At 36.0% G+C, this 72,089-nt stretch overlaps 5 pseudogenes; all 5 read right to left on the bottom strand.

The window, feature by feature from the left end:
- Window positions 1-9,599: 9,599 nt before the first annotated feature.
- Window positions 9,600-10,592, bottom strand: LOC102282671 (olfactory receptor 5M5-like; annotated as a pseudogene).
- A 10,470-nt stretch (window positions 10,593-21,062) lies between these two features.
- LOC102282956 (olfactory receptor 5W2-like) lies at window positions 21,063-21,986 on the bottom strand (annotated as a pseudogene).
- An 11,792-nt stretch (window positions 21,987-33,778) lies between these two features.
- Window positions 33,779-40,356, bottom strand: LOC102283239 (olfactory receptor 5W2-like; annotated as a pseudogene).
- A 5,348-nt stretch (window positions 40,357-45,704) lies between these two features.
- LOC102283522 (olfactory receptor 5W2-like) lies at window positions 45,705-52,821 on the bottom strand (annotated as a pseudogene).
- A 10,583-nt stretch (window positions 52,822-63,404) lies between these two features.
- On the bottom strand, window positions 63,405-64,388 carry LOC102283806 (olfactory receptor 5W2-like; annotated as a pseudogene).
- Window positions 64,389-72,089: the final 7,701 nt, after the last annotated feature.

The following is a 72,089-nucleotide window of genomic DNA, read 5'->3' as shown; positions in this document are numbered from 1 at the left end:
GGAGTTTCAAACAAATGAGCAATTTTCTATTTAATAATAAAAAATGAGTTAATTTTGCTGAGTGAGTGAAAATTTTGTAACAAACACTGTTCTACATATTTTAGGTATTAATCCATTTCCTCTACACAGCTTCTCTATGAGAAAGCACTGTATATTAATCTCGCAGACGAGAAAACTGGGGCATGGAGCATTTGAGTAACCTGCTCGGTGAATCTGACTCCAGAATTCATGCTCTTAACCCGTAATTTAGTTGACAAATAATGGAGTCAGGATCTGATTATAAATCTTACTTTATTAAACATGTTGAATTTGTTAAAGATAATAAAATATAATGTCTTCTCATAGTAGATTATATGATTCAGTGTAGAGCAACTGTTAAATACCTGATCAATAGCATTATTGGAAGACTGAAAATGATCAGATCAGATAAGTCGCTCAGTAGTGTCCGACTTTTTTCAACCCCGTGAATCGCAGCATGCCAGGCCTCCCTGTCCATCACCAACTCCCGGAGTTCACCCAGACTCACATCCATCGAGTCAGTGATGCCATCCAGCCATCTCATCCTCTTTCATCCCCTTCTCCTCCTGCCCCAATCCCTCCCAGTATCAGAATCTTTTCCAATGAGTCAACTCTTCGCATAAGGTGGCCAAAGTACTGGAGTTTCAGCTTTAGCATCATTCCTTCCAAAGAAATCCCAGGGCTCTTCTCCTTCAGAATGGACTGGTTGGATCTCCTTGCAGACCAAGGGACTCTCAAGAGTCTTCTCCAACACCACAGTTCAAAAGCACCAATTCTTCAGCGCTCAGCCTTCTTCACAGTCCAACTCTCACATCAATATATGACCACAGGTAAAACCATAGCCTTGACTAGACGAACCTTTGTTGGCAAAGTAATGTCTCTGCTTTTGAATATGCTATCTCGGTTGGTCATAACTTTCCTTCCAAGGAGTAAGCATCTTTTAATTTCATGGCTGCAGTCACCATCTGCAGTGATTTTGGCGCCCAGAAAAATAAAGTCTGACACTGTTTCCCCATCTATTTCCCATGAAGTGGTGGGACCAGATGCCACGATCTTCGTTTTCTGAATATTGAGCTTTAAGCCAAATTTTTCACTCTCCACTTTCACTTTCATCAAGAGGCTTTTGAGTTCCTCTTCACTTTCTGCCATACGTGGTGTCATCTGCATATCTGAGCTTATTGGTATTTCTCCCGGCAATCTTGATTCCAGCTTGTGTTTCTTCCAATCCAGTGTCTCTCATGATGTATTCTGCATAGAAGTTAAATAAACAGGGTGACAATATACAGCCTTGACGAACTCCTTTTCCTATTTGGAACCAGTCTGTCATTCCATGTCCAGTTCTAACTGTTTCTTCCTGACCTGCATACAAATTTCTCAAGAGGCAGATCAGGGGGTCTGGTATTCCCATCTCTTTCAGAATTTTCCACAGTTGATTGTGATCCACACAGTCAAAGGCTTTAGCATAGTCAATAAAGCAGAAATAGATGTTTTTCTGGAACTCTCTTGCTTTTTCTATGATCCAGCGGATGTTGGCAATTTGATCTCTGGTTCCTCTGCCTTTTCTAAAACCAGCTTGAACATCAGGAATTTCACGGTTCACATATTGCTGAAGCCTGGCTTGGAGAATTTTGAGCATTACTAGCGTGTGAGATGAGTGCAATTGTGTGGTAGTTTGAGCATTCTTTGGCATTGCCTTCCTTTGGGATTGGAATGAAAACAGACCTTTTCCAGTTCTGTGGCCACTGCTGAGTTTTCCAAATTTGCTGGCATATTGAGTGCAGCACTTTCACAGCATCATCTTTCAGGATTTGAAATAGTCCAACTGGAATTCCATCACCTCCACTAGCTTTGTTCATAGTGATGCTTTCTAAGGCCCACTTGACTTCACATTCCAGGATGTCTGGCTTTAGGTCACTGATCATGCCATTGTGAATATCTGGGTCGTGAAGGTCTTTTTTGTACAGTTCTTCTGTGTATTCTTGCCATCTCTTCTTAATATCTTCTGCTTCTGTTAGGTCCATACCATTTCTGTCCTTTATCGAGCTCATCTTTGCATGAATGTTCCTTTGGTATCTCTGATTTCCTTGAAGAGATCCCTAGTCTTTCCCATTCTGTTGTTTTCCTCTATTTCTTGGATTGATCGCTGATGAAGGCTTTCTTATCTCTTCTTGCTATTCTTTGGAACTCTGCATTCAGATGCTTATATCTTTCCTTTTCTCCTTTGCTTTTCACTTCTCTTCTTTTCACAGCTATTTGTAAGGCCTCCCCAGACAGCCATTTTGCTTTTTTGCATTTCTTTTCTATGGGAATGGTCTTGATCCCTGTCTCCTGTACAATGTCATGAACCTCAGTCCATAGTTCATCAGGCACTCTGCCTATCAGATCTAGGCCCTTAAATCTATTTCTCACTTCCACTGTATAATCATAAGGGATTTGATTTAGGTCATACCTGAATGGTCTAGTGGTTTTCCCTACTTTCTTCAATTTAAGTCTGAATTTGGCAATAAGGAGTTCATGGTCTGAGCCACAGTCAGCTCCTGGTCTTGTTTTTGCTGAATGTATAGAGTTTCTCCATCTTTGGCTGCAGGTCCATGAATCAAGGCAAATTGGAAGTGGTCAAACAAGAGATGGCAAGAGTGAATGTCGACATTCTAGGAATCAGCGAACTGAAATGGATTGGAATGGGTGAATTTAACTCAGATGACCATTATATCTACTACTGCAGGCAGGAATCCTTCAGAAGAAATGGACTGGCCATCATGGTCAACAAAAGATTCTGAAATGCAGTACTTGGATGCAATCTCAAAAACGACAGAATGATCTCTGTTCGTTTACAAGGCAAACCATTCAATATCAGAGTAATTCAAGTCTATGTCCCAACCAGTAACGCTGAAGAAGCTGAAGTTGAACGTTTCTATGAAGACCTACAAGACCTTTTAGAATTAACAAAAAAGATGTCCTTTTCATTATAGGGGACTGGAATGCAAAAGTAGGAAGTCAAGAAACACCTGGAGTAACAGGCAAATTTGGCCTTGGAATATGGAATGAAGCAGGGCAAAGACTAATAGAGGTTTGCCAAGAAAATGCACTGGTCATAACAAACACCTCTTCCAACAACGCAAGAGAAGACTCTATACATGGACATCACCAGATGGTCAACACTGAAATAAGATTGATTATATTCTTATAGCCAAAGATGAAGAAGCTCTATACAGTCAGCAAAAACAAGACCAGGAGCTGACTGTAGCTCAGACCATGAACTCCTTATTGCCAAATTCAGACTTAAACTGAAGAGAATAGGGAAAACCATTAGACCATTCAGGTATGACCTAAATCAAATCCCTTATGATTATACAATGGAAGTGAGAAATAGATTTAAGGGCCTAGATCTGATAGATAGAGTGCCTGATGAACTATGGAATGAGGTTCATGATCAATAGCATTATTGGAAGACTGAAAATCATAGCTTTATTCATTGCGTGGTTTTTGTCTTCAACAAACTATAGTGAGAAAGGGATGGATTAGTACATAAAAACAAAAACAAAAAAACAATAAACTTGGAAGTCAAACATATTTGAAATAGTCTTCTAAGTTATGTGATTTTTTTTGGTGGTTTATTATTATTATTATTTTTATTTTTTAACTTTACAATATTGTATTAGTTTGCCACATATCAGAATGAATCCACCACAGGTAAACATGTGTTCCCCATCCGGAACCCTCTGCCCTCCTCCCTCCCCATACCATCCCTCCGGGTCGTCGACAGCGAAAAGACACTGATGTATATAACAGTCTTTTGGACTCTGTGGGAGAGGGAGAGAGTGGGAAGATTTGGGAGAATGGCATCAAAACATGTATAATATCATATATGAAAAGACTCACCAGTCTAAGTTATGTGATTTTATGTGAGTAATCTGTGGTCTCTATATGCTCATTTCTGAAATAGGAGCTATAATACTGAAATAATAGTATTAGCGAAGACATTAAGTGAAACAACAGATATTAAGTTGGCCAGAAAGATTCATTCAGGTTTTCTTCAACATCTGATGGAAGAACTCGAATGAACATTTTGGCCAAGCCAGTATTAAAACAGTGCCTGATCTTTGAATAGTATTATTATTTATTTCTCTCTTCTCCATGTATACATGTGTGAGTGGGAAAGTCTAAATATTCTTCAAATATCCACTGCTGCTACTGCTGCTGCTAAGTCACTTCAGTCATGTCCGACTCTGTGCGACCCCATAGACAGCAGCCCACCAGGCTCCCCCATACCGGGGATTCTCCAGACAAGAACACTGAAGTGGGTTGCCATTTCATTCTCCAATGCATGAAAGTGAAAAGTTAAAGTGAAGTCGCTCAGTTGTGTCTGACCGTCAGTGACCCCATGGACTGCAGCCTTCCAGGCTCCTCCATCCATGGGATTTTCCAGGCAAGAGTACTGGAGTGGGATGCCATTGCCTTCTCCATCAAATACCACTACTCCAAAGAAAATATGCGTGAATAAAAATATTAGACTTATAGCATTAGTTTTCCCTGGAATATGCAACTATTTGTTTAAATACACCAGGACTGGTTTTCATTAAAGAAAACTATTAGTTAGAGCCAATGATCTTTCTGATAGGTGGGAAGGAAAATGCAGCTATGTTACCATAGTTACTTATTCTTCTGAAGTGCATCAGATATGGAGATAATACCAGAAACGGCAGAAAGTGCAAGAGTCTCTTGATGAGGGTGAAAGAGAAGAGTGAAAAAGCTGGCTTGATTTGAGAGAATAACACTGAAACATGTATATTATCATGTATGAAATAGATCGCCAGTCCAGGTTAGATGCATGAGGCAGGGTGCTCAAGGCTGATGCATTGGGATGACCCTGAGGGATGGGATGGGAAGGGAGGTGGGAGTGGGGCTCAGGACAGGGAACACATGTACACCCATGGCTGATTCATGTCAATGTATGGCAAAACCTACCACAAAATTGTAAATTAATTAGCCTCCAATTAAAAAAAAAAAAAAAGCTGGCTTGAAATTCAACATTCAAAGAATTAAGATCATGACATCCAGTATCATCACATTACAGCAAATAGAATTTGAAAATAAGTGACAGACTTTATATTTTGGGGGGGCTCCAAAATCACTGTGGATGGTGACTGCATCCATGAAATTAAAAGACACTTGCTCCTTGGAAGGAAAGCTATGACCAATCTAGACAGCATATTAAAAAGTAAAGACATCACTTTGCTGATGGACGTCCATATAGTCAAAGCTATGGCTTTTCCAATAGTCATGTATGGATGTGAGAGTTGGATCATAGAGAAGGCTGCATGTTGAAGAATTGATAATTTTGAATTGTGGTACTGGAGGAGATTCTTGAGAGTTCCTTGGACATCACTGAAATCAAATCAGTCCATCCTAAAGGAAATCAGTCCTGAATATTCATTGGAAGGACTGATGCTGAAGCTAAAGCTCCAAAAATTTGTCCACTTGATGCAAAGAGCAGAGTCTTTGGAAAAGACCCTGATCCTGGGAAAGACTGAAGGCAGCAGCAGAAGGGGCTGACACAGGATAAGATAGTTGGATGGCATGAGTTTGAGCAAGCTCTGAGAGATGGTAAAGGACAGGGAAGCCTGGAGTGCTGCAGTCCATGGGGTAGCAGGAGAAGAAGAGGGTGGCAGAGGATGAGATAATTAGATAGTGTAACAACAATTCATGAAAGTAGTGGGTGAAATCTTCTTATTACTCAAACTTGGGTGCATGAGCGCATAACTATGAGCACCATATTGCTAGTGTCAGTTATAAATATCAGTGACAACGTGGGTCACCTGAATTTCTGAACATACTGTTGGCTTAAAAATAATGCTTCTTCAGAGTCACTTGGTCCTTTCAAAAACTTTCTTATATATGTAAAAATGGAGACACTTTATTCACTTTCAAAATGGGCATTTTTTAATGCTACAATCATTACTGAATCTTTATTTAGTGTCAAATCTTGCTATATTGTAAAGATAGAGACATAGACCCTTCAATCACAACATTTGAAATAATAAAAGTCCTAGTTGTACACAACTGAATATGTTTGTATGCTTAAAAACAATAGATCTCTAGATATTTAAGTAGAATTCAACAAGCTATAAACTGAATGTTAAAAGTTAAAAGAATAGTTATTTATTTGTATGTATGTTTTAACATAATTTATAGGAAATCTAACTTTCAAATTAAAGTTATTTCAATAACAATATCTGGTAATGAAAAGATTGAAATAATTGTATGGGATAGCATAGCAATTAATAACTATAAAAACATTACTCTGGAAGAAATACTGAGCAAAAATAGGTCTAAGGTGAAAAGGATGCTTTGAAATACAAATGAGAAAAAAAGGTGTCAGTTGAGGGTAATAATAGTCATGCTATCCTTTTCCTTTGAAAGTAACATCCAACAGTGATTTTGTTCACACCCTGCCTGGTCTGACATAATATTGAACTGGGACTTATAGGTATATTTTGACAAGTGCACATAAAGTGAACAAGTTCCTGTTTTGTGCAATTAAAAGGCTCACTTCAATTTACTCAGAATAAATGTATTATTTCCTCTATAACATCAGCTCTTTCATATTCTTTATTATAGCACCTAACAACAACAACAAAAATGTTTGACTTGTATCTTTACAGTTTCATAAAACTGTGCAACACTAGTGTTCCTTGCAATTTCACTGGTATGTGAAGCAGTTCGTGGCTCATTGTAGATACCCACTAAGCATTCATCAACTTTGACTTCAAATCAGCTAGTATTAATATTTGCATCTTTAATACTAAAATACTTACAGGTTCAGTTCAGTCGCTCAGTCGTGTCTGACTCTTTGTGACCCCATGAATCGCATCACGCCAGGCCTCCCTGTCCATCACCAACTCCCGGACTTCACTCAGACTCACGTCCATCGAGTCAGTGATGCCATCCAGCCATCTCATCCTCTGTTGTCCCCTTCTGCTCCTGCCCCCAGTCCCTCCCAGCATCAGAGTCTTTTCCAATGAGTCAACTCTTCGCATGAGGTGGCCAAAGTACTGGAGTTTCAGCTTTAGCATCATTCCTTCCAAAGAAATCCCAGGGCTTATCTCCTTCAGAATGGACTTGTTGGATCTCCTTGCAGTCCAAGGGACTCTCAAGAGTCTTCTCCAAATATCGAAATGAATCCGCCATAGGTATACCCGCTTTCCCCATCCTGAAAAAAATAAATAAATAAAACTAAAAAAAAAAAAAAAAGAGTCTTCTCCAACATAACATTTCAAAAGCATCAATTCTTCGGTGCTCAGCCTTCTTCACAGTCCAACTCTCACATCCATACATGACCACAGGAAAAACCTTGACTAGACGGACCTTTGTTGGCAAAGTAATGTCTCCGATTTTGAATATGCTATCTAGGTTGGTCATAACTTTCCTTCCAAGGAGTAAGCATCTTTTAATTTCATGGCTTCAATCACCATCTGCAGTGATTTTGGAGCCCCCAAAAATAAAGTCTGACGCTGTTTCCACTGTTTCCCCATCTATTTCCCATGAAGTGGTGGGACCGGATGCCATGATCTTCATTTTCTGAATGTTGAGCTTTAAGCCAACTTTTTCACTCTCCACTTTCACTTTCATCAAGAGGCTTTTTAGTTCCTCTTCACCCTCTGCCATAAGGGAGGTGTCATCTCCATATCTGAGGTTACTGATATTTCTCCTGGCATCTTTAATATTAAAATACTTACAGGTAAGTCACCATAATTAATTATCAAATTGGGTATATAAGAATTAATTGTGACAAAGGAAAATTGTGGGTAAAATTTGAACTATGGTATTGACAGAAAATATCTGCCACATCCTGAAAAAATAGATTACTAGAGAGGAGAGAAAGTGTGAAAACCCTAGGCAGCTGGAATGATGTTGATAAACTCTAGAGATGATACAATTCCTCCAGAGGAAAACCCTAAATCTTTGTATGAACCATTCTTTGCTTCAGGAGTTAATATATACAAATAAATTGTCTGGAAGTTTTTACTTCCCATTATGGCCTAAGGAGGAAAATGGCTTTTTGAAAATGACTGCCACAAGTGGAGAAAAAAAATGGATGTCAGTCATGGACATGAGGGTGCCATCATACATTGCCTCCCTGAGTTAACAGCAAGTCTTAGCAGCAGTTGTGATCACATTCTTCTAAGCCATGTGTTCAAAGCACTTGCATGGTAAGTACCACAAAATTATAAACTACTAAAACTTAGCTCACCATAGTTAACATGTGTTATTAACAGTTTTGTACATGGCCATGCCATACATTGATTTGTAGATATAGACAAGTATTCTGGAAATATAAAGAATTGTTAATAATGGTAAATTTGAGAATTGAGAATGGAAGATCAGAGTGAGGCAAAGAGAAGGAAATCTTTTACTTTATATTCTTTGGGATATTAAACGTTTTACTGAGAATGTGTAACTTTTTAATATAAAATTAATGTATATATACAGATATAAATGTAAAAGTGAAATACCTACAAATATAATTCCCAACCTTTGACACTATTCCCTGGTGGCTCAGACTGTAAAGAGTCTGCCTGCAATGTGGGAGACCCAGTTTCAGTCTGTGGGTCAGGAAGATCCCCTGGAGAAGGAAATGGCAACCCCCTCCAGTATTCTTGCCTGAAAAATCCCATTGATGGAGGAACCTGGTGGGCTAGAGTCCATAGGGTCACAAAGAGTCAGACATGAATGAGCAACTTACTCACTTTATACACGATGCACTCATGTGTCACATGTGAAATTATAAACTGAGTCTTTTTTTTTTTTCAGTTTCCTTCATCACTGTTTTATATTTTTCAGAGAGTAAGTCTTTCACCTCCTTGGTTAAGTTTATTCCTAGGTATTATTCTTTTTGCTGTGATTTTGATATCTATCTATCTATCTCTATACATGTATTTTTGCTTTCTCTTTCTGGTAGTTCATTATTGGTGTATAGGAACGCAACAGATCTCTGTGTATCAGTCTTGTAGCCTGAAACTTTCCTGAACACATTTATTAGTTCTAATAATTTGGAGGTGGAAGCTTTAGAAAAAATATATTTTCCATATATAGTATCATGTCATTTGCAAATAGTAACAGTTTTGCTTCTTCCTTTCCAATTTGGATGCCTTTTCTTTCTTTTTCTTGTATGATCATTGGATCACAGTCTTTTTTTTTTTTTTAATTTTTCAGCACTTTATTTATTTTTTTTATTTGATAAATTTAACGCCTTTTATTGCCATACCTCATTTTACTGTGCTTTGCTTTAGTGAACTTTATAGATACATTTTTTTTTCCTTGTTAATTTTCTGTTTAGTTGATCTATCCATAAGTGTGAGTGGGGTATTAAAGTCTCCCACTATTATTGTGTTATTGTTAATTTCTCCTTTCATACTTGTTAGGATTTGTCTTACATACTGCGGTGCTCCCATGTTGGGTGGATAAACTGAGTCTTTAACTATTCTGTCATAGCTTATAGTTTTTAATCATGGATTTAAAATTGACTTCTCAAGAATGCACTTAAACTTGGATTCAATTCCCGTAAATACAACTTTTATTTAATATGTAAAGAAAAAGACACTGAAATTTGAATTCAAAAGTACATTTCTCCTGATCATTCTGAAAAGCTTGTTTCACATCCTTGTTCTTCAAACTATAAATGATGGGGTTCAACATAGGGCTTACAAAAGTGTGGAAAACAGCAATGATTTTTGACTGCTCCACTGACTGGTCTTTGGGAGGTCTAACAGACTTACAAAACAGGGTCCCATAAAACACAGTCACAAGTGGAAAAATTTTTGCATCTGCCTTCAGCAGAGTACATCCTCAGGATGGCAGTGAGAATGAAGATGTTGGAGATGAGGATTATGAGAAGAAATTTGGAGAGGTTAAATCCTCCCACCACGATAGATGGATAGATAGATAGACACCATAGATGTCTCCTTAATGTAAGTGTCAGAGCAGGAGAGTCGAATGAAGGGTGGGTCAGCTCAATAGAAGTGATTAATGACACTGGAGCCACAGAAGATAAAGTGGTATGTCCACGTGGTTTCCATCAGGCCGCTAAGGAACCTGTAGATCTATGGACCAGCAATCAGGTGAATGCAGACCCCTTTGGACATCTTGCTGCTATGAATCAAAGGATTACAGATGGCCATGTACCTGTCATAAGCCATCACAGCTAGCATGTAATATTCAGTAATCACCATGGCAATGAAAAAATAGCACTGAATTAAGTAAGCAGTATAGGAAATGTTTGTTTGTTTGTTTTCTCTCTGATAAGTTCACCAACATCTTGGGAGTCACGTTAGTGGAATATCACAAACCCAAGCAGGACAAATGGCAAAAAAGAAGTACATAGGGGTGTGGAGGTGCAAATCTATCCTGATCAATAGCAACATCCCAAGGTTCCCTCACACAGTGATCAGATAGATCCCCAGGAACAGCACAAAGAGGATGGACTGAAGATCTGGATGATCTGTTAATCCCAAGAGAACAAATTCAGTCACCAAGGTGGAATTTCTTCTGTCCATTTTCTTAGGTGCCAGCATTGTTCACTTAGATAAATTAAAATAAGATATGAATGAGAAGTCCATCTTACATTTCGTCTCTCTTTCTTGTATTCATTTTCTCTTTTTTTCTTCTACCCTCAGTTTCCTTCACACATTGCTATTATCAGACATAGTCTAAGACTGTAGGAGGTAAGACTTTTAATAAGGTCGTAACCCCTAGTAGCTGGGTACACAGATGACTCCCAAACAGAATGGCTCCTCTGTCTCCATTTTGTTTTGGAATGAGGGAATTATGACCCAAAGTTTATTTTAGACTGGCTTCAACCACCAACTGTTACTTACAGATTGCTATAAAATTGTGGATTCATCATTGGTCTCACGGATGGTTCGGGACAAAATGGTGAACATATTTGGAAAGACTTTTGCAGTCTTTAAAAGTATGTGAATATTTATTTGTTTATTAGTCATGCCACATGCAGGATCTTAGTTACCTGGCCAGGGATCAGGGACCTGACCTGTGCCCCCTGCAGTGGAAGCACAGAGTCTTAACTACTGGACCACCTTGGAAGCTTCCCAGTATGTGCATATTTAGAAATTCAAAGTTTGAGAATTGTATTTCCTATTTACTGTATCGTTGTTGTTGTTTAGTTGCTAAGTCATGCTCAACAATTTTGTGACCCTATAGGCTATAGCCTGCCAGGCTTCTCTGGCCATAGGATTTCCCAGGCAAGAATACTGGAGTGGGTTGCCATTACCTTCTTAAGGGGATTTTTCTGTCCCAGGAATTGAAACTGTGACTCCTGCATTGGCAAGTGGATTCTTTACCACTGAATATTAGGGAGTCCCACATTATAGGAATTTGAAGGAAAATTACTGAGGCCTATTTTACTGATTGCTCATTTCTGACTCTTTGCTAACCCATGAATTACAGTCTTCCAGCCTCCTCTGTTCATGGAATTCTCCAGGCAAGCATACTAACATGAGTAGTCATTTTCCTCTCCAGGGGATTTTCTGAACCCAGGAATTGAACCTGAGTCTTCCACATTGCAGCCGGAGTCTTTACAGTCTCAGCCACCGGGGACATCCCACTTTACTACTATGTCCCCCCAATACAGGAGGATGTGGTATTCCTATGTGAATAGACCAAAGACAAAGACTCCAGATTTAGAAATAGCAAAGTCCTTTATGAATTAGAGGAAGAGTTTTTCATTTAGAAGAGTTTATGTGAATAAAGCAAGAGAGACTTGGATAGGGGAAAAAAGAAGTGGCAAAAACTTAGATCATTGTTTTGTTTGCTTATCCATTTATTTATTCATTTTTCATTTATCCAAGATAGCACTTAAGGAGTTTGTAGCATATAAAAAAAATTCCATAACTTTGTGCTGCTAGTGGAACAGAATTTGACTCTAACCTTCCTAACAGCATATAGTTCAATTAATTCAATTTAGGTCATTTTATATAATAAATAGTTCAATTATCTTCTTTATAGACTTACAATGTCCAGAAATTATAAAACAAAACAAAACAAAAAAACTAATCAATAGAGATAGAATCATTCTTAATGCAGAGTTTACATGATACTAATTATAGTGAAAGGATTATACTTGCAGGAAAAGATTATCAGTTCAGACAATATAGATGATAATGAAAGAATAAAGTGAGGAATTCTTGTTTCAGACTTTTCACTACAGATTCAATCTATTTTCATTGTGATTCTCAATGTTGTCATGTGCTATTTTATAAACTGTATACTACATATGATAAGAAACAAAAACTCAAACGCCTGTGGGAGCCATTTAGATAATAAGGGTGAGTATGTGCCTGTGTGCCCAGTCGCTTTAGTCATATCTGACTCTTTGTGAGTCAGACCCCATGGATTACAGCCCAGTAGGCTCCTCTGTCATGGAAGATTCCAGTCAAGAATACTGGAGTGTGTTGCCATGCCCTCCTCCAGGGGATCTTCCTGATCAAAGGGTGGAACCTGTGTCTGCTAAATTTCCTGCTGGCAGGTGGGTTATTTATCACTAAGGCCATCTGGGAAGACAGTCAGAGTGAGTATAAGAATAAACTAAAGTTGACTAGGTGGTGGTTCCCAAAATAAATGGTCAGCAGACACTCAGCCTGGTTTAATTTTAACTGTACATTCCAAGCTGTGTGTTCTAAGATCTTATGTGTGTGTGTGTGTGTGTGTGTGTGTGTGTGTGTGTGTGTGTGTGTGTGTGTGTGTATGCTAATTGCTCAGTTGTGTCACTCTTTGCAACCCCAAGGATGGTAACCCACCACCTTCCTCTGTCCATGGGATTCTCCAGGCAAAAATACTGGAGTGGGTTGCCATTCCCTTCTCCAGGGGATATTCCTGATTCAGAGATTGAACCCTAATCCCCCACGTTGCAGACAGATTTTTATCATCTGAGCCCTCTAAGATCTTCCAATTTTAAAGTGATATCAGAATTTATTATGTTTATGTAAAACTTGCCAAATACAGTATTGGCAAATAATCTGAATTTTATAGCTATCCTTAACCAGAACATAACAAAATAAATCTGTGGGCTTGATATATTGAAATGCAGATAGCAATGAATAAATTATATTTACAGTATCTAAGCTGTTCCTAGATGTTGAATGAAGTACTTTCAGAAGTTAGCTACTTTAATTTTGATACTTCCAAGATGGCATATGAGTTAGTCATTATACTAAGGTAATCTTTGTATACAAACAGCAGTCAACCCTACATGTATGTGAGCCACTTTGCCAGGGGAATAAAGTAAATGATAACAGTGCTTGCCTCAAAATATCTGTTTGGTGTCTTTATGGTAAAGGAGATAAATGCAGAGAAAATTAATGTTAGAAGTGATTAGTTTGATAATAAAGATTTGAATGGAGAATTAGTATATGGATCAAAGAATAATAACATTTAACAAGAACTTGAAGGAAAACTAAGTGTTTTCTACAAGCACAAGGGTAAAGAGTACTTTCAGATAGAGTGAACATGCAGAGACAAAAGTCTTTCAAGAGAAATCAAATAAACCCAAAGGTATATTTTCAAGGATAAATTTTTTTATAGTACAAAAGAAAACAATTTAAATAAAATGTTTTTATTTTATTGGCAAACAGTCAAATAAACAGAAAGTCTCCATAACAGGCTAAGAAGTGTAAATGCCATTGAAAGCTACAAGGTAGCAAATCTCTGAATTTTTCTGGAATGTATTTATTACACCCAAATTATGGAGATGGATTAAATCCAGCATTTTCTTTTAATTTGTCAAAGAAATAATTTGCAGGGCTTAAATCTATACTCTCGGTCTTTGGGAGGAAAGTACAATAATTAGAGAATCAGAATTTATGTAAATAAAAGGAGTACTTTTTCCAGAGCCCTTGGGTTTCTCTGGCTATTCATACAGAATCTGCTTGGAATATAGGTAGATCCGGGTTCAGTTCCTGGGTGGGGAAGATCTCCTGGAGTATGAAATGGTGACCCACTCCAGTATTCTTGCCTGGAAATCCCATGGACGACACAATCAATGGGGCACAAAGAGTCAGGCATGACTGAGTGGCTAATTCTTTCACTCACCAGAATGACAAGTCCATTTGGAAAATATTCATTTAGAATATACAAAGCTTCCATTTCAATGGCATAAAGATTCTTATCTAATCTTTAAATCTCTACACTTATGCCCTAAATACCAGCACCTGTTTGGTCACTGTATTACATTTAACAACTAATAAAGACAAAAATGCAACAAAGTTTCTGGTAGACAAAGCTATGGTTTTTCCAGTAATCATGCATGGATGTGAGAGTTGGACCATAAAGAAGGCTGAGTGCTGAAGAACTTACACTTTGGAACTGCTGTGCTGGAAACTTTAGAGTCCCTTGGACAGCAAAGAGATCAAATCAGTCCATCCTAAAGGAAATCAGTCCTGAATATTCATTGGAAGGACTGATGCTGAAGTTGAAGCTCCAGTACTTTGGCCACCTGATGCAAAGAGCTGACTCAATGAAAAAGACCCATATACTGGGAAAATTTGAAGGCAAGAAAAGAAGGGGGAAACAGAAGATGAGATGGTTGAATGGCATCAATGACTCAATGGACATGAGTTTGAGCAAACTCGGAGCTAGTGATGGACTGAGAAGACTGGCATGCTACACTTCATGGGGTCATGACCTAGCAACTGAACAACAAAAGACAAAAATGGGTATAATCCAAAAATAAAAGAGATAATTTAATATGACTACTTCCTATTCTTTCCTTTAAATAGGTTTAATAACCACACTCCACAATTTAGGGGAAAAAATATATGTATATATATAGAGAGAGATAGTAGTACTTCCTCCCATGCACATGGTTGCTTCAATTTTACAAAGCAATTATGCTTTTCTATTTTATTTTACATTTAGAAAAATCCAGCAACTGATATAAAGAAGATGTATTAATAATGAGGATAATGGGGCAGAGATAAACATTGTTTGCTATAACCTGAGGGTTTTTTTTTTATTATTATTACTATTTTCAAAACTATTCAGCAGGACTTCCTTGGTGGCTCAGTGGTAAACAATCTGCCTGTCAGCACAACAGAGATGGATTTGATCCCTGGTAGGACGATCCCACATGCTGCGGGACAGCTAAGCCTGTGCACTGCAACTACTGTGAAAGCGAATATTTTAAGTACTTTCAAATAGTTATAATTTTCACTAATTTTAAATTGTCTGTGTTGAAATTAGTAATATTAAGCTGTTTTGAATATCATATCTGCCTGAGTTTTTCCTCCTCTCTCTTTTTTCACCTCTATTTTGCCATCCAGGACACTATTATCCAGAGTGCTTTATTTATGTTTTTTTCTCTAACTCATACTTTAACGGCCTGTGGTAAATGGAAAACATAATTCTCAACATCTCAGTTAAAAATTATTTGAAAACTTAACTGTGCATCTTACAAATATAAATGGCATCAAAGATTTTTGATAAATTCAGTCATTTCTTTAGAGCTAAAGCCTTTTTTTTTCCACTTAAAATTTCTGAACTTTTAATAGAAATTTAATTGAAGATTATCTCTGTTTCCAGAAGCAAATGCTTATAGAGCTTGAGATATGTCAAAGACTCATGCCCAATGGCTATGAGAATAACTTTTGATAGCTTTCCATTTAATTTTTACTGCACCCATTATTTCCTGTGGTTAGAAATATTGTTTATTTGATACTTATCAAAGTGGTAAGTAAATTTATCCTCCACAACTCTTTCATTTTTAACTCCTTTTCTGATATAGAATACTAAGTAATTTGTATTAAATTATTGTATCAGCTATACCTGAGCATTAAATACAAAGTTTAAAGTTTGGGAAAAAATTATTGGAGACATTGCTGAACTAGTTTTATTTTATTTTTTTGTATTTTTTAATTTAATTTATTTTTTAACTTTACAATATTGTATTGGTTTTGCCATATATCAACATGAATCTGCCACAGGTATACACATGCTGCCCATCCTGAACCCTCCTCCCTCCTCCCTCCTCCCTCCCCATACCATCCCTTGGGTCGTCCCAGTGCACCAGCCCCAAGCAAAATAACCATGAATATTTTGCTCTCTGTTGGAGAAATATCACACACAAACATTAAGTAAACTTCAGTAAGACAAGGAACTAGACATCCTTCTAAAAACAGTTTTCTTATGGGACATTGATATCCTTTTTTTTTTTTTTTTTAATGTCCAGTTTGAAATTCTGGGCCATTAGTAGTCAAGGCAGGTAGTAGTAACCATTTTTTTTTTTTAATATGGTCAGATTTTTTTTTTCTTTCGTTTTTAATTTTATTTATTTTTTCTTAATATTCATTTATTTATTTTAATTCGAGGTTAATTATTTTACAGTATTGTATTGGTTTTGCCATAGATCAACATGAAACTGCCACAGGTGTACATGTGTTCCCCATCCTGAGCCCCCCTCCACCCTCCCTCCCCATACCATCCTTCTGGGTCATCCCAGTGCACCAGCCCCAAGCATCCTGTACCATGCATTGAACCTGGACTGGCAATTCATTTCACATATGATATTATACATGTTTCATTGCCGTTCTCCCAAATCACCCCACCCTCACCCTCTCCCACAGAGACCAAAAGACTGTTCTATACATCTGTGTCTCTTTTGCTGTCTTCCATATATATGTGTTAGTATACTTTATTGGTGTTTTTCTTTCTGGCTTACTTCACTCTGTATAATCAGCTCCAGTTTCATCCACCTCATTACAACTGATTCAAATGTATTCTTTTTAATGGCTGAGTAATACTCCATTGTGTATATGTACCATAGCTTTCTTATCCATTCGTCTGCTGATGGGCATCTAGGTTGTAACCATTTTTTGAAAGTTTAGGTTACTTTTCTTTTCTCAAGAAATATAACTGAAATAAAACTCCACATTATATTTCACTGGCTCAATAATGTCAAACTGCTTTCCTTTGGATTGGAACACACCAGAATAAGCTAGATAACAGAGAAAATATAGATTTGTTAAACTAATGCATCACTGACTCAATGGACCTGGGTTTGGGTGGATTCTGGGAGTTGGTGATGGACAGGGAGGCCTGGCGTGCTGAGGTCCATGGGGTCACAAAGAGTCGGACACGACAGAGTGACTGAACTGATTTGTTCTTCACTCTTGGGCATAATTCTAGGAAAGGTATTTTGGGGTTCTAGAACATTTATGTCCAGCTATGGTAATAGGAAACTTTGCTGTGCTGTTTACTAAGTACAGAGACAATTCTCAATCTATTATAAATGTGTGAAAGCCATGGCTGATTCACACCCTCACCAAATACTGCACTTGCTTACACTTTGCCATTTGGTCAGTCAGTTCAGTCGCTCAGTCGTGTCCGACCCTTTGTCACCCCATGGACTGCAGCACACCAGGCTTCCCTGTCCATCACCAACTCCCAGAGCTTGTTCAAACTCATTTCCATTAAACTGAGGATGCCATCAATCATCTCATCCTCTGTCGTCCCCTTTTCCTCCTGCCGTCAACCTTTCCCAGCATCAGGGTCTTTTTCAATGAGTCAGTTCTTCACATCAGGTGGTTCAAAGTATTGGAGTTTCAGCTTCAGCTTTAGTTCTTCCAATGAATATTCAGGACTGATTTCTATTAAGATTGACTGGTTTGCTCTCCTTGCATAATACAATTTCTAACATTTTATTTACTTCAGTGCTAAATAGGTGGATATCCACTTTGTGATGAGTCTATGAGTTTCTGAATCTGAATAACAAGACACACAATAAGGTCACATTTGAAAATGTTTGCCCTTCTGAAATTTATACTACTTAGATGGCTTCATGTCACCACCACTTTAGGTTAAACAGATTACATGTATCAAACAATTTCTTGTTTGAATATGAGGTGATTCTTTTTTTTTTTCTTTGTTTACAACTTTCAAGTCCTTTCCAGTACCTGGGGTGAATTTACACAGAAGTAGAATCATATTTTATAGAGACAGATTGTACCATCTGTAAAGGACCTTAGAGGTAATCTGGCTGAAGTCTCTACTTAACTTTAGGGAACCTGATGGATAGGAAGGAAGAGTGATGTGTTATATTTAGAGGGGACTTGCTGTCTGGACCATAGCATGTTTCTAACTAAAGAGAAAGGTGTTCAGGGAGGTTAAATGTTGCTGCCTCTGGCTATAACACAGAACCTACTATGTACTGAACATTATTACTGCATGATTTATAATGAATATATTCATGCATCCCATAATTAGTATGCCTCTATCTGTCCTCTATGTTGGAAATTTACCCAAATCTAACATTGTTTTGGCCATATATGTACTTCATTATTTCAGTGGCAAGGATGAAGGAAGATGTCAAGATATATGACTATAATATTAACACATTACACACTCATTGATAAATTACATTTGGACAATGATATTTACCATCATACATTGCACTGGTTGTGTGAGAAGAATGTGGTGTGGAAAGATTAAATGGGAAACGAATGAAGACTATTAAGATATAAATATTATTAATATGTTATATTAGTATACTAAAATTTAATGGCAATCCATTGACACCATGGGCTTCCCTTGTGGCTCAGCTGGTAAAGAATCTGCCTGCAATGCAGGAGACCTGGGTTTGATCCCTGGGTTGGGAAGATCCCCTGGAGAAGGAAATGACTCCCCACTCCAGAACTGACCTGGAGAATTCCATGGACTATATAGTCCATGGGGTCGCAAAGAGTCGGACATGACTGAAGACATTTCACTCACTCATTGATACCGTATTTTGACTTTAATATATTCCAGCCAATGTTTTCTGCCATGTTGTTCCTCGTAAGCAACAGTTCAAAAGAAGGTTGGGTAAATTGATAAAATATACCAGGAATAGAAACCTGTAAACCTTTTATATTATTGATTACGATGTTTTCACAATGAGAACTCTTCTTAACATGCCATAGAGTTTTACAAATTCCACTATGAATAACAAAGGAATTTCATAGGCTTTATTATTCCATTCTGAAACATTTTTATATAAGGACATTTTACAATGGCAGCTGGAAAATTTAAGACCATCCGAAGCTTTTAACTTTACAATTTTAATGTGTAAATAGGAGTGTTCTTCAGTAGTTTATGGTATTACAAATATATCATTGGATTGTAGCCTTACTTTCTCAGCAAACTGATGAGTGTTTTAGCCTTAAGGAAGCCATATTAAAAGCAGATGTGATAGTCAAATATCAAGAATGTATAGCTTCTTCCTTGTAGTGTAATTAATGAATATATATGTCTCTATAGGCATATTAGTGTCCATAAAATTTTATGCATCTTGCAAAAAACTTTTGTGTATATATATACAATATATATACACTATTGTGAGATATGTGTGTGTGTGTGTGTGTGTGTGTATTAAGGTACTTACCAAATCTTCGTTTAATTCTGTGCTACTGAGATATAAGTAATACTCAAAAAAAATATTGCCTACTGTTTTTAGGTAAATTCATGTCTATTTATTTTATATTTCAGGCAAAATTCAGTGCTTGGTTAACAAGGATGGAATGCTCAATTCTTTAGCAAAGAATGCTCACAAACAGGGTAATATAAGCCAATGACTTAGAGGTGATTGTTTGTAAACCACAGAGAGATGGGCATTTAACCAGGGTTGGCAATGAGGAGGAAGAGAAGAAAATTATCTTGGAGGAAGTGCAGAAGAATTTATAGTTAATAATGACAGCACAATATTGTACTGCAACAAGTGCACAGCTCTTCTATATGCCTTTAAAATCTAATCTTTAGATATCTTATTTTTATCTAACTTTATTCAAATGTAATTGACTAATACCATGTGTAGTGATAAGTACACAATGTGTTATATGCATACATTGTGAAATTATTACCACAATAAGGTTGATTAACACATGCTTCACCTCACAGAGTTACCATTTTGAGTGTGTGTATACTGAGGGCAGTTAAGATTTATTTTTTTATCCAATTTCTCAAGTTTTCATTATTGTTAAATAGAATCATCATATACAGTAGATGCCCCTAAAATATCCATCAAATAAAGTTTGTACACTTTTTGCAACACCACCAATTTCACCTTTAAGGCCCTAGAAACATTCAACCACCCTGTTTCTATGAATTTGATTTTTTTTTTTTTTTTTACTGTAACACTCATCTTGCCTGGATCTTAGTTCCTTGATCAAGGGTCAGACTGACCCAGTTAGTGAAACATGGAATTCTAATCACTGGCCTGTCAGGCAATTTCTGAATTAACCTTTAGATTCTACATATATGTGACATCATATAGTACTTGTTTTCCTCTGTATTAATATTTCATGTAGCACATGACCCTCATATTTCCTCCATGTTATAGTAAACATAAAGACAGGATGCATACAGTTCAAGACCGGAATAACTTTCAGGTACCCTGCCTACAACTTTTCCATTTCCCAAATTGAATCTTTTTAAAATTTGACTGAATATCTCTATCCAAAGTCGCTTTTCTTTTATACTAGTTTTAGATATTTTTGTTTGGAAATTATAGCCCTTTATGTTTTATATACTGATGAATTTGAGGCTAATTATGAATTCCTTGACTGTTTGGTTAATTTATTTTTAGTACTAACTTCAGTAGTGCATAAACTATAAGATCTACAATAGTATATAAAAAGGCTACAGGCTCAAATATCACTGAGTAAATGCACAATAAATCTTAGTGTAATTGAAAATAATGCTTGAATTAAAAAATGAAAAAGTTACTACAATGGAAAAGACAGAAAACTTTTTCACATATGCAAAGTGCTATATGTATGTATATATATATATATATATATATATATATATACGTATATATATGGAAACATAATGAAGCATGACATGTGTGGGAGAAACAAAATTTGGATTTTATACACATATCACTTTAAGAATTTGAGAAATTATTCTTCTCATTTATCCTAGTTTTAATTTTAATAAATCAACAATTAATATATGTACATGAATGCATATATGTGCACAAATAATACAAATAATTAAAGTCATTTATTTTTCAATTTTTCCAGGACCTGTTTCACATCTTCATTCCTTAGGCTGTAAATCAGAGGGTTTAACATGGGAATCACAAGGGTGTAAAACAATGAGGTCATTTTGTCTTCATCTAGAGAGTATGAAGAACTCAGCATGAAATACATAAAGAGCAGAGTTCCCTGGAAAATTGCCACAGCAGTTAGGTGGGATATACAGGTGGAGAAAGCTTTGAACCTCTCTTCAGCAGAGTAGATCTTCAAGACTGATAAGATGATATAAAAATAAGAGACAAGGACTCCTGAAAATGAAGTTTAATTCAATAAAGCCAAAAACCATGAATATCACTAACTCAATGACCTGTGTGTCTGAGCAAGATATCAACAGGAGAGGAGGAACATTGCAAAAAATGTGGTTAATCTCATTTGACCCACAGAAGCATAAATGGAATGCTAATGTTGTGTTTATCAAAGCATCTATCATTCCTGCCAGGTAAACCCCAGCCATGAGCAGAGAATACACCCTGCTGGACATGCTGACTGCATAGAGCAAGGGGTTGCTGACAGCCTTGTACCGGTCATAGGCCATCAGTGCCAGCAGGAGACATTCAGAATCTACAAAGGTATAGAGAACCAAGAAATTCAGAGTACAGCCATAGGAAGGGATTGATATGATCTTGGCAAATAGGTCCACCAGCATCTTAGGCTGATGGCTGTGGAATAGAAGAGGTCACAGAAGCAGAGGTGGCTGAGGATAAAGTACATGGGTGTGTGCAGCTGGAGATCCATCCTAATCAAGATTATCATTCTAGGGTTTGCTGGAAGATTAATGAGACAAACAGGTAAAAATATTATAAATAGGATCACTTTGTTCTCAGTGTTATCAGCAATTCCCAAGAAAATGAATTTAGTCAAGGAGGAGCAATTCTCTCTTTCCATTCTTCTTAGATCTTGTGTGAACTTTTGAGAATGCTGTCAAGAAAATCACACATGCATGTTTAATGCTTCTGCACATCTAAAAAAAAAATAATAAGGCAGATCATTTTTTTTCCTTTATTGTCTTTTTATACTTAGAAAATAATCCAGTCTTGTACCTACTCTTTAAAGAGGCATAGCTGTCTATTATGCAATAATAAAAGGCATATGAGGAAGAACTTTGACAATGTTTCAAGACAATCTAGATGCCATTCACAAGGTTTGCTACTTTCTACAAACTCTTCTCTGAGCCTTACTTTTCTGATATCAGAGAATAGAGCTGGATGATTTTACCTTTCTTCAATCTTTATTTTTTTATTTTTGTAATTGTATTTTATTTTTAAAATTTACAATATTGTATTGGTTTTGCCAAATATCGAAATGAATCCACCACAGGTATACATGTGTTCCCCATCCTGAACCCTCCTCCCTTCTCCCTCACCATACCATCCCTCTGGATCATCCCAGTGCACCAGCCTCAAGCATCCAGTATTGTGCATCGAACCTAGACTGGCGGCTCATATCATACATGATATTATACAAGTTTCAATGCCATTCTCCCAAATCTTCCCATCCTCTCCCTCTCCAACAGAGTCCATAAGACTGTTCTATACATCAGTGTCTCTTTTGCTGTCTTGTATACAGGGTTATTGTTATCATCTTTCTAAATTCCATATATATGTGTTAGTATACTGTATTGGTGTTTTTTTTCTGGCTTACTTGACTCTGTATAATAGGCTCCAGTTTCATCCACCTCATTAGAACTGATTCAAATGTATTCTTTTTTAATGGCTGAGTAATACTCCACTGTGTATATGTACCATAGCTTTCTTATCCATTCATCTGATGATGGACATCTAGGTTGCTTCCACATCCTGGCTATTAGAAACAGTGCTTCAATGAACATTGGGGTACACGTGTCTCTTTCCCTTCTGGTTTCCTCAGTGTGTATGCCTAGCAGTGGGATTGCAGGATCATAAGGCAGTTCTATTTCCAGTTTTTTAAGGAATCTCCACACTGTTCTCCATAGTGGCTGTACTAGTTTGCATTTCCACCAACAGTGTAAGAGGGTTCCCTTTTCTCCACACCCTCTCCAGCATTTATTGCTTGTAGACTTTTGGATCGCAGCCATTCTGACTTGTGTGAAATGATACCTCATAGTGGTTTTGATTTGCATTTCTCTGATAATGAGTGATGTTGAGCATCTTTTCATGTGTTTGTTAGCCATCTGTATGTCTTCTTTGGAGAAATGTCTATTTAGTTCTTTGGCAAATTTTTTGATTGGATCATTCAATTTTCTGGAATTGAGTTGTAGGAGTTGCTTGTATATTTTTGAGATTAGTTCTTTGTCAGTTGCTTCATTTGCTATTATTTTCTCCCATTCTGAAAGCTGCCTTTTCACCTTGCTAATAGTTTCCTTTGTTGTGCAGAAGCTTTTAAGGTTAATTAGGTCCCATTTGTTTATTTTTGCTTTTATTTCCAATATTCTGGGAGATGGGTCATAGAGGATCCTGCTGTGATGTATGTCGGAGAGTGTTTTGCCTATGTTCTCCTCTAGGAGTTTTATATTTTCTGGTCTTACATTGAGATCTTTAATCCATTTTGAGTTATTTTTGTGTATGGTGTTAGAAAGTGTTCTAGTTTCATTCTTTTACAAGTGGTTGACCAGTTTTCCCAGTACCACTTGTTAAAGAGATTGTCTTTAATCCATTGTATATTCTTGCCTCTTTTGTCAAAGGTAAGGTGTCCATATGTGCATGGATTTATCTCTGGGCTTTCTATTTTGTTCCATTGATCTATATTTCTGTCTTTGTGCCAGTACCATACTGTCTTGATGACAGTGGCTTTGTAGTACAGCCTGAAGTCAGGTAGGTTGATTCCTCCAGTTCCGTTCTTCTTTCTCAAGATTGCTTTGGCTATTCGAGGTTTTTTGTATTTCCATACAAATTGTGAAATTATTTGTTCTAGCTCTGTGAAGAATACCGTTGGTAGCTTGATAGGGATTGCACTGAATCTATAAATTGCTTTGGGTAGTATACTCATTTTTACTATATTCATTCTTCCAATCCATGAACATGGTATATTTCTCCATTTATTAATGTCCTCTTTGATTTTTTTCACCAGTGTTTTATAGTTTTCAATATATATAGGTCTTTAGTTTCTTTAGGTAGATATATTCCTAAGTATTTTATTCTTTCCATTGCAATGGTGAATGGAATTGTTTCCTTAATTTCTCTTTCTGTTTTCTCATTATTGGTGTATAGGAATGCAAGGGATTTCTTTGTGTTGATTTTATATCCTGCAACTTTACTATAATCACTGATTAGTTCTAGTAATTTTCTGGTGGAGTCTTTAGGGTTTTCTATGTAGAGGAACATGTCATCTGCAAATAGTGAGAGTTTTATTTCTTCTTTTCCAATTTGGATTCCTTTTATTTCTTTTTCTGCTCTGATTACTGTGGCCAAAACTTCCAAAACTATGTTGAATAGTAATGGTGAATGTGGGCACCCTTGTTTTGTTCCTGACTTTAGAGGAAATGCTTTCAATTTTTCACCATTGAGGATAATGTTTGCTGTGAGTTTGTCATATATAGCTTTTATTATGTTGAGGTATGTTTCTTCTATTCCTGCTTTCTGGAGAGTTTTTATCATAAATGGATGTTGAATTTTGTCAAAGGCTTTCTCTGCATCTATTGAGATAATTATATGGTTTTTATTTTTCAATTTGTTAATGTGGTGTATTACATTGATTGATTTGTGGATATTGAAGAATCCTTGCATCCTTGGGATAAAGCCCACTTGGTCATGGTGTATGATCTTTTTAATGTGTTGTTGGATTCTGATTGCTAGAATTTTGTTAAGGATTTTTGCATCTATGTTCATCAGTGATATTGGCCTGTAGTTTTCTTTTTTTCTGGGATTTTTGTCAGGTTTTGGTATTAGGGTGATGGTGGCCTCATAGAATGAGTTTGGAAGTTAACCTTCCTCTGCAATTTTCTGGAAGAGTTTGAGTAGGATAGGTGTTAGCTCTTCTCTAAGTTTTTGGTAGAATTCAGCTGTGAAGCCGTCTGGACCTGGGCTTTTGTTTGCTGGTAGAGTTTTGATTACAGTTTCAATTTCCGTGCTTGTGATGTGTCTGTTAAGATTTTCTATTTCTTCCTGGTCCAGTTATGGAAAGTTGTACTTTTCTAAGAATTTGTCCATTTTTTCCACGTTGTCTATTTTATTGAAATATAATTGTTGATAGTAGTCTCTTATGATCCTTTGTATTTCTGTGTTGTCTGTTGAGATCTCTCCATTTTCATTTCTAATTTTATTGATTTGATTTTTCTCCCTTTGTTTCTTGATGAGTCTGGCTAATGGTTTGTCAATTTTATTTAGCCTTTCAAAGAACCAGCTTTTGGCTTTGTTGATTTTTGCTATGGTCTCTTTTGTTTCTTTTGCATTTCTTTCTGCCCTAATTTTAAAGATTTCTTTCCTTCTACTAACACTGATGTTCTTCATTTCTTCATTTTCTAGTTGCTTTAGATGTAGCGTTAGGTTATTTATTTGACTTTTTTCTTGTTTCTTGAGGTGTGCCTGTATTGCTATGAACTTTCCCCTTAGGACTGCTTTTACAGTGTCCCACAGGTTTTGGGTTGTTTTGTTTTCATTTTCATTCGTTTCTATGCAAATTTTGGTTTCTTTTTTGATTTCTTGTGTGATTTTTTGGTTATTCAGCAGCATGTTGTTCAGCCTCCATATGTTGGGATTTTTAATAGTTTTTCTCCTGTAATTGAGATCTAATCTTACTGCATTGTGGTCAGAAAAGATGCTTGGAATGATTTCTATTTTTTTGAATTTACCAAGGCTAGCTTTATGGCCCAGGATGTGATCTATCCTGGAGAAGGTTCCATGTGTGCTTGAGAAAAAGGTGAAATTCATTGTTTTGGAATGAAATGTCCTATAGATATCAATTAGGTCTAACTGGTCTATTGTATCATTTAAAGTTTGTGTTTCCTTGTTAATTTTCTGTTTAGTTGATCTATCCATAGGTGTGAGTGGGGTATTAAAGTCTCCCACTATTATTGTGTTATTGTTAATTTCTCCTTTCATACTTGTTAGCATTTGTCTTACATATTGCTGTGCTCCTGTGTTGGGTGCCTATATATTTGTAATTGTTATATCTTCTTCTTGGATTGATCCTTTGATCATTAGGTAGTGACCATCTTTGTCTCTTTTCACAGCCTTTGTTTTAAAGTCTATTTTATCTGATATGAGTATTGCTACTCCTGCTTTCTTTTGGTCCCTATTTGCATGGAAAATCTTTTTCCAGCCTTTCACTTTCAGTCTGTATGTGTCCCCTGTTTTGAGGTGGGTCTCTTGTAGACAACATATGTAGGGGTCTTGTTTTTGTATCCATTCAGCCAGTTTTTGTCTTTTGGTTGGGGCATTCAACCCATTTACGTTTAAGGTAATTACTGATAAGTATGATCCTGTTGCCATTTACTTTATTGTTTTGGGTTCGAATTTATACACCGTTCTTGTGTTTCCTGTCTAGAGAATATCCTTTAGTATTTGTTGGAGAGCTGGTTTGGTGGTGCTGAATTCTCTCAGCTTTTGCTTTTCTATAAAGCTTTTGACTTCTCCTTCATATTTGAATGAGATCCTTGCTGGGTACAATAATCTGGGCTGTAGGTTATTTTCTTTCATCACTTTAAGTATGTCTTGCCATTCCCTCCTGGCTTTAAGACTTCTATTGAAAGATCAGCTGTTATCCTTATGGGAATTCCCTTGTGTGTTGTTTGTTGTTTTTCCCTTAACTCCGTGAACATCTCTGAGCGGTCCAGTTGTGGAGTGCATATAAGGAAGAGATTACTGGATAGCCCACTTTCTCCTCTATTGATTCTACCTAATCTCATTCAGGTCACCGCTAACTCCCTCCTCCCTCTTATTTTCTCCTGTAATGCTGTGAACCTCTCTGGGTGACCCTCACAGTGGAGAAACTTTTCATCTTTAATGTAGATGTTTTAACAATGGTGCTGCATAGAAGGAGAAGTTTTGAAACTACTGTAAAAGTAAGACTGATAACTGGAAGCAAGAGGCTTAAGTCCAAACCCTGACTCCAGGGAACTCCTGATTCCAGGGAACATTAATTGACAGGAGCTCATCAAACACCTCCATACCTACACTGAAACCAAGCACCACACAAGGGCCAGCAAGTTCCAGGGCAAGACATACCAATCAAATTCTCCAGCAACAAAGGAACACAGCCCTGAGCTCCAAGATACAGGCTGCCCAAAGTCACCTCAAAACCATAGACATCTCATAACTCATTACTGGACACTTCATTGCACTCCAGAGAGAAGAAATACAGCTCCACCCACCAGAACACCGACACAAGCTTCCCTAACCAAGAAACCTTGACAAGCCACCTGTACAAACCCACACAGAGCGAGGAAATGCCACAATAAAGAGAACTCCACAAACTGCCAGAATACAGAAAGGACACCCCAAACTCAGCAATTTAAACAAGATGAAGAGACAGAGGAATACCCAGCAGATAAAGGAACGGGATAAATGCCCAGCGAACCAAACAAAAGAGGAAGAGATAGGCAATCTACCTGATAAAGAATTCCAAATAATGATAGTGAAATTGATCCAAAATCTTGAAATCAAAATGGAATCACAGATAAATAGCCTGGAGACAAGGATTGAGAAGATGCAAGAAAGGTTTAACAAGGACCTAGAAGAAATAAAAAAGAGTCAAAATACAATGAATAATGCAATAAATGAAATTAAAAACACTCTGGAGGCAACAAATAGTAGAATAATAGAGGCAGAAGATAGGATTAGTGAAATAGAAGATAGAATGTTAGAAATAAATGAATCAGAGAGGAAAAAAGAAAAACGAATTAAAAAAATGAGGACAATCTCAGAGACCTCCAGGACAATATTAAATGCTACAACATTCGAATCATAGGGATCCCAGAAGAAGAAGACAAAAAGAAAAACCATGAGAAAATACTTGAGGATATAATAGTTGAAAACTTCCCTAAAATGGGGAAGGAAATAATCACTCAAGTCCAAGAAACCCAGAGAGTCCCAAACAGGATAAACCCAAGACAAAACACCCAAGACACATATTAATCAAATTAGCAAAGATCTTCAATCTTTAAAACCACATGGAAGAGACACCAGATTCTAGCGAGACCAGATTCTAACTTAGGACTGAGCTTTCCCTTTGTTTAAAAATATTCACTTGAATACAAAAAAAAAAAAAAAAATACTATTTTTTGTCTCTCTAAAAAAACATAGTTGGTTTAAGAATGTTTTTCTTAGTTCCAGAAACAGTGAGTACATCACTGACTAGCAATGATAAAAATATTTATGTTACTGGTTTTAGCTGAACTTTTGTTTAGCATTTGGTAAAAAGCCTCTTAATGAAAGTGAAAGTGGAGAGTGAAAAAGTTGGCCTAAAGCTCAACATTCAGAAAATGAAGATCATGGCATCTGGTTCCATCACTTCATGGGAAATAGATGGCAAAACAGTGGAAACAGTGTCAGACTTTATTTTTTAGGTCTCCAAAATCACTGCAGATGGTGACTGCAGCCATAAAATTAAAAGACGCTTACTCCTTGGAAGGAAAGTTATGATCAACTTAGATAGCATATTCAAAAGCAGAGACTTTTTTTTGCCAACAAAGGTCCGTCTAGTCAAGGCTATGGTTTTTCCTGTAGTCATGCATGGATATGAGAGTTGGACTGTGAAGAAGGCCGAGTGTCGAAGAATTGATGCTTTTGAACTGTGGTGTTGGAGAAGACTCTTGAGAGTCCCTTGGACTGCAAGGAGATCCAACCAGTCCATTCTAAAGGAGATCAGCCCTGGGATTTCTTTGAAAGGAATCATGCTAAAGCTAAAACTCCAGTACTTTGGCCACCTCATGTGAAGAGTTGACTCACTGGAAAAGACTCTGATGTTGGGAGGGATTGGGGGCAGGAGGAGAAGGGGACGACAGAGGATGAGATGGCTGGATGGCATCACTGACTCGATGGACGTGAGTCTGAGTGAACTCCGGGATTTGGTGATGGACAGGGAGGCCTGGCGTGCTGCGATTCATGGAGTTGCAAAGAATCGGACATGACTGAGCGACTGAACTGAACTGAACTGAACTGAGGCATGAAATAAGTTATTACTGACCTGCTTTCTACAAATTTGCTATCGCTTTCCCGTAATGCTCATCACCTCTTTGTGGAGAGGTTATTGTCTAGGATGACTCTCTTGACCAGTGGAACAAAAGAGCTAAAAGGAAGTGAAAACAGAAGACTGTACCACATATATTGGCATCACTTTAGATTTTAAATGACTTTCAATTTAATTGAATGTAAATTATATGAGGGACAATAAATGTTTCTAAAATGCAAAGACCTTGCTCTTTCTGTTGTATTTATGTGTATGCCTGTGTATATATATTAATGTAAATGAAAGCAATGGACTTTTTCTTTAGACCTAAGTAAATACAGTACATGGTTTACATGGAGGTGAATTTGTACCTGTTTTTCCTTTTATTTTAGTATCTATGCTATAAAACAAAACACACCTTAAATTTTTTTGTTTCTATAAAACAATTTTTGTTTCTATAAAACACAACACACCTTAAATTCATGTACAGTGGCTTAGCGAAAAAAAGGAGCAAAGACTTTTATGTGAGCCAACAGAAAAATAAAATTACATTATGAATGTTAACAAGTTCAGAGAGATTCTTCCAATTTTGTGAAGAAAATATTATTTCTGCCATTAAATGCATATTTTAGTGAGTAAGTAGGCATAAAGTCCTTCATTCACAAACTTATTTTTTCCCAAATTTAAATATTTTCTCTTATTTTTCTTAAGTTAGGATCTGGAAACATACGTGGAAAGAGCAGGTCTTGGGTAGCTGAACAGTAATGAGCATTTGGTCTTTTATTTCACTGGGTATACTGGGACTTAAATTCCGGTGCTATGACCCTTAGGCTTTAGTGTTATTCAAACACTTCATTAATTATATTTATTCTTCTGTATATTCCCCTGGAAGAAGAAGACATGGCCAGATAGCATCACTGACTCAATGAACATTACTTTGAGCTAACTCTGGGAGATAGTGGAGGACAGAGGAGCCTGGTGTGCTGCCATTCCTGAGATTTCAAAGAGTCATAAAGACTTTGAAACAGGACAACCACCACAACATTCCCCTGTGGACTCAGAAACAATTTAGCAGAAGCTGAATTTGTGTGCTTCATTATTGTGTTTGTATGGTGTGTGTCAGTTACCGTGAAACTATTTCTTCCTTCTCTAGTCAAAGAGGAAATTTAGTGAAATTCTAAGAGATCTCTCTTCATCAAACTCTTTTTGATTGTTCATTGTGTTGTTTAAATATTCTCCTTCACTACCTCATGTCAGAATATTACACTTTGGTCATATTTTCTTTTATCTTGAAATATAATCCTATGTCATAAAAATCATCCTTCTTATCTATACAATTCTTTGATTTTTAGTGTACTTTCAAGTATGTTCAGTCATTACTGCTATCTACTTCCAGAATATCTTCATCAGCCCAAGAAGAAATCTACACCTACTACCTCTCACTCTCCTTTCCTCCCTCTCAAGCCCTAGCAACTGCTAATCTACTTTCTGATTCTATGTGGTTTCCTATTATTGGCCTTGCATATAAAAAGAAACATGCAGTGTGTGTGTGTGTGGGGGGGTGTATTTCCTGTCAGGTTTCTTTTCCTTGGTAAAATATTTTTCAAGTTTAATCCATGCTGTTACATGTGCTAAAATTTTGTTTCATTACATGGCTGAATAGCATTTCATGTTATGGATATTATACACTTTTGGTGATCCATTTTTCAGAAGGATGAACACTGGCTTGTTTCTACCATTTAGCTGATATGAATAATGACACTACAAACATCCTGTCAATCCCTTTCAAGACAGCCCTCATTGCCAAATATCAGTTTTTCCCCACTCTCCAACCACACATCATCCAAGGACATTTTACCGATTTTTTTTTTACTTCATCACATTGTCTAAATAGTGCACTCTTTTCTGCATTATGTTTATTTATTTATTTATTTATTTTTACTACATTAAAGACCACAGGTATAGAATCAATGGTTGCTCTGTATTTCCTAAACTTCATGGTAATAGGATTTGTAAAGGCAGTGATTTCTAAATATTTATTGTTATGCATTTTTCACTGTCAAATGAAGAACAGAGAAAAATGAAAAGGATAAAAATATGTTGGGAGCTGCGTTAGGCATTACTGACAAAATGGAGGCACGGCCCCAACTCCCTCTCCTTGTCCTGCAGGCATGGACCCAGGATGAAGGAGTTAGGCCTTGTGATTCTGACTTGTTTTTTTCCTCTCCTCAGCTGAGTTGACTGAAAATAATATTAAGGCGCTTATTGTTCTTGAGAGGAGCATGAGAAGGTACAAAGCCTTCTGCAGCTGTGCTCAGAGAATAATTCATAAAGTTAATCATTGACATTCGTTCCAGGACCTTTACAAAAGAGTGTTCCAAGATGAGCACATAGGCCACAGCTTGAAGCCATGGGAGGGATTGCTATCTGAAACCTATTTGTGAGGGAAATGTTTATGACAAAGGAGCTTGCTGAATTTAGGGCTTAGGAATAATTAAAATAATTAGAAGCTAAAGATTTAAGGAATGTTGTAATGTTAGCATATTTTGCTATAGCTTATAGAGATTAGGAATTTTAGAGATATTAGTGGTTATAAGCCTTTTTAGAGAAAGTGAGCTCAGGATACTAGGGGCAAACAAGATTTAGAAAGATAAGAAGTAAAGTGAGGAATGTGGTATGCAGCCCAGACATTAGCATGAGTTACAGTGTATTCACAAGGACACATAAGAAGTAGATAAGAGTACTGCTGAGTCAGGAACTCCTTTTGAGGGGCAACAATGATTTATGGAGACAACAAATCTGAGTCAGAGGGAACTGAAAATGTCAAACCTCTGACCTAATGCTTTTTAAAAGTATAAAAGAGAATTTTATGCTTGAAATAAATATGCAGTCCAAGAAAACTGAGAGGCTGCATTGTTACTCGCCAACACCACCCATCCCTTCAGGTTGATTCCCTGGCTGCTGGAGCTGGACTCCGGCAAAAACATACTGGCTTTGGGAATTTTTCTATGTATAAAAATCATATGAGTGAAGATGTCTCATTTTAAAAATTATGCATGGTGAATATTTTTTCTAAGTCAACAGAGTTCTATTACTTTTCTTAAAATAACTTGTTTACTGTTATTTATATTAGTTATATACAAAATTGGAAAATATCTTGGAAGTTACACTTTTATGTCCTCCCAAACAAATATCAATGGAATTCTCCATACTCTTAAAACAGGGTTTACCATCTTGGTACCTGGTGTGATTGGGCTGCTTCCTAAGGTCACAGAAAGTAAAATAATGCCTTATGTAGATGGTTTTTTGTGGAACTCAAAGAGACAAAGAAAAATGTTTAACCAGGGCTGAACATGAGGAAATAAGAAAGGAAATTATCTTAGATGATATGACACAGTGTTGACAGCTGATAATGGCAGAACAATAATGTACTTTACCAAGGTTCTTCCCATTGCTCTTTGTAACCTACTTTTCAACTTTTCTTTTTTCTCTGATTTATTCAGATATAACTGTCAAATAGCATTCACATTCATTAGATATACAAAGGGATGGTTTGATATATATATATATAGATTGTGAAATGATTACCACACTAAAATTGGTTAACACATTCATTACTTCACATAGCTACCATTGTAGTGTGTGTATAGTGAGAACATTTAAGATCTACTTTTGTAACCTATTCCAAGTTTATAATATGTTATGGTTAACTACAGTCACCATGTATATTAGATCCCCAGAACTTATTCATCAAATGTAATAACAGAAAGTTTGCACACTTTGAGCATCATCACCCATTTCTCCCACCTTCCAACTCCTAGCGACCAATAATCTTTCTGTTTCTATGAGTTCATTCTGCCTTTTTAGATTCCACATATACATGAGATCATACAGTACTAGTTTTTCTCTGACTGACATATTTAACTTAGATTAAATATGACTTCTTTACTGCTAAAGACGGGGGATTCTCTACTTCAAGACCTGTTCAATTGTCACATTCTCTGACTGCTATCTTTTCTTCACCCACAGAGCCCCAGGCTCCAGACCAGAGCAGCACTGGGAAGAGCCCGCAGGTGTTCCAGGACCATCCATATGAGACTGAATATCTTTACCCAAAGATGCTTTTACTTTACACTAGTTTTAGATACTTTGCTTTTGGATTTAAAGCACTCAATTTTTTATTCCATGATGATTTTAAGTCTAATTATGATTTACTTGACTGTTTAGTTCATTATTGTCTAATACTAGCACCATCTTAAATTCATTAATATAGAATATAAAAAGAAATACTATAAAATATAAAGATCCTAAATGCTGGAAGATTGATCAATACATGCATAATGTCTTAATGAAATTGAAATATTGTTTGAATAGAAAATTACTCCAGAATTAGCACAATTAGAAATGTCAAAAGCTCTTTCAAAACTAGCAAGTACCATATAGAAACTCTGGCCACATAATAAGCATAATATGTGAGGGGAACTGAAATATCTCTTAAGAGCAGGGTTTAATTCAAATAATTGTTCATTTAGGAATATGAAAAAAAAAGTTATGTTTCTCATGTGTCATGACATATAATTTTAATTAAGCAATTACTATATGTGTGCAGTAATATGTACAATATATAATAAAAATATTAAACATAGTTTATTTTTCAATTTTTCTAGGGTCTCTTTTATATTTTTGTTTCACAAACTATAAATCAGAGGGTTTAACATGGGAATAACAAAGGTGTAAAACAATGAGGTCATTTTGTCTTGATCTGGAGAGTAGGAAGAAGTTGGTTGGAAATTCATAAAGAGTAGAGTTCCCTGGAAAATGTCCACCACATTTAGGTAGAAAGTACAGATGGAGAAAGCTTTGAACCTCCCCAAGGCAGAGTGGATTTTCAAGACTGAAAGGATGATATAACAGTAAGACTCCTGAAATTGTACTCAGTTCAATGAAACCGAAAACAATAAACAACAGCAACTCATTGACCTGGATATAAGAGCAGGAAAGGAGGAAAAGTGGAGGTAAATCACAGAAAGAATGGTTAATCACATTTGACCCACAGGAATATAAGTGGAATACTAATGTTGTGTGAATCAAAGCATCTACCATTCCCACCAGGTAAACCCCAGCCATGAGTAGGGAGCACATCCCGCTGGACATGCTAACTGCATAGAGCAAGGGATTGCTGATGGCCTTGTATTGATCATAGGCCGTAACTGCCAGCAAGACACTCAGAATCTTCAAAGATACAGAAGACCAAGAATTGCAGAGTACAGCCACAGAAAGAGATAGATTTTTTCTTGGCAAATAGGTCCACCAGCATCTTGGGCCCAATGGCTGTGGAATAGCAGAGGTCACAGAAAGAGGTAGCTGTGGAAAAAGTACGTGGGTGTGTGCAGCTGGAGATCTATCTACCTCCAGAACATTTTCATCAGTTCAGTAAGAAGCCCACACCTATTAGCTCTCATTCCCTGTCCCTGCTGACCCCAGGAAGCAACCACTAATTTTTATTCTGACTCTGAGCAGTTTCTTATTCTTTGTCTTGCATTTAAAGAGAATCATGCAATATGTGCTGTATTTATTTCTTTTCTCAGGTTTCTTTTCTTCAGTGAAGTATTATCAAGGCTCATCCATGTTGTGTATGTGTCAGAATCAGAATTCTGTCTCATTGAAGGGCACAATAATATTTCATTTTGTGGATACTGCACACTTTATTGACTCATTTTTCTATTGGATAAATGTTGGGTTGTTTCTGCTCTTTATCTGTCATGAAAAATGATGCTATGTTATTCTTGCCAATGCAATCTTTCAAGGCAGCCATCATCACTAAACATTATCTTAGTCCTATCTTCCAACCACATACGAAAGGATATTTCATTGATTTTATGTCTCACTCACATTCTCCAAACCAAGCACTTTTTAAATGATCTATGTTACTTTGCTCTTGTAAGAATCTCTGCTAAATTTAAGGCCTCATAAATTAGAGCAATAATTATTTTGTATTTTATAAACTTCATGGCACAAGTATTTGTAAAGGTAGTACTTTCTAAATGTTTTCCTTAAGCATTTATGACTACAGGGTAGAAAATAATGTGCTGTGCTCAGTTGCTCAATAATGTCCAACTCTTTGCAACCCCCTGGACTGTAATCACCCAGGCTCCTCTGTCCATGGAATTTTCCCAGTAAGAATACTGAAATTAGGTTGCCATTTCCTCCTCCAGTTGATCTTCCCAACTCAGGGATGGAACCTGTGTTGGGTTCCATCTCCTGCATTGGCTGGCAGATTTTTTTACCACTGAGCCACCTGAGAAAATTACATAAAAAAACAGCAATATATCAGCTTTGAATAATTGTCTACAGATATACCTCAATTGTACCAAAAACTCTTAATGACCTGGATAACCATGGTGGTGTGGTAAAAAATTTACAGCCAGATATCCTAGAGTGTGAAGTCAAGTGGGCCTTGACTGTACTACTATGAACAAAGCTAATGGGGTTGATGGAATTCCAGCTGAGTTATTTGAAATCTTAAAATGATGCTGTTAAAATGCTTCACTCAATATGCCAGGAAACTTGGAAAACTCGCAAGTGGTCACAAGACTGGAAAAGATCAGATTTCATTCCAACCTAAAAGAAGGGCAATGGCAAAGAATGCACAGACTACCATGCAATTGTGCTCATTACACATGCTTGAAAGGAAATGCTCAAAATCCAACAGACATGAATTGAGAAATCCCAGATATACAAGCTCCATTTAGAAAGGGCAGAACAATGAACAAAGCTAGTGGAGGTGATGGAATTCCAGTTGAGCTATTTCAAATCCTGAAAGATGATGCTGTGAAAGTGCTGCACTCAATATGCCAGCAAATTTGGAAAACTCAGCAGTGGCCACAGGACTGGAAAAGGGCAGTTTTCATTCCAATCCCAAAGAAAGGCAATGCCAAAGAATGCTCAAATTACGACACAATTGCACTCATCTCACACGCTAGTAAAGTAATGCTCAAAATTCTCCAAGCCAGGCTTCAGCAATATGTGAAGCATGAACTTCCTGATGTTCAAGCTGGTTTTAGAAAAGGCAGAGGAACCAGAGATCAAATTGCCAGCATGCACTGGATCAAGGAAAAAGCAAGAGAGTTCCAGAAAAAACATCTATTTCTGCTTTATTGACTATGCCAAAGTCTTGGACTGTGTGGATCACAATTAACCGTGGAAAATTCTTCAAGAGATGGGAATACCAGTGCTCTGGTATTCTGACCTGCCTCTTGAGAAAGCTGTATACAGGTCAGGAAGCAACAGTTAGAACTGGACATGGAATGACAGACTGGTTCCAAATAGGAAAAGGAGTATGTCAAGGCTGTATATTGCCACCCTGTTTATTTAACTTCTATGAAGAGTAGATCATGAGAAACGCTGGACTGGAAGAAACACAAGCTGGAATCAAGATTGCTGGGAGAAATATCAATAACCTCAGATATGCAGATGACACCACCCTTATGGCAGAAAGTGAAGAGGAACTCAAAAGCCTCTTGATGAAAGTGAAAGTGAAGAGTGAAAAAGTTGGCTTAAAGCTCAACATTCAGAAAACGAAGATCATGGCATCCGGTCGCATCACTTCATGGGAAATAGATGGGGAAACAGTGTCAGCCTTTATTTTTTGGGGCTCCAAAATCACTGCAGATGGTGACTGCAGCCATGAAATTAAAAGATGCTTACTCCTTGGAAGGAAAGTTATGAGCAAACTAGATAGCATATTCAAAATCGGAGACATTACTTTGCCAACAAAGGTCCGTCTAGTCAAGGCTATGTTTTTTCCAGTAGTCATGTATGGATGTGAGAGTTGGACTGTGAAGAAAGCTGAGCGCTGAAGAATTGATGCTTTTGAACTATGGTGTTGGAGAAGACTCTTGAGAGTCCCTTGAACTGCAAGGACATCCAACCAGTCTATTCTAAAGGAGGTCAGTCCCGTATGTTCTTTGGAAGGAATGATGCTAAAGCTGAAACTCCAGTACTTTGGCCGCCTCATGAGGTAAATTGACTCATTGGAAAAGACTCTGATGCTGGGAGGGATTGCGGGTAGGAGGAGAAGGGGATGACAGAGGATGAGATGGCTGGATGGCATCACTGATGCGATGGATATGATTTTGTGTGTACTCCGTAAGTTGATGATACAGGGATACCTGACATGTTGCAATTCACGGGGTAGCAAAGAGTCGGACATGACTGAACTCAACTGACTGAGGAACCAGAGATCAAATTGCTAATATTAGTTGGATCATAGAAAAATCAAGAAAATTCCGAAAAATATCTACTTCTGCTTCATTGACTATGAAAAAGCCTTTGACGGCATGGATCACAATGAGCTGTGGAAAATTCTTAAAGAGCTGCAAATACCAGACCACATTACCTGCCTCCTCATAAATCTGTAAGCAGTCAAGAAACATCAGTCAGAATCGTACTTACATAAAAGTTGTACATTGCCACCATGTTTACTTAATTTGTATATGCAGAGTACATCGTGGAAAATTCCAGATTGGATGAATCCCAAGCTGGAATCAAGATTTCCTTAAGAAATATCAACAACCTCAGATATGCAGATGATATCACCCTAATGGCAGAAATGGAGAGGAAGTAAAGAGTCTCTTTAGTGAAAGAGTGAAAGAGACTCTTTCAGTCTCTTTCACTGAAGGTGAAAGAATAGAGTGAAACTGCTGGCTTAAATGCAACATTCAAAACACAAAGATTACAACATCTAGTCCCATTACTTCATAGCAAATAGATGGGGAAAAAGTGGAAGTAGTGATAGATATTTTCTTGGTCTCCAACATCACTATGGACATTGAAATTAAAAGGCACTTGTCACTTTTCAGTTTCATGCATTGGAGAAGGAAATGGCAACCCACTCCAGTGTTCTTGCCTGGAGAATTCCAGGGACGGAGAGGCCTGGTAGGCTGCAGTCCATGGGGTCGCACAGAGTTGGACACGACTGAAGTGACTTAGCAGCAGCAGCTCATTGGATGGAAAGCTATGACAAACCTAGAGAGTGTATTAAAAAGCAGAGGTATCACTTTGCTGACAAAGATCCAAATGGCCAAATCTTTTCCCAGTAGTTATGTAAGGTTAGGACCATAAAGAGAGTAGGACCATAAAGAAGGCTGAGGGCTGAAAAATAGATGCTTTCAAATTGTGGTTCTGGAGAAGACTCTTGAGAGTCCCTTCGATAGCAAAAGGATCAAACCAGTCAATCCTGAAAAAAAAGCAACCCTGGATATTCTCTGGAAAGACTGATGTTGATGCTGAATCTCCAATTCTTTGGCCATCTGCTGTGAAGAGCCAACTCACTGGAAAAGACCTTGATGCTGGGAAAGACTGAGGGTAGGAGGAGAAGGGGGTGACAGTATATGAGACTGTTGGATGGCATCACTGACTCATTGGACATGAGTTTGAGCAAACTCAGGAAGATAATGGAGGATAGGAGAGCCTGGCGTGCTACAGCTCTTGGGGTCACAAAGAGTCCAATGAGACTTAACACCTGAACAACAATAACAATATCTATATCTATCCCAAAAGTGAGGAAAATGTTTGAAATCCATGCATCTATATATCTGACAAAGAACTTGTATACAAACTTTATGAAAATCTATCATCAATAATAAAATTCAAATTAATAAAATCTGCACAAAGGATTGAATGTATACTCTCACCAAGAAGATATATAAATAGAAAGGTCATGTATAGCTCTTTGCTCAGCATATTTACTTATTAGGGACATGACAATAAAGTAACAATGGGTTAAAATTAAAAATACTGATCATGCCTAATTTTCTTTTTTATCTGAATTTTCATTAGTATTTAACATGAACACAGATTATATTCTTATTTGTTTGGGTTACATTTCTATTTATTTTTTTGGTTGTTTGTTTCCTGCTTTTTCTTGTCTTTTTTTTTTTCTATACACCTAAGAAATTCATCAAGCTAAATTTCATATCATTAGTATATTTTTAATTTGGGAAAAATGATTCATAGGAACAATTGTTGATACCCTTTTAATGTCATTGCAATTCTTGGTGATATCAACCCAATATTAAATATTAAATATATTAATGTGGAAATATTGTTGAGAAAACCTCAAGCCACATAACTAATTGCTAATAATTTTTGACTGGTTAAAAACAAACAAACAAAAAAAGTGGATGCTTTTTTTTTTTTTCACAAAAGAATGTCAGCACCATTATTTACCTCTCTGGCACATATTTGTTATATGTAGAATTGCCCTTGATCATGCAATTCTAGTTCTTATTTTTTTTTCTTTTTATTTTAATTGGAGGCTAATTACTTTACAATATTGTGGTGTTTTTTGCCATACATTGACATGAATCACCCATGGGTGTACATGTGTACCCCATCCTGACCCTCCCACCCACCTCCCTCCCCATCCCACTTCTCAGGGTCATCCCAGTGCACCAACCCTGAGCAACCTGCTTCATGCATCGAACGTGCACTGGCAATCTATTTCACATATGTTAATATACATGTTTCAATGCTATTCTCTCAAATCACCCCATCCTCTGTTCTCCCAAAGAGTCCAACAGTCTGTTCTTTACATCTGTGTCTCTTTTGCTGTCTCACATATAGGGTCATCGTTACCATATTTCTAAATTATATATATATATATATATATATATATATATATATATACACATACATATTTCTATATACATATGCATTAATATACTGTATTGGTGTTTTTCTTTTTGACTTATGTTGCTCTGTATAATAGGGTCCAGTTTCATCCACCTCATTAGAACCTCATTAGAATTCTTTTTAATAGCTGAGTAATATTCCACTGTGTATATGTACCACCACTTTCTTATCCATTCGTCTGCCGATGGACATCTAGGTTGCTTCCATGTCCTGGCTATTGTAAACAGTGCTGCAATGACTACTGGGGTCATCATTGAAAGAGAACACCTGTCTCTTTCAGTTCTCCTTTCCTCCGTGTGTATGCCCAGCAGTGGGATTGCTGGGTCGTGTGACAGTTCTATTTCCGGTTTTTTAAGGAATCTCCATACTGTTCTCCATAATGGCTGTACTAGTTTGCATTCCCACTAACAGTGTAAGAGGGCTCCTTTTTCTCTGCATCCTCTCCAGCATTGTTTTTAGACTTTTTGATAGCAGCCATTTTGACCTGGAATGAGATGGTTCCTCATTGTGCTTTTGATTTGCATTTCTCTGATAATGAGTGATGTTGAGCATCTTTTCATGTTTTGTTAGCCATTTGTACATCTTCTTTGGAGAAATGTCTGTTTAGTTCTTTGGCCCATTTTTTTGATTCGGTCGCTTATTTTTCTGGAATTGAGCTTCAGGAGCTGCTTGTATATTTTTGAGATTAATTCTTTGTCAGTTTTTTCGTTTGCTATTATTTTCTCCCATTCTGAAGGCTGTCTTTTCACCTTGCTTATAGTTTCCTTCGTTGTGCAAAAACTTTTAAGTTTAATTATTTCTATGCAAATTAATTTTCCCTTAGGTACTCCTTGATCTTCTGGGCTTCAAAAATCGCTTGAGGTGCATTTTATTCAACTAGAACCAATCAATCCTAAGGAAATCAACCCTGAATATTAATTGGAAGGACTGGTGCTGAAGCTGAGGCTCGAATAACAGGTTCACATAGAAGTCTTATTAGTGCAGATTTCTTATTTTGCAAAATCCCAAAATAAAAGTTATTATACATTCTTTCACTTTTTTTTAGTTTAGTTATTGATTCCTAAATAATAATAATAATAATTCCTATAATGTTATTCAACCTTGCAAATTCCGGAAGAGGCAAAATCAGTCAGTCAATTTCACTGTTGACTTTCCATTTAATGGGTTTAATGTTTTTCTTTTTTACATCACACAAGTAGATCTAATAAAAATGGCCCGATTTTAGATAAAATTTGTCCTTAAATACTATAATAAATTTATATCATATAGATGAAACTCAGTAATTCATCACAATCTATTGACACTCTATTTTGCTTAAAATTTCATATACTTAGGACAAAGTTTTTCTACTGTATTTCTACTCATGAGCAGCAATTCCAAAAGAGTTTGTGTAAATTGATAAAATACATTAGAGATAGACTTGTCAAACTTTTGTCAAAGAAAATAATTTTCTGTAAGTTTTGATCCACCATGAGCTCTTTTCCTAAAATGCCATAATGTCTAACAAAGGCCTCCCTGAGTAACAGAGGCATTTCTTAGAGTTTACTTCTATCTAAAATATCTTCACATAAGGAAATTTCATAGGGCAGTTTGAAAACCTGAAGCTTCAGTGGCTTTTAGCTTTATAATTTTAATAGGAAATTAAGAATGTCTTTCAGTCTTGTAAGGTTTTTCAAATATATGACCATATCCACATTTTCCCAATAAATGGATTCACCTCTAGCCTTCAAGAAACAAAAACAGAAACAGATGAAATAGTCAAATATCAAGAACTTATAGCTCTTCTTACATATACATATATATATATATATATATACACACACACACATACATATTCAGTCATGTCCTCCTCTTTACAACCCATGAACTGTAGTCTGCCAGAATCCTCTGTCCAGGGAATTTTCCAGGTAAGAATACTGGATTGGGTTGCCATTTCCTTCTCCAGGGGATCTTCCAACCCAGGGATTGAACTTGAATCTCTTGCATTAGCAGGTAGACTCTTGGCCACTGTACTGCCAAGTATAATTAATATGCATGTCTTCATACAGCCATTATTTTAGTATCTGCACCATGTGATGAACCTTCCCCTAAATCTGTTGTGTATACAATGCATATACTGCAATATACATGTATATTTATACTATCCCTCTGCTAATTTTTTACTGAGATAAAAATAACACTCAAAAATGTTATTTAGTATTTTAATTTTTTATGTGTTTGTTTATTTTCCTTTTGTGACCCAGACAACATGGAGTGTTTTGGATAACAGTATGGAATGCTCAGTCCTTCAGAAAAGAATGCTCACAAATAGGATGAAAAGAAATAACACTTTAAGTAGATGACTGTTCATCACAAAAAGACAGACATCAAAACAGGGATTAAAAGAGGAAACAAGGAAAGGAAATTATCATGGAGGAAGTGATGAAATTCATAGTTCATAAATATTAAAAAATACTAAGGTGATGGCATCCAGCCCCGTTACTGCATGGCAAGTAGAATGGGAAAATGTGGAAGCAGTGACAGATTTCCTCTTTTGGGGCTCCAAAATCACTGTGGATTATAACTGCAGCCATGATATCAGAAGACAATTGCTTCTTAGCAGGAAAGCATTGACAAACATAGTGTGTTGAAAAGCAGAGACATTACTCTGCCAATAAAGGTCCATATAGTCAAGGATATGGTCTTCACAGTGGTCACATATGGTCGTGGGAGCTGGACTGTAAAGACAGAAGAGTGACAAAGAATTGAAGCCCTGGAACTGTGATGCTGGAGAAGACTCCTGAAAGTCCCTTGGACAGCAAGGAGACCAAACCTGTCAATCTTAAGTGAAATTAATCCTGAATATTCACTAGAAGGACTGAGGCTGAAGTTGAAACTCCAATATTTTGGTCACCTGATGCGAACAGATGACTCATTTGGAAAGTTCCTGATGCTGGTAAAGATTGAGAGCAGAAGGAAAAGAGAGTAACAGAGGTTGATGATGGCTGGATGGCATCAGAGACTGGTGATGGCTGGATGGCATCGCCAATGCAATGATGTTAACTTGTGAAAATTCTGGGAGATGGTGAGAGACAGGGAGGCCTGGTGTGCTACAGACCATGAGGTTGAAAAGAGACACAACTGAGTGACTGAACAACAACCACAATGACAGCATGATGATGTACAATACTAATGTCCTGTCCATTGGTCCTTATAACTGTCTTTCCTTCCTTTTCTTCAAGCTTTATTCAGTTAAAATCGACAATTAGCACATATAAGGTATTCAAAATGTAGATATGATATATGAATATATTGTGAAATGGTCACCACGGTATGCTTAGTAAAGGATTCATTAATTCATACAGTTAGTATTTAGAATGTGTGTGTCATGAGGACCATTAATATCTAGTCTCCTGGCAAATTTCAAGTTTATAATGTAGAATTATTACCTAGAGTCATCATATACATTAGATCCCCAGAAGTTATTCACTGAATAATAGAAAGCTTGGCCATTATTACTCATTTCGCCCACTTTCGAGACTCTGGAAAAAACCACCAGTCTACTCTCTAATTCTATGAATTTGAAATATTAAGATTCAACATATATGTGAAGCTATACAGTACTTATCTTTATCTATTTTAGTCAGCATAATGAATTTATGGTTCTTCCATATGTTATAAATAAAACTTCTTGAATTCTAAAAGACAGTCTTGTCCCTCTCAAGACACATCTAATTGTCACATCTTCTGCCCAATATCATTTTATCTCCCAAGTAGAATAATTACTAGATCTAAGACTGAATATATCTATCTAAGGATACACTGGTTTCAGATTTTATTTTGGATTTAAAATCCTCATTTTTTATTTCATAATGAATTTGAGATTTCTTATAAGCTATATAGCTGTTTAATCAATTAATGCTTCTTATTAGCATTAGCTTATATTCATTAGTATAGAAAGTACAGTGTATACCATAAAACATAAAGAAACTCAAAGATTTCTCTGGAACTACAATGATTCTTAATGTAGCTGAAATACTATTTATTTATTTATTTTTAAAGGAAACTAAACAATTTTATGTAATCACATTGCCGTGATCCTATACAGTAAAATGGAAATTCAAAGGACATGATTTTTCTGAATGCAGGAGACTCTGGTTTCATTCCTGGGTCCAGAAGATTCCCTGGAGAAGGGACAGGCTACCCACTCCAGTACTCTGGCCCAGAGAATGCCATGGACTGTATAGTCCATGGGGTCACAAAGAGTCAGGCACCACTGAGCCACTTTCACTTTCACATGCGGATATTATTTTAAAAAAAAAAAAAAATGTGGTAACAGATCTAGAACCTTTGGCAAGCTAACGAATGAGTAATATAAATATGAATAATCAACTTTGTCCTTCATGGTGATTACCGTCTGGTATTTGCTTTGAGAGCAGTTGAACTCCTCATTGTTAAAGAGAAATAATCCTTTCCTCTCTGAAACATTTGTGAACCATTCAGTTGGGTGTGGTGAATAAAATACTTAAGGATCTAATACATAAAAATGCAATAGGCAAAGCACATTATTTTTTCGCTCCCTTTCTCAAAGGATGGAATATTTTGTATTTGCCCTGATTTTGTGTCTTGACTTCATGTACCATTTTATAGTGACATTTTTAGCTGAAATACAATGGGACTAAAAATATTGATATAATACTAATAAATCATGTTGGTATGTGTGGTTGTCACATAGGATTCACAGGAGATTTAAATTTACAGTTGTCAATGTAAAGGATTCATGCTATTTAGCTTCTTCATGAATCTATACCACGAAGGAAGAGCATTTCGCAACATATTTCACTGAGGGAACTACAAGGATGATAGGCATAATACTATGTGTCAACTCATGGATTTCTAAGCATTGCTCACAATACAGATCTGATTTTCAACATCAGGGTTCTTTCAGTGTCCTTGAACAGCATTTGTTTTTCTGTTCAGTTCAGTTCAGTTGCTCGGTCGTGTCCAACTCTTTGTGATCCCCATTGAACCGCAGCACGCCAGGCCTCCCTGTCCATCACCAACTCCCAGAGTTTACCCAAACTCGTGACCATTAGGTCACTGGTGCCATCTAACCATCTCATCTGCTGTCGTCCCCTTCTCCTCCTGTCTTCAATCTTTCCCAACATCAGGGCCTTTTCAAATGAGTCAGCTCTCCAAAAACTGGAGTTTCAGCTTCAACATCAGTCCTTCTGATGAACACCCAGAACGGATTTCCTTTAGGATGGACTGGTTGGATTTCCTTGCAGTCCAAGGGACTCTCAAGAGTCTTCTCCAACACCACAGTTCAAAAGCATCCATTCTTCTGCGCTCAGCTTTCTTTATTGTTCACCTATATATTCGTCTGCTTTAAGTCCATCAAGTTTGTCCAAATCAATGAACATCTCAGTAATATTCCAGGCGAAGTTCATTCTCTTACCTTCTGGCTGAATTCTTCAGCCTCTTTTCTCCACTGAATTTCCTCACTGAGCTATCCTCATTCTATTACTCTCTTTATATCCTTAATTAACATTTAATTAAGCAGTTGTTTCCTGATCTTCGCCTCGCCGTCTCTCTCCTTGAATACCTGGATCAGCGGGGCTGGAAAAAAAACATATGTAAATTCTTGATACATGAATATAAGTATGTTGTATTTCAGAACTAAAATATTTCTAAAATTTAGACTTTATAACAAAAATTATCATTTGAACTATTTAAGACAGCTTTGTGTCTCTTATACCATGAAGTATACATTTATAAAAGCAAAAAACACAATATGTGTGTACTTGTGACTATGAGTGTGTGAAATATAAACCTTTAAAATCATATTTAAAGTTTCAGTTTTTGCAGGGCCTGTTTCACATCCTTGTTCCTTAGGCTCTAAATCAGAGGGTTTAACATGGGAATCACTAGGGTGTAAAACAACGAGGACATTTTGTCTTCATCTAGACAGTAGGATGAACTCAGCCTGAAATACAAGAAAAATACAGTTTCCTGGAAAATTGCCACAGCAGTTAGGTGGGAGGTGCATATGGAGAAAACTTTGAACCTTCCTTCAGCAGAGTGGATCTTCAAGACTGCTAGAATGATATAACAGTAAGAGACAAGGACTCCTGAAATGGAGGTCAGTTAAACACAGACAAAAAAAAAATAATAAGTGAATAATGCCAACTCACTGACCAATGTATCACAGCAGGAAAGGGAGAGAAGTGGAGGTAAATCACAGGAAAAAATGGTTAATCTCATTTGACCCACAGAAACATAAGCAGAATGCTAATGTCATGTGTATCAAAGCATCTGCCATTCCCACCAGGTAAACCCCAGCCATGTGCAGGGAGCACACCCTGCTAGACATGCTGACTGCATAGAGCAAGGAGCCACTGATGGCCTTGTACTGGTCATAGGCCATCACTGCCAGCAACAAAGACTCAGAATCTATAAAGTTAGAGAAGACCAAAAATTGCAGAGCACAGCTATAGAAGGAGATTGATCTCTTTTTGGCTAAAAGGTTCAACAACATCTTGGGGTCAATGCCTCTGGAATAGCAGAGGTCACAGAAGGAGAGGTGGCTGAGGAAAAAGTACACAGGTGTTTGCAGCTGGGGATCCATCCTGATTAAAATATTCATTCCAAGATTTGCCAGGTTAATGAGATAGACAATAACAAACATGACAAATAAGATCATCTTAACTTCAGATTTATCTGTGCTGCTGCTGCTGCTGCTAAGTCACTTCAGTCGTGTCTGAGAAACCAGGCTGAAAGTATATGAATAACCATTTACTATGCTGAAAAAATTCCTTGAATTCAAAAATATATTTTCATTATCATGTTGGACATAAAACATAATTTAAAATATTTATGTATTAGTTTTACAATCTATTAGTATACATACACTAATAACAATGAAAATAATTATGTTATCGATCCTGATCTTTAGTATTTAGTGAGACATGAAATAAGTAACTTTGAAATTTTTCTCTAAAAATATATCACTGCTTTGCCACATGACTAATTACCAATTTATAGAGTTTCTTCTGCCAAAAGAGGAGTTTCTTGAACAAAGAAAAATGCTAAAAGGAAGTGAAAACCACAGAATCTAACACCCACTGTAGCCTCTCTTTGGATTTTAATGGATTTTTTATATTATAAAAGTGGAAATAGGGAAAATATTTGCCTATTGTCCCTATTTAGGGACAATAAATGCCTCTGAGATATATAGGTTTCTGTCTAGTATGTCTACATTACGTGTCTGTTATGTGTTTGCATGCAGATCACATGTCTCTGATGTATATGAGACTAGTACGTTGGTAAGGAATTTATTTTTCTTTTGACCTTAGTAGCTATGGGGCTTCACATGAAGATGAATATGCACATTTTAATTTTTAAGTTTGCTCCTAGATTATATTTTAAATAAAGCAAAACAGCAACACCAACCCCCCCTTTAAATTCACCTATATACTACTCTGATGATAAAAGGAGTAATATCTTTCCTATAAACCAGAATCAAAATAAATTAATTTAATAGTTATATTATGGATATTAACAAGTACAGAATCTGCCAGTTCTGAGAAGAAAATATTTTTACTGAACATTAAATTACAGAGTATATTTAACTGAGTAAGCAGGTATAAAATATTTTATTTACAAATTGATTTTCCCCCAAATGGGAATGTTTTTGTCCTATGTTTTTTAAATCAGGACCTCAAAACTGAACTGAGATGAGCTGGTCTTAGGTAGCTGAACAATAAACAAATAGCATTTTATTTTACCATGTCCAGATCAGATCAATCGCTCAGTCGTGTCCAACTCTTTGTGACCCCATGGATTGCAGCACGCCAGGCCTCCCTGTCCATCACCAACTCCTGGAGTTCACTCAGACTCACGTCCATCGAGTCAGTGATGCCATCCAGACATCTCATCCTCTGTCGTGCCCTTCTCCTCCTGCCCCCAATCCCTCCCAGCATCAGAGTCTTTTCCAATGAGTCAATTCTTCACACGAAGTGGCCAAAGTACAGGAGTTTCAGCTTTAGCATCATTCCTTCCAAAGAAATCCCAGGGCTGATGTCCTTCAGAATGGACTGGTTGGATCTCCTTGCAGTCCAAGGGACTCTCAAGAGTCTTCTCCAACACCACAGTTCAAAAGCATCAATTCTTCAGCACTCAGCCTTCATCACAGTCCAACTCTCACATCCATACATGACCACAGGAAAAACCATAGCCTTGACTAGATGAACCTTTGTTGGCAAAGTAATGTCTCTGCTTTTGAATATGCTATCTAGGTTGGTCATAAATTTCCTTCCAAGGAGTAAGCGTCTTTTAATTTCATGGCTACAGTCACCATCTGCAGTGATTTTGGAGCCCAGAAAACTAAAATCTGACACTGTTTCCACTGTTTCCCCACCTATTTCCCATGAAGTGATGCGACCGGATGCCATGATCTTCGTTTTCTGAATGTTGAGCTTTAAGCCAACTTTTTCACTCTCCACTTTCACTTTCATCAAGACGCTTTTTAGTTCCTCTTCACTTTCTGCCATAAGGGTGGTGTCATCTGCATGTCTGAGGATATTGATATTTCTCCCTGCAATCTTGATTCCAACTTGTGTTTCTTCCAGTCCAGCATTTCTCATGATGTACTCTGCATATAAGTTAAATAAGCAGGGTGACAATATACAGCCTTGACGAACTTCTTTTCCTATTTGGAACCAGTCCATTGTTCCATGTCCAGTTCTAAGTGTTGCTTCCTGACCTGCATACAAATTTCTCAAGAGGCAGAACAGGTGGTTTGGTATTCCCATCTCTTTCAGAATTTTCCACAGTTGATTGTCATCCACACAGTCAAAGGCTTTGGCATAGTCAATAAAGCAGAAATAGATGTTTCTCTGGAACTCTCTTGATTTTTCTATGATCCAGAGGATTTTGGCTGCTGGGGACCAGCCCCAGCTGATCCAGGGTATTCGAAGGAGAGATGGCCTAGGCGACTATTTATATGGTAATTAGAGATATAAAGAATAATAGAATGAGGATAGCTCAGTAGGAAAATTCAGTGGAGAAAAGAGGGTGAGTAGCTTGGTTTACGCGGGAGACCAATAAAACTTCAAGACAAGAAGTTTGCACCACTTACGTAGGCCGCAGGCACCCTCTCGAATAGCGGAAGGTGCCTCACCCTAGACACCTTCTCGAGTGGGTCTTAGAAGCCCAGGCATAATTAGTAAGCGTGGTGGGTTCTGCGCTCCAGATGGAGACTCAGCTGGAAGTTAAAGGGAAGAATGACATGGGGAGACCAAGTGTTGGTGAACAAGGCCCATAGCTTTATTTTTAACAGGGGCTTTTATACCCTAAGTTACACATAGAGGATAATAGGGGATGCAAAGTCAGTAGTCTTTGATTCTTATCAAAAACCAGGGTTTCTTTCCTGCAAATTTATCGTATACAAATGGTTTAGGTGATTTACATCATCTTCTGGCCAGAAGGCCTACTAACATTTTTTGACTCTTGACAAGGACTTATCAACAAAGACTTATTTTCTCTAAGAGTAATTATTTTAAGGTTTGGCGCCATCTTCCAAAGATAAAATTGCATTCCTATAGGGTGGATGTGTAATGGGTTTACAACAAAGGAAAGAATGTATTACCTTAAGGGTCTAAAGTTACTAACACCAAGGCCACTACTTATTTTTTCTATATACCAACTATTAATTAATACATATTCAAGGATACAATTTAGGGGATGTGAAAACTTGGCAACAAACATTGACTCATCAATGAAATCCTTTACTAGTTTATTCTGACAGTTTCTAACTCTCTGAGAGGCTCTAAGCTATTTGAATATCTTAAGCTTCCCGTGCCTCTGGAGGCTAGGAGACTGTAAACAATCGTATGCATAGCTGCAGGAGTCCAGGTAAACTTGTCAGGCGAGTTAGAGAGCCATCTGAGGGGTTTGGATTTAAACACTCCTAATTGCCCAGGGACTTTATTAATTGGAGCTGTAAGTTAACTCTTTGACAGAGAGAGCGAGGTGGTGGTAGGGGACAGCCCCCAGTAAAGTCAGAGGTGAGAGCACAAAGCAATAAAGTAGGCAGACTCTGGTTTTTTGGGGGGTAAATGCTCGAGAATATCCGGGGAGACTCCCGAGGCTTGATCCCGCCTTTGCCTATGCTGAGCCTCCTTCCTCATGACCTTTGTCACGAACGGAATGTCTCTCGCCGGCTCCCGGCAGTTGGCAATTTGATCTCTGGTTCCTCTGCCTTTTCTAAAATCAGCTTGAACATCAGGAAGTTCACGGTTCACATATTGCTGAAGCCTGGCTTGGAGAATTTTGAGCATTACTTTACTAGCGTGTGAGATGAGTGCAATTGTGCGGTCATTTGAGCATTCTTTGGCATTGCCTTTCTTTGATATTGGAATGAAAACTGACCTTTTCCTGTTCTGTAGCCACTGCTGAGTTTTCCAAATTTGCTAGCATATTGAGTACAGCACTTTCACAGCATCATCTTTCAGGATTTGGAATAGCTCAACTGGAATTCCATCACCTCCACTAGCTTTGTTCATAGTGATACTTTCTAAGGCCCACTTGACTTCACATTTCAGGATGTCTGGCTCTAGGTCAGTGATCACACCATCGTGATTATCTGGGTTGTGAAGATCTTTTTTGTGCAGTTCTTCTGTGTATTCTTGCTATCTCTTCTTAATATCTTCTGCTTTTGTTAGGTCCATACCATTTCTATCCTTTATCGAGCCCATCTTTGCATGAAATATTCCTTTGGTATCTCTGATTTTCTTGAAGAGATCCCTAGTCTTTCCCATTCTGTTGTTTTCCTCTATTTATTTGCATTGATTGCTGAAGAAGGCTTTCTTATCTCTTCTTGCTATTCTCTGGAACTCTGCATTCAGATGTTTATATCTTTCCTTTTCTCCTTTGTTTTTTGCTTCTCTTCTTTTCACAGCTATTTGTAAGGCCTCCCCAGACAGCCATTTTGCCTTTTTGCATTTCTTTTCCATGGGGATGGTCTTGATCCCTGTCTCCTGTACAATGTCACGAACCTCATTCCATAGTTCATCAGGCACTCTACCTATCAGATCTAGGTCCTTAAATCTATTTCTCACTTCCACTGTATAATCATAAGGGATTTGATTTAGGTCATACCTGAATGGTCTAGTGGTTTTCCCTACTTTCTTCAATTTAAGTCTGAATTTGGCAATAAGGAGTTCATGGTCTGAGCCACAGTCAGCTCCTGGTCTTTTTTTTTTTGCTGACTGTATAGAGCTTCTCCATCTTTGGCTGTAAAGAATATAATCAGTCTTATTTCGGTGTTGACCATCTGGTGATGTCCATGTATAGAGTCTTCTCTTGTGTTGTTGGAAGAGGGTGTTTGTTATGACCAGTGCATTTTCTTGGCAAAACTCTATTATTCTTTGCCCTGCTTCATTCTGTATTCCAAGTCCAAATTTGCCTGTTACTCCAGGTGTTTCTTGACTTCCTACTCTTGCATTCCAGTCCCCTATAATGAAAAGGACATCTTTTTTGGGTGTTAGTTCTAAAAGGTCTTGTAGATCTTCATAGAACTGGTACATTGGGACTTAGATACATGGGCCACTGCTTTTGAGTACTGGTGTTGTGCAAACATGTCATTAATTATGTTTCTGCTTTTGTGTATTGCCTCATGAATTCAGGGATAAATTTAGCACAAACTGAGGTTGTATACATCAGTATAGTCATTTAATTAATTTAGCATAAGGAGGGTTGCCCTTGTAGCTCAGTTGGTAAAGAATATGCTTGCAATGCAGGAGGCTTGTGTTTGATTCCTGGGTCAGGAAGATTCCCTGGAAAAGAAAATGGCAACCCACTCCAGTACTCTTGCTTGGAAAATCCCATAGATAGAGGAGCCTGGCAAGCTACAGTCCATGGGATTCCAAGCGTCACACAACTTAGTGACTAAACCACCACCACCAAGGATGAAGCAGTGTGAAAGAAAATAGAGAGAAACATTTCCATAATATATGAAGAAAATATTTAAAATATTTTAAAAATATACATTCATTTATATGACAAAGAACTTGCATATAAAATACATAAACTTTCATCAATAGTGAAAAAAAAACTTAACAAAAGCTGAGCAATAAAAAAAAATTGAACAAATATTCTCAACAAGATGATAAATAAGCAAGAGGTTAAAGCATAAGAATTTCGTTCTTATGTGAAACAGTAGGTATTAAGACAATGGCAATAAAGCCACAATTAGATAACATGACATAAATGTTAATGGACTGAAATTAAATATTGATCATAACTCATTTTCTGTTTCATCTGAATTCTCTTCTGTCAATTTACAGATTTGGTGTGCTGCAGTTGATGTGGTTGCAGAGTCAGACATGACTGAGTGACTGAATTGAACTGAACTGAACATCACACACAGAAAAAGTGATTAATCTCATTTGACCCACAGAAACATAAGTGGAATGCTAATGTCATGTATATCAAAGTCTCTGCTATATTCAGCAGATAATCCCCAGACCAGCAGGGAGCACACCCTGCTGGACATGCTGACCACATAGAGCAAGGGGTTGCTGATGACCATGTACCAGTCATAGGCCATCACTGCCAGCAGGAGACACTCAGAATATGCAAAGGTATAGAGCACCAAAAGTTGCAGAGCACAGCCACAGAAGAGAATTGATTTGTTCTTAGCAAATAGGTCTACCAGCATCTTTGGGTCAACTGCTGTGAAAATGCTGAGGTCACTGCAGGAGAGGTGACTGAGGAAAAAGTACATGGGTGTGTGCAGATGGGTATCCATTCTGATCAGGGTTATCATTCCAAGATTTGCCAGAAGACTAATGAAATAAACAAGGAGAAATATGGTAAACAGAATCACTTTGGTCTCAATGTTATCAGTAATTCCCAAGAAAATGAATTCAGTTAAGGAGAAGCAATTCCCTGTGTCCATTCTTCTTTGTTCTTGTGCAAAGTTTTGGAGAAAATGATCAAGAAAATGATACTTGCATGTGTAACACTTTTTGGCATCTACAAAATGTCACAAGACCATTTTTTCCTGTAAGTGTCTTTTTATACTTATAAAACTATCCAGTCATGTACCCACTCTTTAAAGAAGCATGGCCCTCTATTCTGTAATACTAAAAAAGTATCTGAGAAAGACCTTTGAGAAATTGGATGTAAATCTATATGTCATTCATGAGGTTTTTTACATTCTATAAGCTCTTCTCTGAGTGTTAGTTTCTTCATCCCAGGAAGTAGATTTGAAGAAATTTAACTCTTTACCTCTAGAGAAAAACCTAGAAGAGACACCAGTGTTAGAGACTGTAAGACACAGGACTATTTATGAAGGCTGAAAATAGTCACTTAGATACAAAAAACTATAACAATTTTTATGTTTCTCAAAAAAGTATGATTGGTTTCAGAGAATTTGACTTAGTTCACTGAACTTAGTGAGAAACAGTAAGTATATCAATGACTAGTAATAAAAATAATTATATTACTGGTTTTAGTTTATGTTATATTCAGTATTTGCTGAGACATGAATGAAGTATTATTAACCTGGTTTTCTAGAAATTTATCCATGATTTCCCACAATTCTCATTACATCTTTGTGGAGCGGTAGTTGTCAATAGATGAATCTCTTAATGAGTGGAAAAAAGAAGTAAAAGGAAGTGAAAATGACAGAATTTATTGCATAATTCACATCATTATAGATTTTAAATGGCTTGTTAGTTACTAAATTGGAAATAAGATGAGGGACAATAATGTTTCTAAAAGACATATACTTCTCTTTGTAATATATGTGTATGTGTTTACATGTTACTGTTTATAAGAACTGAATGTAAGCAATGAACTTTTTTCCCACAGAACTAAGTAAACATGGCATGTGGTTCACATGGAAATGAATTTGTACATGTTTTTATTTTTATTGTGGACCTACTCTGTTTTAATAAAACAAAACGTAGTTTAAATTCATGTATACATCTTTCCAATGATAAAAAGTTAATATTTCCTATGAAGAAAGAGCAAAATAAAATAAACAGTTGCATTGTGGATATTAATAATGTCAGATTCTTTTGATTCTGAGATCAAAATATTTCTAGCCATTGATTTCAGATTTTAGTGAGTAGGCATGCACAAAATTGTTCGTTTACAATTTTTTCCATCAAAATGTTAAGTATTTTCTTCTATATTCTTTAAGTTAGGAGCTGGAGACCTACCTGAGATGAGCAGGTCTTGGCTAGTTTAACAATAAGCAGATGGCTTCTTATTTTACCAGGTACAATGGGACTTAAATCTCTGTGCTACTGCCCCTTTGCTTTGATGTTATGCAAACATTTCATTAATTATATTTTTGCTTCTGTATTTCTCCCTGAGAATTCAGAATCCACTTAGCACAGACTGAGTTTTCATGCTTTACTACTGTCATCAAATTGATCTATGGTAAAAAGAAACTTTGTATTATTATTATTATTATGTGCTTCACAGTTATCCTGAGATGGTTTCATCCTTCTTAGTTAAAGAGTAAACCTACTGAAACTCAAAAAGATCTTCCTTCCATTATTTCCATTTCCTTATATTTGTTCATAGTGTTTTAGAGTCTCCTTCACATCTCATTTAAGGATATTACCACACTTGGTTCATATTTTCATTTTTACTGAAATGCAATGTGTATATCATAGAATTCAGCCTTCTAATGTATACAGTTCTTTGTTTTTACTATATTTTTTTAAGGTTCTTAGGTTATCACCAGTATTTACTTCCACAACTTTTTCATCATTATGATAAGAAATCCGTATTTATTAGCTGTCATTTTCCGTTCCTTCCTCCCTGAGCTCTGGTAACTACTAATCTACTTTCTGATTCTTTGTGCTTTCAAATTCTTTGCCTCCTTTTAAACAGAATTATGTAATATACTTTTTTGTTTGTTTGTTTTGGTTATTGTTTTCATCAGCCTTCTTGTCTTCACTGAAATATTTTCAAGGTTCATCTGTACTTCATGTATCGCATATTTATCCTTCTTTGAATTTTTGCCATACTTCATCTGTTTTGACAAAGAAAATTAGCATAAATATGGTAAGTCACTTCTGGGTCTTGTCTTGAAGAAGACAGTATGTGAAAGCCATGAATTACCATGTAGAAATTCCAACTAGCCATCTGATTTTACAATGTGGTACGTTCTGAGATTACATGAACTGAAAGGGGAGAATTTGAATCCATCTTTCTAGACATTCTCATCTAGTGTCAATTATTAAAGAATTTGCAACCTAGCCCACCTTTCCACTGAATATTTCATGCTATCTCAGTAAATACGAGAAAGAACAAAATAAGGAGTCAGTGGTCATTCTCTTAAGTTATTTAGTTTTGAAATACAGTTTATGTAAGGAGAGGTAACTAGAACAGTGTGCAAAAACAAATAAGAGAAAAAAGATTTTGAATATATAAATGCATGTATATTCAAGGGTTTCCTGGGTGGCTCAGTAGAAAAGAATCTGACTGTCTAGCAGGGGATGTGAGTTAGGTCCCTGGTTGGGAAGATACCTTGGAGTTGGAAATAGCAACCCACTCCAGTATTCTTGCCTGGAAAATTTCTTGGACAGAGGAGCCTGGCAGGTTACCATCCATGGGGTTGCAAAGAGTCAGACATAACTGAGCACTCATGGTCAGTGGTCATTCTCTTAAGTTATCTAGTTAAGAAATGCAGTTTATGTAGCAAGAGATAAGTAGAACAGTGTGCAAAAATATATCAGAGAAGCAAGCTTTTGAATATCTATATAAATGCATATATATTCAAAGTTTGAGGAAAAATGTTTGAAAACCAGATATACATAGATAGATAGACATAGATATAGATAGATAGATATAGATATGACAAATAACTTGTAGCCAAAGTATATGAAGAATCCTCACAGACGGTAAGACAACAAACAACCTAATAAAAATTGAACAAAGAATTGAACAAATTAAGTCTCATCAAGAAGATATATACAAAGAAACCCACTTCAGACCTAGAGACACAAACAGACTGAAAATGAGGGGATGTAAGAAGATATTCCATGCAAATGAAAATCAAAAGAAAGCTGGAAAAGTAACATTCATATCAGACAAGATAGACTTTAAAATAAAGAATGTTAAAAGAGACACTACACAATAATCAAGGGATCAATCCATGAAGAAGACATAACAATTGTAAATATATATGCACCCAATACAGGAACACTTCAATATATAAGGCAAGTGCTAATATCTATAAAAGGGGAAATAGACAGTAACACAACAATAGTGGGGAACTTTAACACTCAAATTATACCTACCCAGGCAGATCACCCAGGCAGAAAATTAATAAGTAAACCAAGTCTTAAATGACACATTAGATTTGATATTTGTAGGACATTTCATCTGAGAGAAGCAGAATATACTTTCATCTCAAATAAACATGGAACATTTTCCACAATAGATCATATCATGGATCACAAGCCAAGCCTTGGTAAATTTTTAAAAATTGAATTAATAACAAGCATCTGTTTCCAACAACAATATGAGAACTCCATTATAAGATAAAGCTGTAAAAAGCACAAACATATGGAGGCAAAACAATATGTGACTAAACAACCAATGAATGACTGAAGAAAATGAAGAAATCAAAAAATACCTAGAGACAAATGACAACAAAAACATGACAATCCAAAACCTAAGGTATTCAGCAAAAGCAGTTCTAAGAAGGAAGCTAATTGCAATACAGTCTTACCTCAGGAAACAAGAAAAGTCACAAATAAATAACCTTACATTACACCTAAAGTGACTAGAGAAAGAATAAACAAAACCCGAAGTTAATAGAAGGAATCAAAGTTGATGTGTGGCAGAACCAATACAATACTGTAAAGTAATTAGCCTTCAATTAAAATAAATTTAAATTTAAAAAATAAAGTGAAAGTGAGAAAAAATAAATAAATAAATAAAACTAAAGAAAGAGGAAAAAAAAAACCATAAAAACCAGAGCATAAATAAATGAAAATATAATAATATTTTATTATTATAAAATTTTTATAGTTTATATATATATAATTTTATTATATATTTAATTTAAATTTTATTTAATTAATTTATTAATTTATATTTATATAAATTATATATATATAATATATATTAATATATAATAAATTAAATTAAATAATTAATTTAATTTAAATTAAATATAAATTAAATATATATAAATATACAAATATAAATTAAATAATGCTGACCACATAGAGCAAAGGGCTGCTGATGGCCTTGTACCAGTCATAGGCCATAACTGCCCAGCAGGAGACACTCAGAATCTGCAAAGGTATAGAGAACCAAAAGTTGCAGAGCGCAGCCATAGAAGGGAGTTGATTTGTTCTTAGCAAATAGGTCCACCATCATCTTTGGGCCAACTGCTGTGGAAATGCTGAGGTCACTGAAGGAGAGGTGACTGAGGAAAAAGTACCTGGGTGTGTGCAGCTGGGGATCCACTCTGATCAGGGTTATCATTCCAAGATTTGCCAGAAGAGTAATGAAATAAACAAGGAGAAATATGGTAAACAGAATCACTTTGGTCTCGGTGTTATCAGTAATTCCAAGAAAATGAATTCAGTTAAGAAGGAGCAATTCTCTGTGTCCATTCTTCTTTTTTTCTTGTGCAAAGTTTTGGAGAAAATAATCAAGAAAATGATACTTGCATGTGTAACACGATTTAGCATCTACAAAATGTCATAAGACAAAAATTTTTTTTCTGTTAAGTGTCTTTTTATACTCAGAAAACTGTTCAGTCATGCACCCACCCTTTAAAGAGACATGGCTCTCTATTCTGCAATAATAAAAAAGTACCTGAGAAAGACCTTTGAGAAATTGGATATAAATCTAGATGTCATTCATGAGGTTTGTTACTTTCTACAAGCTCTTCTCTGAGTGTTAGTTTCTTCATCCCAGGGAGTAGATTTAGAGAAATTTAACTCTTTACCTCTTGAGAAAAACCTAGAAGAGACAGCAGTGTTAGAGAGACCCAGACTGTAAGACATAGGACTGAGCATTTATGAGGGCTGAAAATAGTCACTTAGATACAAAAAATGATAACAATTTTTATGTTTCTCAAAAAAGCATGCTTGGTTTCAGAGAATTTGACTTAGTTCCAGAAACAGTGAGTATATCAATGACTAGTAATAAAAAATAATTATATTACTGGCTTTAGTTTATGTTATACTTAGTATTTGCTGAGACATGAATTAAATATTATTGACCTGGTTTTCTAGAAATTTATTCTTGCTTTCCCACAATGCTCATTACCTCTTTGTGGAGTGGTGAATCTCGTAATGAGTAGGGAAAAAAAGAGCTAAAAGGAAGTGAAAACAACAGAATTTATTGTATAATTCACATTATTTTAGATTGTAAATGGCCTGTTAGTTACTAAAGTGGAAATAAGATGAGGAACAATAATGTTTCTAAAATGCATAGACTTTTCTCTTTGTAATATATGTGTCTGTGTATACATGTTAATATTTGTAAGAATAGAATGTAAGCAATGATATTTTTTCCCTCAGAACTAAGTAAACATGGCATGTAGTTCACATGGAGATGAATTTGTACATGTTTCTATTTTTATTGTGGTACCTACTCTATTTTAATAAAGCAAAACATACTTTAAATTCATGTATACATTTTTCCAATGATAAAAAGAGTAAATATTTCCTGTGAAGAAAGAGCAAAATAAAATAAACAATTGCATTATGGATATTAACAATGTCAGATTCTTGTAATTCTGATATCAAAATATTTCTAGCCATTGATTTCAGATTTTAATGAATAGGCAGGCACAAAATGGTTAATTTACAATTTTTTCCCTCAAAATGTTAAGTATTTTCTTCTATATTCTTTAAGTTAGGAACTGGAAACCTACCTGAGATGAGCAGGTCTTAGCTAGTTGAACAATAAGCACATGGCCTCTTATTTTACCAGGTACATTGGGACTGAAATCCCTGTGCTACTGCCCCTTTGCTTTGATGTTATGCAAACATTTCATTAATTATATTTCTGCTTCTGTATTTCCCCCTGAGAATTCATAAGCCACTTAGCACAGGCTGAGTTTTCATACTTTACTACTGTCATCAAACTGATCTATGGTAAAAAGAAAACTGGTTTGTTTTTTTTCATGTTATGTGCTTCACAGTTATCCTGAAATGGTTTTGTCCTTCTTTAGTTAAAGAGTAAACCTACTGAAACTCAAAAAGATCCTCCCTTCATTATTTCCATTTCCTTATATTCATTCATAGTGTTTTAGAGTCTCCTTCACATCTCATTTAAAGATATTACCACACACACATGTTTGTTTTTTTTTTTTACTGAAATGCAATGTGTACATTATAGAATTCACCCTTCTAATGTATACAGTTCTTTGTTTTTACTATATTATTAAGGTTCTTAGGTTATCACCAGTATTTACTTCCATAACATTTTCATCACTATGATAAGAAATCCTTTTTTATTAGCTGTCACTTTCCGTTCATTTCTCCCTGAGCCCTGGTAACTACTAATCTACTTTCTGATTCTTTGTGCTTTCAAATTCTTTGCCTCCTTTAAAACAGAATTATGCAACATACTTTTTTGTTTGTTTGTTAGTTTGCTTGGTTTTTTTTGTTGTTGTTGTTGTTATTCTTTTCATCAGCCTTCTTGTCTTCACTGAAATATTTTCAAGGTTTATCTATATTGTATGCATTGCATATTTATCCTTCTTTGAGTTTTTGCCATACTTCATCTGTTTTGACAAACAAAATTAGCAGAAATATTGTAAGTCACTTCTGGGTCTCATCTTGAAGAAGACAGTATGTGAAAGCCATGAATTACTGTGTAGAAATTCCAACTAGCCATCTGATTTTACAATGTGGCACATTCTGAGATTACATGAACTGAAAGGGGAGAGTTTGGGTCCATCTTTCCAGACATTCTCATCTAGTGTCAATTATTAAAGAACTTGCAACCTAGCCCACCTTTCCACTGAACATTTCATGCGATCTCAGTAAATATGAGAAAGAACAAAATAAGAAGTCGGTGGTCATTCTCTTAAGTTATTTAGTTTTGAAATACAGTTTATGTAGGAAGAGATAACTAGAACAGTGTGAAAAAATAAATCAGAGAAACAAGCTTTTGAATATATATAAATGCATGTATATTCAAGGGTTTTCCAGGTGGCTCAGTAGAAAAGAATCTGACTGTCTAGCAGGAGATGTTTAGGAGTTCGATCCCTGGGTTGGGAAGATCCCCTGGAGTAGGAAATGGCAACCCACTCCAGTATTCTTGACTGGAAAATTTCTTGGGGAGGGGAGCCTGGCAGGTTACCATCCATGGGGTCGCAAAGAGTCAGACATGACTGAGCACTCATGGTCAGTGGTCATTCTCCTAAGTTATCTAGTTATGAAATGCAGTTAATGTAGCAAGAGATAAGTGGAACAGTGTGCAAAAATAAATTAGAGAAGCAAGCTTTTGAATATATATATAAATGCATATATATTTAAAGACTGAGGGAAAATGTTTGGAAACCATATAGATATAGATATGACAAAGAACTTGTGGCCAAAGTATATGAAGAATCCCCACAGACAGTAAGACAACAAACAACCTAATAAAAATTGAACAAAGAATTTGAACAAATTAAGTCTCATCAAGAAAATATATACAAAGAAACCCACTTCAGACCTAGAGACACAAACAGACTGAAAATGACGGGATGTAAAAAGATATTCCATGCAAATGAAAATCAAAAGAAAGCTGGAAAAGCAACATTCATATCAGACAAGATAGACTTTAAAATAAAGGATGTTTAAAGAGACAAAGAAAGACAATACACAATGACCAAGGTATCAGTCCATGAAGAAGACACAACAATTGTAAATATATATGCACCCAACACAGGAACACGTCAATATATAAGGCAAGTGCTAATATCTATAAAAGGGGAAATAGGCAGTAACACAACAACAGTGGGGAACTTTAACACTCAAATTACACCAATGGACAGATCACCCAGGCAGAAAATTAATAAGTAAACCAAGTCTTAAACGACACATTAGATTTGATATTTGTAGGACATTTCATCTGAAAGAAGCAGAATATACTTTCATCTCAAGTAAACATGGAACATTTTCCACAGTAGATCATATCATGGATCACAAACCAAGCCTTGGTAAATTTTTAAAAATTGAAATAATAACAAGCATCTGTTTCCAACAACAATATGAGAAATCCATTACAAGATAAAGCTGTAAAAAATACAAACATATGGAGGCTAAACAATATGGGACTAAACAACCAATGGATCACTGAAGAAAACAAAGAGGAAATCAAAAAATACCTAGAGACAAATGACAAGCAAAACATGACAATCCCAAACCTAAGGTTCTCAGCAAAAACGGTTCTAAGAAGGAAGCTTATTGCAATACAGTCTTACCTCAGGAAACAAGAAAAATCACAAATAAACAACCTTACGTTACACTAAAGCGACTAGAGAAAGAATAAACAAAACCCAAAGTTAATAGAAGGAATCAAAGTTGATGTGTGGCAGAACCAATACAATACTGTAAAGTAATTAGCCTTCAATTAAAATAAATTTAAATTTAAAAAATAAAGTGAAAGTGAGAAAAAATAAATAAATAAATAAAACTAAAGAAAGAAAAAAAAAAAAAAACCATAAAAACCAGAGCATAAATAAATGAAAAATATAATAATATTTTATTATTATAAAATTTTTATAGTTTATATATATATAATTTTATTATATATTTAATTTAAATTTTATTTAATTAATTTATTAATTTATATTTATATAAATTAGAATATATTATATATATTAATATATAATAAATTAAATTAAATAATTAATTTAATTTAAATTAAATATAAATTAAATATATATAAAATACAAATATAAATTAAATAATTTAAATATAATAAAATTAAATAAATATAAAAATACATAATTAAATTAATTATTTAATTAAATTAATAAAATTAATTTAAAATATATAATATTTTATTATTATAAAATTTATAAAAAGAAAATAATAACACAGGTCAGTGAAACTAAAAGCTGGTTCTTTGATAATATGAAGTTGATAAACATTCAGTCAGACTCATCAAGAGAAGCAAAGAGAAGACTCAAGTCAATAAAATTAGAAATGAAAGATGAGAAGTAACAACTGACATTACATATATTTTCCATCAGTCATTGGTGATGTGTAATAGGAATGTGCTATGGAAAGAAGGTAAGTTAGTGATGAGGACTGAAGTAGACAGTCTAGAATACATCAGAGTCTTTTGATATAGTGTTCTCTATTTTTGTGAAATTTCAAGAATTTTCATGTAATAAGTGTATTTCCATGCCATTGTCACAACTTGGATTTGAATTGTGAATTTCCTAAAACAAACTCAGTTCTACTTTAAGTTATCCAATTCTAGATGAAGAAGCCTATTATTAATCAAATGTTATCTGCTATAATACTATTTTTAACTTCCATTTAATGGGCTTATTTTTTTCTTTTTTTTCATATCACATTTATTAGATCCAATAAAATGGACCAATATGTAGGTCAAATCAGTCATTAGATGCTGTAATATACATCTGTCATTTGAATGGAGACAAATTAACTAGATTACATGTTTATTTACTACACAATACCTGTCAATCCACTGATGCCCTGTTTGTCTTAGACTTTAATTTTAAGACAATATTTTCAGTTAGGCTGCCTTTTATGAGCAACAGTTTCTAAAAGAGTTTGGTGAATTGATAAAATATGGTAGGAATAGAAAACTATACATCTTTTATATAAAATAAAAAATTTATAAATTTGTAGCTTTTTCCACAAGGAGAACTTTTCCTAACATGGCATAATGTCTCACAAATGCCCTCAAATTTTTATCCCATTATAATTTTGTGGCTCATTTATTGCTAAACTGCTTAGTTCATTAATGTTTAATACTAGTACCAGGTTAAATTCATTAGTATAGAATCTATAAGATGTACTATAAATTATAAAAACCTGAATTCTGAAAGATTGCTCAGTAAATCTTTGATTTACTTTAAGACAAAATCTTTAAGACACTGCATAATGTTTTAGTGAGACTGAAATAATGTTTGAATGACAAATAAAGAAAAAATTAGCATAAGTAGAAAAGTCAAAAGGTTTTCAAAAACAGTAAGTGCCATATTTAAATCCTGCCCACACACTAAGCATGAAATCTGAAGAAAACTGCACTATTTCTTAACAGCGGTGCTGTGCTTAGTCACTCAGTCATGTCTGACTCTTTGAGACTCCATGGATTGTGGCCCACCAGGCTCCTCTCTCTCTGGGGATTCTCCAGGCAAGAACACTGGAGTGGGTTGCCATTTCCTCCTCCAGTCTTAACAGTGGAGTTTAATACAAATAATTATTCACTTAGGAACTTGAGAAAATTGTTTCTCATGTGTCATGCCACATAATTTTAATTACACAATTACTATATGTGTGTGATTTTGTTCACATATGCATATTACAAATATTTAAAATATAGTTTAGCTTTCAATTTTACTAAGGACTCTTTTACATCCTTGTTCCATAGGCTACATATCAGAGGATTTAACGTGGAAATCACAAGAGTGTAAAACAATGAGGTCATTTTTTCTTGATCTAGAAAATTAGGATGAACTTGGCCTGAAATACAAAAAGAACACAGTTCCCTGGAAAATCGCCACAGCAGTAAAGTGGAAGGTGTAGGTGGAAAAAGTTTTGAATCTCCCTTCAGCAGAGTGGATCAAGACTGAAAGGATGATATAAAAATAAGAGACAAGGACTCCTGAAATAGTACTCAGTTCAATAAAACCAAAACCAATGAATATCACTGACTCACTGACCTGTGCACCTGAGCAAGAAAGGAAAAAAAGTGGAGGTAAATCACATGAAAAATGGTTAATCTCATTTGACCCACAGAAACATAAGTGGAATGCTAATGTTGTGTGTATCAGAGCATCTGTCATCCCCACCAGGTAAACCCCAGCCATGAGCAGGGAGCACACCCTGCTGGATATGCTGACCACATGGAACAAGGGGTTGCTGATGGCCTTGTACTGGTCATAGGCCATCACTGCCAGCAACAAAGACTCAGAGTATGGACAGATACAGAAGACAAAGAACTGCAGAGTACAGCCACTGAAGGAGATTGACTTGTTCTTGGCAAATTGGTATACCAGCATCTTGAGCATGATTGCTGTGGAATAGCAGAGGTCACAGAAGGAAAGGGGGCTGAGGCAAAATTACATGGGTGTGTGCAGCTGGGGATCCATCCTAATCAGAGTTATCATTCCAAGATTTGCCAGAAGACTCATGAGATAAACAAGTAGGAATATGGTAAATAGGATCACTTTGTTCTCAGTGTTACCACAAACAAAGTGAATTCAGTCACAGAAGAGCAGTTCCTGTATCCATTCTTCTTGACCTCAGGTAAACTTTTGAGAAAATGATCAAGAAAATAAAACATGGATGCATACTGCTTCTGCACATCTTCAAAATTATATAAAACAGAACAAAGTTTCTCTCTTTAATTGTCTTTTTTATACTTAGAAAATTATACAGATCATGAGTATACACGTTTAAGGAGGGATAGTTTTCTATTCAGTTCAATTCAGTTTCTCAGTTGTGTCCAACCATTTTGAACTCCATGAATTACAGCACTCCAGGCCTCCCTGTCCATCACCAACTCCCGGAGTTCACTCAGACTCACGTCCATCAAGTCAGTGATGTCATCCAGCCATGTCATCCTCTGTTGTCCCCTTCTGCTCCTGCCCCCTATCCCTCCCAGCATCAGAGTCTTTTCCAATGAGTCAACTCTTTGCATGAGGTGGCCAAAGTACTGGGAGTTTTAGCTTTAGCATCTTTCCTTCCAAAGAAATCCCAGGGCTGGTCTCCTTCAGAATGGACTGGTTGGATCTCCTTGCAGTCCAAGGGACTCTAAAGAGTCTTCTCCAACACCACAGTTCAAAATCATCAATTCTTCAGCACTCAGCCTTCATCACAGTCCAACTCTCACATCCATACATGACCACAGGAAAAACCATAGCCTTGACTAGACGGACCTTTGTTGGCAAAGTAATGTCTCTGCTTTTGAATATGCTATCTAGGTTGGTCATAACTTTCCTTCCAAGGAGTAAGCATCTTTTAATTTCATGGCTTCAATCACCATCTGCAGTGATTTTGGAACCCCCCAAATTAAGTCAGCCACTGTTTCCACTGTTTCCCCATCTATTTGCCAGGAAGTGATGGGACCAGATGCCATGATCTTCGTTTTCTGAATGTTGAGTTTTAAGCCAACTTTTTCACTCTCCACTTTCACTTCCATCAAGAGGCTTTTTAGTTCCTCTTCACTTTCTGCCATAAGGGTGGTGTCATCTGCATATCTGAGATTATTGATATTTCTCCTGGAAATCTTGATTCCAACTTGTGCTTCTTCCAGCCCAGTGTTTCTCATGATGTACTCTGCATATAAGTTAAATAAGCAGGGTGACAATATACAGCCTTGATGTACTGCTTTTCCTATTTGGAACCAGTCTGTTGTTCCATACCCAGTTCTAACTGCTGCTTCCTCACTTGCATATAGGTTTCTCAAGAGGCAGGTTATCTATTATGCAGCAATAAAAATTTTATAGGATACATCTTTGAGAAAGTTTTACATAAATCTAGATGTCATTCACATGAGGTAAGTTACTTTCTACAAGCTCTTCTCTGAGCGTTGCTCTCCTTATCTCAAGGAGTAAATTTACTAAATTTAACTCCCTCTACCTCTTTAAAATACTTTGGAAGAGACACCAGTATTAGAGAGACCAAACTGTTAGACATAGGACTAAGCATTCCCGATGCTTGAACACATTTACTTGGATGAAAAAAATAATCACAATGTCTATGTTTCCTAAAAAATCATAATTGGCTTAAATGTGTCTGACCTAGTTTCAGAAACAGTGAGTGCATGAATTGTCAACCACAAATTGGCCCTTGCCTTGATTGCTTGCAATCTTTCTCTAGAAGGATTAAATCATGTGCTACTGCAGCTGCTGACCTCCAACACCTCCTGGAGGTGTTCAGGGTGAAGAGAAGAAATGAAGCACTCTGTGGCCAGGACAAAACTGGCAGGACAGGCCTTTGGATAGTTAGATATTCTCAGGAGCTGATTTTACGAGCCCAATTCTTGTATCTCCTCATATCTAGAAAGGCACTAACATCCTTCATGATGAAGATTGTTTCTCCTGGCTAGCAGAATCTTCATGAGATCAGCAGAAACTTTCTATAAAACAATATGTGTTTAATTGCTTGTACTCTCCCTTTCCAAAATCATATATATACTATCTTCTCCCCTAATCTCTCCAAACAGTTTCTCAGAACTCTATGGGGTGCTATTTCCCATGTTGCAGTCCTCATATTGCCCAAAATCTAAGGCAAAACCAATATGATATTGTAATTAACCTCCAATTAAAATAAATAAATTTATATTATAAATTTTTGCAACTCTAATCTTGTGCAATTTTTTAGTCCACTGAATGAATAATAATCATAATAATAAATAATTATGTTACTGATTTTAGTTTATCTTGTGTTTGGTATTTGGGGATATATAAGTTTTATTAACCTCTTGTCTAGAAATTTATTATTGCTTTCCCATAATGTCCATTATCTCTTTGAGGAATGGTATTTGTTAAAGGCTGAATATCTTGACTGTTGGAAGAAAATAACTAAATGGAAGTGAAAAGGACATATTTTTAAACATTTGCATCACTTTAGAGTTTAAATGGCTATTTATATTATAAAATGGAAATGCAATGAAGAAAAATAAATATTTATAAAATACATAGATTTCTCTTTCTGTTATATATGTGTATTTATATATGTGCATGCATATATATTTTAATGTTTACAGGAATAGAATATAAGTTATGGAGTTTTTCTTTAGAACTAAGTAAATATGGCATATGGGCTTCCCTGTTGGCTCAGTAGTAACGTATCTGCCTGTTAATTCAGGAGATCTTGGTTTGATTCCTGGGTCTGGAAGATCTCCTGCAGAAGGAAATACCCACTCTAGTATTCTTGCCTGGGAAATTTTATGGACAGAGTAGACCTGTAGGCTTCAGAGACATTTTATGGACAGAGTAGACTGGCAGAGTCAGATATGACTTAGCGACTAAACAACAAAAATATAGAATGTGGTTCACATGGAGATGAATTTATGGATTTTTAAAAATTTTTATTGGGTTCGCACACTGTTTTTTCTTCAATAAAACAGACCAAAGAAAACATATCTTAAATATATGTATACATTTGTCTAATGATAAAAGAAGTATATGTATGTATATGTATGCATTTGTCCAATGATAAAAGAAGACTTTCCTGTGAACCAAGAACATAATAAAATAAATGGATTGTTATAGTGTGGTTAATAACAAGTTCAGACAGATTATTTCAATTCTAATAAAAAATATTATTTCTAACTCTTAAATGAAGGTTTCGATGAGTATTCATGCATAAAATGTTTCACTTATAAACTTTTTTCTTCTTTTTTCCCTTAACATTTAAGTATTTTCTCCCATATTCTCAAAGTTAGGACCTGGAAACCTAACTGAGATGAGCAGGTCTTGTGTAGCTGAGCAGTAGTCAGACAGCCTTTTATTTTTACCAGATACACAGGAGCTTAAATCCCTGTGGTATTGTCCTTAGGCTTTGTGTTAGACAAACACTTTATTAATTATATTTTCAGTTCTTTATATGCCCCTGTGGATTCAGAAACAACTTAGTAAAGGCTGAATTTGTATGCTTCACTGTTGTCACCAAACTGAGCTATGGTAGGAAGGAAACTGAAGATTGCTTGCATGGTGTGTTTCACAGTAACCCTGAAACTATCTCCTCCTTCTCTAGTCAAAAAGGAAACCTACTGACTCTCAAAAAGATCTCTCCTTCATTATTTCCAACTCTTCTAGATTATTCATTGTGTTTTTGAAACATTTTCCTTCATACCTCATTTAGGAATTATATTCCAATTGTATTTTATTTTATATTGAAATAAAATGCATATGGGGTCTCAGGTGGCAGCAGTGGTAAAGAACCCACCTGCCAAGGCAGAGGACATAACAGATGTGGGTTCAACCCCTAGATTAGGAAGATTCCCTGAAGGAGTGCATGGCAGCCCACCCCAGTATTCTTGCTGGAGAATGTCATAGACAGAATAGCCTGGTGGGCTATGCAGTCCCTGGGATTGCAAAGAGTTGGACAGGACTGCATAATGCATATTCATTACAAATACATAAAATTCACCCTTTTAATGTATACAATTTTTATTTTGTTTTGTTTTTACTATGTTGACAAGGTTTTTCAGTTATCACCACTATCCACCTCCAGAATAGTTTCATCAGTCCAATAAGAAACCCACCTTATTAGCTTTTATTAACCTCCTAATTACTAATCTCACTAATCTCCCCTCACTTCCTCTGCCCTGTGACCACTAATCTGCATTCTGATTCTGTGTGGTTTCCTATTCTTGGCCTTGCACATAAACAGAATTATGCAATGTGTGTGTGTGTGTGTGTGTGTGTGTGTATAAGTGTGTTTTCTATTAGACACTTTTTCTTCAGTAAAATCTTATCAAGGCTCATCCATGTTGTATATGTGTCAAAATCCTGTTTCATTAAATGATCTAACAATATTTCATTTTACAAATATAATACATATTATTGATCTATTGTTCAGTCTATTGATCTATTGTTCAGAAACACTGGGCTGTTTCTACTCTTAATCTAGTTTGAAAAAATGATGCCATGTCATTCTTGTCAATATTTCCTTTCAAGGCAATATTTCCTTCATCACCAAACTACTTTTATTCCTGTCTTCCAACCACTTATCCAGAGATATATAATTGATTTTATGACCCCTTCACATCCTCTAAACAGTGCACATTTTTCTGAGTTACATTTATTTATTCATTTTAGAATCACTCTACTACATTTACAGTCTCAGGAATTAGAGAAATGTTTATTTTGTATTTTCTAAACTCTGTAGCATTAGGATTTGAAAAGATAATGCTTTCTAGGTATTTATCATTAAATATTTCTACTAAAGTGGAAAATGATGTACAAGGAATAGAAATGTATGTGCTTTGGGGACTTTTCTATAGATAGAGCCCATATATGGCCTTACCTGATGGCTCAGATGGTAAAGAATCTGCTTGCAATGCAGGAGATCAGGGTTCAATCCCTGGGTTAGAAAGATCCCCTGGAGATTGGGATGGCCACACACTCCAGTATTCTTGCCTGGAGAATTCCATGGACAGAGGAGCCTAGTGGGCTCAAAGAACTGGAAACGACTGAGCAACTAACACACACACACCTACAAAGATGACTCATTTAAAACATTGTGCACGGTGATGAATTTTCTTCTTCAGCAGAGTTCCAGTCTTTTGCTTTAAATATCTTGTTTGTTTGTTATCTATATTAGGTCTTTGCAAAGTAAACACCAGAATTTGCATTTTCATGATGTCAAATCATCCTGAACAGAGACCAGTGAAATTCTCCATACTCCTAAAGCTTGGTCTACCATCTTGCTATCTGGTAATACATAGTTCCTTCATGAGGTCTCAGAACTAATCTTCTTTTCATAATGACCTCACTCTCCCTCTATATGTATGCTATTTAAGAAGTGCTTCATAAAGGCACTTTGTTTGTGTGTGTGTGTGTGTATATATATATATATATATATATATATAACAAAATTAAGACGAGACTACACACCTGCTCACAGATTTAATAATAATAGCATTGAAAAACTATTAATAAGCAAAACAGTAATTAGATATTAACAGAGTTCTACAATGAATTAATGATAGTTTGGGAAGAATAAAGCAGATTGTACACACTTTTCACATATCTTCTTTAGAGATACAGTACCTCTTTATGTTTCCTTTGAATTTTTTCCATACTCTGCCTACTTTGATGAATAAAAATGGTCAGAAATATTGTAAGTCACTTCTGAGTCTAGCCTTTAAGAAGATAGTATCTGAAAGTCATGACCTATAGTACAGAAAGTCTGAAAAATCATCTGAATAACAGATTTGACAAGTTCTGAGAAAACATGGACTGGGAAGGGGAGAATTTTGAGTCCATTTTGCTAGTCATTTACATCTTGTGCAGTTATGAAAGACCTTGCAACCTGACCCATCTTTCCATGAATATTTCATGTATCCTCAGTTAACATGAGAAATTAAACAAGATAATGAATCAATTTCCATCATTTTAAGTCATTTAGGTTTGAAATACAGTTTTATGAAGTAAGAGATAACAGGAAGTGAGTGGGAAAATAAATCAGAGAAAAACAAATTTTAAGTGTGTTGTGCTGTGCTTAGTCACTCAGACATGTCTGACTCTCTGTGATACAATGAACTGTAGCCCACCAGGCCCCTCTGTCCGTGGGATTGTCCAAGCAAGAATACTGGAGTGGGTAGCCATTCCCTTCTTCAGGGGATCTTCCCACCCAGGAATTGAACCAGGGTCTACTGTGTGGCAGGTAGATTCTTTACCATCTGAGCTACCAGGAATATATATATATATATATATATATATATATATACAAATATATATATATATATATATATATATATATATATAAAGATTGAAGAAAATATTTGAAAACCATATATTTATCTGACAGAGAAATAATGCCTTTTGAAGCATAGGTCCATGGTGGACCCAAAGATGTTCATATTGAGAGAAGCAAGTCAGATAGAGAAAGTTAAATACTATAAGATAACACTTAGATGTGAAATCTAGAGTACGGTACAAGACAACAATTTTACAAAACAGAAACAGTCACAGATGTTTGTGTTCCTTTTTCTGATTGCTCCTTTTATTTGTTTCTTGCTCTTATCTACCTTATTTTCTTTAAAACTAGGAAATTCAGCAAGTTAAAATTCATTTAACTAGTCCATTTTTAATTTGGGGGAAATTATACCTAGTGAAAAATTTTGTTGATTTTTAATTGTTATTCCCATTCTTGGTGTGATAATCCCAATTGTTGTTCATTACTTTTGTCACTAAGTCAAGTCTGACTCTTTTGTGGCCCCGTGGACTGTAGCCCAACAGGCTACTCTGTCCCTGGGATTTCCCAAGCAAGAATACCTAAGTGGATTGCCTTTTTCTTCTCCAGAGGATCTTCTCCCAGGTATCAAACCAGTGTCTCCTTCATTGGTAGGCAGATTCTTTACCGCTGAGCCATTAGGGAAGTCAAATCACACAAATATTAAAGTATCGAATACAGTACTTTATGGGGATATTTTTGAGACAAAGATCAAACCACATAACTAATTGTTAATAATTTCTCACTAAAATAAAAAAAAAACTGATACATTTGCATTACAAAAGAGTTTTACCAACATTATTTACTTCGTTGTCACACATATGGCATATATAGAATTGTTTTAGTCACCTCCTTATATTCCTATTCATTTTAATGTTCCCTCAGCTACATCCTTGTCTTCTGGGATGGAAAAACCCCTTGGGTTGTATTTCATTCATCCAGAACCCGGCTTTAGCTTAACAGTGCTGCTATGAAGACCATGTGGACCAACACTTTGCAATCTACTCTTACCTAACAATTTAAAGCTGAGTTTGGGGAGATAAATTATTAAGTTGGATAACATAAAATATCTCCCAATGGGATTTGTGTTTCATTAAAGATGGAGATCTTAAATAATCAAAAAACATATCTTTAGAAGAAAATGTCTTCCTCATACATAAGCAAGTGGGAAAAATTCTCTAAGATTTTCCTGGTACTTCTGGTAACATTAAGACAGTTCTCTATTGGCAAATGTGTACCAAGGAAATTACTTTTTTCAGAATATCGTTTCCTTTCCTCAAACCTAGAGTACTGTGACACAGAGTTCATTGGATGACACAGTACTAAATACATTATGTCTCACTGCAGCTAAGAGAATTACTGGGAAAGCCAATGTGTGAATAAAGACAGCGTTTTTCTATAAGCAAGGCAGCACTTCTAATAACATAAAGATGAATACTGTACTGAGATACTCTGTGGAATTATGCACTACACTAAAATCACATATGTACACTGATCATTCATTTTGTACAACAGGGCTTTAGATTTAAAAATACAAATAGGGTTTATTACCACTTCTCATCGAATGTACTTTGCT

Source organism: Bos mutus, chromosome 19 (genome assembly GCF_027580195.1).
Source record: "Bos mutus isolate GX-2022 chromosome 19, NWIPB_WYAK_1.1, whole genome shotgun sequence".
NCBI classification, from domain to species: domain Eukaryota; kingdom Metazoa; phylum Chordata; class Mammalia; order Artiodactyla; family Bovidae; genus Bos; species Bos mutus.
Note: the sequence above shows the minus strand (reverse complement) of the source record. Positions and strands in the feature narration are given on the sequence as shown.